At 43.2% G+C, this 72,089-nt stretch overlaps 3 protein-coding genes across 3 annotated transcripts; 1 reads left to right on the top strand and 2 right to left on the bottom strand.

Moving 5' to 3' along the window:
- Positions 1-31,194: 31,194 nt before the first annotated feature.
- On the top strand, positions 31,195-34,219 carry cst7 (cystatin f; the record flags this gene model as incomplete). Its single annotated transcript, XM_080740006.1, has 4 exons — positions 31,195-31,315; positions 32,098-32,312; positions 32,729-32,848; positions 34,097-34,219. Exons 1-4 carry the CDS (start codon positions 31,267-31,269, stop codon positions 34,217-34,219), a joined length of 507 nt encoding a protein of 168 aa, XP_080596132.1. The 5' UTR covers positions 31,195-31,266.
- Positions 34,220-35,783: 1,564 nt separating this feature from the next.
- On the bottom strand, positions 35,784-54,085 carry apmap (adipocyte plasma membrane associated protein). The gene is made up of 9 exons (XM_080741106.1): positions 53,792-54,085; positions 51,111-51,227; positions 48,449-48,564; positions 46,796-46,888; positions 45,432-45,548; positions 44,519-44,693; positions 42,998-43,132; positions 42,715-42,907; positions 35,784-40,779 (listed from the first exon to the last, which is right to left on the bottom strand). Exons 1-9 carry the CDS (start codon positions 53,881-53,883, stop codon positions 40,570-40,572), a joined length of 1,248 nt encoding a protein of 415 aa, XP_080597232.1. The 5' UTR covers positions 53,884-54,085; the 3' UTR covers positions 35,784-40,569.
- A 1,832-nt stretch (positions 54,086-55,917) lies between these two features.
- Positions 55,918-71,263, bottom strand: LOC308296677 (uncharacterized protein; the record flags this gene model as incomplete). Its single annotated transcript, XM_080740005.1, has 9 exons — positions 55,918-56,786; positions 60,977-61,240; positions 62,453-62,693; positions 63,522-63,924; positions 65,486-65,864; positions 66,350-66,480; positions 67,774-67,837; positions 69,691-69,903; positions 71,162-71,263. The coding sequence occupies 9 exons, from the start codon at positions 71,261-71,263 to the stop codon at positions 56,352-56,354; spliced, it is 2,232 nt and encodes a 743-aa protein (XP_080596131.1). The 3' UTR covers positions 55,918-56,351.
- Positions 71,264-72,089: the final 826 nt, after the last annotated feature.

The following is a 72,089-nucleotide window of genomic DNA, read 5'->3' as shown; positions in this document are numbered from 1 at the left end:
GCGCTACGATCAAGCCCAAAAAAGGGCTTCCGGTCGGAAGTAGGGGGCGTGGCCAGGCATGTTGTCTATACAAATAAAGGTGACTTGACTTGACTCCTCCTACCTTCTGTTTGAATTCGAATCAGAAGGCAGGAGGAGCTTGGTTTACGAGGCTAATGGAAGCATAACCTGTCAATGAGTACCAAGAACATTTCTGTATGTGACATAAAAATCAAACCTCGGTTCGAAGTGGAGCGGTGAATCTGAGCAGCTATACCCTGTGTGTGTGTGTGTGTGTGTGTGTGTGTGTGTGTGTGTGTGTGTGTGTGTGTGTGTGCCTGTGTGCCTGCACAACAGCGCCCCTCCTTTAACTTGTGTGGCCACTCAAGGTATTGCCAGGCTACGGACATAGCCAGCCAGCCACATAGCCAGCCACCCACCCACCCACAGACATACCTGTCTATTGGGAGCGCTTTCACCGCTCCAAAAACAGCTACACACCTGTTCTGTGTAACTTTATGACAGGCTGCAGCATTGATTGCTGGTGGATCTCTCTCTGTTCCTCCTCTGACGCAGCTGAAACGCTCTTTGACGACATCTCTCTTCTAAAACACCTTAACAGTTCATCTTCAGTCCATTTCGATAGTCGATACTTGACGCCCGGTTTCACCGTCTGGGATCTGACTTTACTTGCTGACATTCTGTGGTCTCTTGAGTTCAGCAGGACGTTAATGTAATGAGTTGATAAGTTCTTTCTACTCCTCTTCGCGACTTCATGGCTAAGGTGCCCCTGCTCCAGCTGCGTGTCCTCGTTTCCTCCCGGCTCTGTACAGAAGGGTGGGGGTGTGGGCTGGCAAGCCTAGGCCGAGAGGCGCCTCTCATATGGGCGGACCGCAAAAAATAACTCACAAAAGAAGATTTACTATTTTATTCGCACCGTTTGACACAGCAACTCGCTTGCTTTAGCTCACTCACCGGTGTCTCACGTGGATCAAGTCCGCTTGAGACGTCGCCCCCACCACCGCTGTGCTTAGATTTGTAGGCAAAAAAGAGAACGCCCTCCTGACATGTGAAGCATGACATGATGCGGCGAAGCAGTGTTGTGTATTGGAGGGGGGTTTTGGGGCCTCTCTGTGCCCACGGAAACAGATATAAAAGTCCAGTCCTTTGTTCATCAATCGGTGGTTTTATTGAAGGGACGGGGAGTTCAGGTTAGACAGATGTATCTTCCACAGAGAGCTGACTGGAACAGACCCAAGCTCAGACATAGCTGACTACCACAGACCCAACAGAGAGCTGAGCAACTGACTCCAACCGACTCAAGTGCAGAGATAGGGCTAGCTTTTATAACCAGTGTCTATGCACATGCCTGCATCTTCTAAGTTTGTGCACGAGGTATGTGCGTTAACTTACACATGACCATATAGGGATGAGAGCGCTGTACCAGTATGTGCGTGTGTGTGTTAACTTAAACATGACCCCATATAGGGATGAGAGAGCAAGAGAGAGAGAACCTGTGTATGTGTGAGTGTGAGTGTGTGTGTCCTCCAGGGAGTAGGGGCCCAGTGTGTGCGTGTGTGTGTGTGTTGATAGAGGGAGAGAGAGAGAGATAGAAAGAGGAAACCTGTGTGTGTGTGCATGTATGTACTGTATGTGTGTGTGTATGTGTGTATGTGTGTATGTGTGTGTATGTGTATGGGTGCCTAAGCACTTTTTGGGGACCTGAGAGTCTATGAGATGACCCAGGCTCCTTTTAAGGTCCGGAGACAGACAGCTGTGCGGCCGGAGGAGATGCATCAGTCATACTTCAAGGGTGTACATTACGCTTTGTGTGTCCCAATACCATAGTAACGTATGATAATATTCTGCATTTCCCCCCTTGAGCGACGATAGGAGCTCACCCTAGGTAGATGGTCAAACATGATACTCAATACCAACAACATAATCGACATACAAACAGGCATTAAAGACTATACAGCAATCGTAAGGTGATTTACATTACATTCACAAAAACTATGCCAGACCCACGGCTATGCATCATTCATTTTCCATCAGTGTGCAGGATCTCTCTGTTTGTCTTTAAACTCTGAGCTAAAATGTTAAACATCAGAAACACAATATCAAAATGAACCATGTACTCTAGGGACCTTCTGCCCTTTCTAGTCACCATGTTCATAAAAACTTCAAAACTCAAAATCCACATTAAAACCAAGAGACCAGAGAGTGGAAAAACCTCCTTCACAACACTGAAACATATTGGCTGTCAATTACCTTGTAGTCTAAATCACAATCATCACATACTGTATGAGTGATCAATTCTCAACGTATAGGATGAAACCATCAGACCGCCCGTCACATAAAACAATTTAATTGAGATTGGTGGAGTAATTAACCGAACTCCGAACCGGCACATAGTCAAACGCAAATAAAAAGACTATATAACCAAACTCTTTGCGTCTCATAACGCGAGACCCACGTAGCGGCATTATAGCGGCCTTTTGGGGGTGATTAGAGTTTCGCGACCGTGCCCTAATCCGATTAAAATCCAAGCAATTGACGAGTACCCAGATTAAAATCAACTCTTTGCTTCCAAAAACACGCAGGAACGGCGCTTGTAGGCCCATACATCGTGGTACAAAAAAGAAAAACGTGAGCCTTAAACAATGCATTTGTTGATACAGCTTTGGCTTAAATAATCACCACACAATCAAATACAACACTTCTTTTGTGTGTCTCAAATTCTCAGAATTTAGGATATGTGAGATAAAATATTTGTTTGTACTTTAAAACTCTGTTTTCCAAAGTGAAGAGCTAGCTCACAAACCTCTGGCTGACTCAGTCATTCCTTGACAGTCACGTTCCAGGGCTGTCTGACTACTCCTAATATGTTGAAATGCCAGAGTTTAGGCCATAAAAAACAAATAGTCTTCACATACGTGGCAAATACCTTGTTGACAATCAAACATTTCCCTAATGTCAACTTTCTCTAATAGTCCTCATGTTAATTTGTTCAGCTAGAAATCAACAAAACACATAAGATAATGAAAAGACATACAAATACTGATATTAGAGTGAAACATGTTAACTCTTCCATCTGGTCTTGAATTGTTGAGCTCCTTCGATAATGCTGCTGTAGAGTCATTTTGCTAAATGTCAGTTTCCACCCCCATAGTACTTCATGCAGTTCTCCTCGCTGCAGGATGTTTAAGTTGCTGCTCTCCTCTGTCCATTATTCTCTGAAGTTTGCCTGTACCCCCCTTTTTCCCTTTTTTTTCCCTTCCTCCTTTCTTCCCTTTTTCTTTGTTTCTTCTTCCATGTCATCACAGAGATGGTGCTGTGAGGCTGAGTTCTAGTGTCATCACAGAGATCATTCAGAGTCTGTGAGGTTTCAATCTTGTGGATCTGTTGAAATCAGTTCATGTTGATATTTCAGCTTGCCTCTGTGGTGGTCTCCCCGTCGACTCTGGATCTGGACCAGATCTGCTTTTCAAAAAATCTTCTTCCATCGTGAGCTCCGTCCTCTCCCCCCTCACAAAAATACACACGGGTTCTTTTTGTGCGGCCCAGTGTCCTCGGAGACAGCTGTCCCCTAGTCACCAGACGATGCACATCACGTTGGGCGCCACCTGTTGTGTATTGGAGGGGGGTTTTGGGGCCTCTCTGTGCCCACGGAAACAGATATAAAAGTCCAGTCCTTTGTTCATCAATCGGTGGTTTTATTGAAGGGACGGGGAGTTCAGGTTAGACAGATGTATCTTCCACAGAGAGCTGACTGGAACAGACCCAAGCTCAGACATAGCTGACTACCACAGACCCAACAGAGAGCTGAGCAACTGACTCCAACCGACTCAAGTGCAGAGATAGGGCTAGCTTTTATAACCAGTGTCTATGCACATGCCTGCATCTTCTAAGTTTGTGCACGAGGTATGTGCGTTAACATACACATGACCATATAGGGATGAGAGCGCTGTACCAGTATGTGCGTGTGTGTGTTAACTTAAACATGACCCCATATAGGGATGAGAGAGCAAGAGAGAGAGAACCTGTGTATGTGTGAGTGTGAGTGTGTGTGTCCTCCAGGGAGTAGGGGCCCAGTGTGTGCGTGTGTGTGTGTGTTGATAGAGGGAGAGAGAGAGAGATAGAAAGAGGAAACCTGTGTGTGCATGTATGTACTGTATGTGTGTGTGTATGTGTGTATGTGTGTATGTGTGTGTATGTGTATGGGTGCCTAAGCACTTTTTGGGGACCTGAGAGTCTATGAGATGACCCAGGCTCCTTTTAAGGTCCGGAGACAGACAGCTGTGCGGCCGGAGGAGATGCATCAGTCATACTTCAAGGGTGTACATTACGCTTTGTGTGTCCCAATACCATAGTAACGTATGATAATATTCTGCAGCAGTTCAGCATGTGTCACAGAAGTGGCCCTGGCTTGTGCACAGACCCGGGAGGAAACGGAAGGTCACGCTCCAGCTGACCCTGTCTCACATGGGTTCATGCATACAGATCATGAGATCAGTGCTAACTAACCTCGCGTCACCAGTCTTTCCACCTCGGAGGAGGAAAGCCTGGTATTCGTTTAAAACGGGCCGTTTGATCCGCTATAGGCGTGGCCTAGCTCTGGTCCAGAGCGTCAGCTGCACTCACTGACGCTCTGACAGATTGATTGATTGAAGACTTTATTAGAAGTTTGCATAGGAAAAGGTACAGTTTCATGACGGTACAGTTCACTGGTACAAGGTCTACTAAAAGGAGATCCATGAAAAGACTAAGCTTATTTCCACTGGAAACCATTGAAGTATCTCATATAACATTGAATGACAGACAAATAGAACACAGTACTATGCAGTAGATATGTAAAGAAAAACAAAAGAAGACAGTAAGTCTAAACAAAACAGTATATACAAAGAAGGGGCAGGGGAGGGTAGGGTTGGGCTAGGTTCATTTTTTACCAGTTGCGAACGGTTGCTGCCTGTAAGTGGTTTTTCAGGGCAATTTTAAAGGATGCTAGTGATCCACACTCCTTTATGGCCTTCGGTAAGGCGTTCCACATTTTGGTGGTATAGCAGAAAAAAAGAGTTTGACCCTTTGTTGGTTTTGACTCTGGGTTGAAAGTGATCTGTGGCGCTGCCTCTGGTGTTGTAATTATGGACATCCTTAATGTTTATAAAGTATTTTGACAGGTACTTGGGTATCATAGTGGTGTAGTGTATCTTGTACACCAGGCCCATTGCAAGTTGCTGTACTCTGTCATCTACTCTGAGCCACCCCACTCTTAGCTGGTGAGTAGCGGTGAGATGAGTCTGATAGGGAAGTTTAAGCAGGACCCTAATTAGTTTATTTTGGGCTGTTTGGAGTTTAGTTTTCAGGGCTTGTGGGGCGTCACGATACCATACGTGGACTCCGTAGTCAAAGAGGGGCTGGATTATTGCACCAGCTATGGTCTTCAGTGTGTTGAAATTGACCATCGGGGCGATCCTCTGTAGGAAACGAGTTTGTTGATTGATTTTATTTATTACTTTAGAAGTCATCTTTTCACTGGAAAGATTAGCTTCAAGGATGCATCCTAAGTAAGAGATTTCGTTTTTTCGTGTTATGACCTTGTCACCCACTTTGATTGTGAAGTTATCGACTTTTTTGAGGTTTGATCCAAAGAGGATGGACTCCGTTTTTCCCAAGTGAATTGATAATTTGTTGTCGTTAAGCCATGTGCAGATCTTACTTAGTTCAGAGTTAAGTGTCTTTTCGACCTGCAAGTGGTCCTTGCCCGAGACTAGGAGAGCCGAGTCATCCGCGAACAGGAACAGGTTGCAGTCGCAAGCAGATGCCATGTCGTTCACGTATATTAGGAACAACAGAGGTCCCAGTATGCTACCTTGAGGAACACCACAGCTTACTGGGAGGGGGGGGGACAGGGTACCGTTAATCTCCTGTTCCCTCCCCACCAGGTAAGATTGCATCCAACTCACTGCTGCGCTGTCAAGACCGATGGCTTTTAGTTTCTCAATCAGAATAGAATGATTTACGGTGTCAAATGCCTTCTGGAGGTCCATCATGACCATGCCGCTATATTTGCCGTCATCCGCTTCGCGTTTGATTTGGTCGGTCAAATAGAGAAGGCATGTGTCGGTGGAATGAGATTTTCTGAATCCAGATTGGAACTCGTAAATCAGATTATTCTCATCGAGATATCTTGCAATCTGTTCGTAGACTATTTTCTCCATGACTTTGGATATGGAGCTAAGAATGGAAACGGGACGGTAGTTTCCAGGGTCTAGTTTGCTACCTGACTGCTGGCTAAATGACTAGACCAGGATTTCTCAGCCCCTAAGAGGGCTTAACTTCAGTCAAAATAAAGAAAACTGCTTTGCTATTCACCTAACCAAAGTTAGTTTTGTAGTTTTGAAAGTCTATTCTCCACGGTGGGAAACCTCTCAGCACCCCACCCACTCTGTAAATTACACTTTGTCATGAAATAAAATGCACCCACCTCGAGCCACCGCAGGCACAACCCGTAAATAAGCGGCGGTCGAGTTGCATGCATTTTATTTCATGACAGAAATAATGTATTTTACAGAGTGGGTGGGGTGCTGAGTTTCCCACTGCGAAGAATAGACTTTCAACAACGCAAAACTAAATTTGGTTAGGTGAGTAGCAAAGTAGTTTAGTTTATTTTGACTGAAGTTGAGCCTTGAGGGGTGCAGGGGTACAGAAATCCTGGTCTAGTCTTTTAGCCAGCTGCCTGTCAGAGCCCTGGACCAGAGCTAGACATGGCCTAAACTGGAAACTGTGAGAAGAAGCGGACTTGCTTTGTTTTGGTCCCCCTGTTTGTTTACCCAATCCCTAATTAAATGCTCGAGTAGCCTTGTGTAGTATTGCCAGTCAGTCGCTATGAGTTGGACTAAAAGATGCATAAACCAAACAAGTTTTCCAAAAGCAAAACTATGCCGCATCAAGGGGTTTATTATTTGGTAGGCCCTAAAATTACGCCCTTGTGCGAGGGGAATTATTTTGGGTTAAAACCGTTTCCGGTTTGATTGTAGTCCTTTGAGGACTACAACATGATGTAGGTTGTTTCCTCTGAGGACTACAACATGATGTAGGTTGTTTCCTCTGAGGACTACAACATGATGTAGGTTGTTTCCTCTGAGGACTACAACATGATGTAGGTTGTTTCCTCTCCTGAGCGGATCAAAAGCCCGAAATTGGAAGCGATCCCAGGCAAGAAAGTGATGACCAGGAAGGACATTTGTGCTTAAAGGGATATTTCACTTTTTAACGTTTTAAATGTTTGGTGTCATTTTAACGTCGATCTACTCAGGTTGTTGTCAGTTTTTAAGCTGCAGGGCAAGAGTGTGACTGCAGACCGGGCCTCCATGGAGCACGCCTGTGGATTGCCACTATATTATATTATACCAATATATTGTAAAATATCTTAACATTCTTATATTCTACCATTATATACAGTTGAACATTATTGTTAAACCATATTATATCACATACTATCTTACACTATTATATTTACTATTACTGTTACTACTTGTATTTTCCTGTACAGTATCTCTCTCTCTCTCTCTCTATGTCTGTCTCTCCTTTGCTCTCTCATTCTGTCTTCCTGACATGGTCATGGCCGTGTCGCCCACCCTAGAGCCTGGGTCTGCCTGATGTGTCTTCCAGTTAAGGGGGAGTTTTTCATTACCACTGTTGTATGCATGTCCCACATGTCTGCTCTTTATGTAAAGTGTCTTGAGATAACTTGATTTGACACCTTAATAAAATTGAACTGAATTGAATTGAATTTGCTTGATTAGTTATTTAGTAGGTTGTTGTGTTAAACACAGTGTAACGCTGTTGTAGGGCTCCATGTGTGAGCAATGTGGGTTTGGTAAAATATACCCTTGCGTTAGGGCATTCACAGAATATTCGAATATCAAAGTCACTATTCAACGTTGTTCACTGAAGTCGAATATTCGCTTTTTTTCCCCTCTTTAAAAAAATGGTTTCTACATCTTGGCTAGATAGGAAGTCGTAAGAATGAATTGTCAATGACCCTGGTGGATGAATTTGTTAATGCTCTATACTGATGTCATGCATCACATTTCGTCTCCTGGAACTAACTACCAGGGGAAAAAACGCCAGAGCCAGCTATACTAGTCACTATACTAGACAGAGAATTGCTCGCTTTTATTGGATAAAAAAAAATATATATATATATATATAATTCTTGTTGAATATTCAACTATTCGAATACTTTGAGGTAGAATAATTCGAATACTAAAAATCACTATTCGTAAATGCCCTACCTTGCGTAAGATTTTTCTTTGTTTTACATTTTTATCCCAGGATTTTCCCAACATAAAACGTAAGCTTTAGATCTGCTATTTTCTTGAGCAATTCTTTGAAAGCATCACAGTAGGCAATCAAAAATGTCTTTAGTATAAACAGTATAAGCTATCTGTCATATCTGCCCCATTACATTTTTGATTACGATGATAATTAATGGCCAACTTAAATGTTGGAATGGTGACGGTCATTGTTGATTTCGTCGACTAAAACTGTGACAAAAAATGTTTGTCGACCTTTCTTCACCCGCGCAAACTATCTAAAGTCTCAATGAAAACTAAGCTGGGGCGCACGCTGGCCTATACCGGTCCAGGCGCATACCACATAGGCTCAGTGTAGCCTGACAGTGTGTCACTGGTTCGAGTCCCGATCCCGACAAAATTTGCTGTGTGTCACTCTCCATCTCTCTCCCCATTTTCTGTCCTATCAATAAAGGCATGAAAGCCCCAATACAAAAATATAAGCCTAATACAAAATGTTAGGAGAGATTGTGTCATAGAATAATTACATTACATTTTACAAATTGTGTACATTTTATTTACACATTACATGTTATTCAAAATACTAAAAACTAAATCAAACTTTGCTGTGAAAATCAACGCTGGTGACAGTCCTGTGTATTGATGCTTCATACTGAGTTGAATGCACAATGAAATGCACACCATGCAGCCGTGAGCACAGGCCGCCATCTACTGGTCAACAACGGGACATAACACAACATCATTACATTCATACCATCATTGAAGGAAGTAAAATAGCTACATTGCGATGTGTCAAATCAGGACACATAAACTCTTATGTATAAATGTAGTGTTTGATGCCCCACACACCCCACATGACTGTGTGGATTAGAACATGCACTGCTTGCTCGATACTTTCATTCTTTCATCCTATTCCTGTATTATATTAGAGGGAGAAATATGTAACAAAAATAGGCTAGAAAGCGTGAACATTTGCACCTGTATTTTTGTGGTCTGAATTAAAAAATTGACGGATCCAAGCACTTTTCTCATGGGATCTGGTCGTAAAATGAGAATTAAAGATTGCTCTAATTCACTTACTATACAGGGACACCCCCCCCCCCAAAAAGGAATCGTAACTAGGGGTTTTTCATGATTCTGAATCCATTGCAAGCATTTGTTTTGCACGAAAAACATTCCTCGGGCTAAAAATGGAAACTACAAACCGGCAAAACCCTGTATAATAAGTGAATTAAAGCCATCTTTAATTCTCATCTTACGACCAGATCCCATGGGAAAAGTGCTTGGATCCGTTGCGCTGAATTCAGCGCACAAAAATACCTCTAGGTGCACATTTTCACGCTTTCTGCTGCAAGTGAACACCCTTTTCACATATTTCTCCCAGTAAATTAATTATTGTATCAACTGTGTTGGTCTGTGTGGTTATCACAATCAACTTTATATTCACATTCACATCACAGGTTTACAGGTGTAAAGGTGAAATCCACAAACATATTGCTAACTGGGCTCCCAAATAATTGGCAAGAAACTATGATTTTGATTACAAAAAGCAATAGCAATAGCCTCAACAGCTGCAATCCACCGATGTTGATAAAGGTTTGTATGAAAAAGTTTGTATCTCTGTTGATTTTCTTAGATGACTGCTGTTGCTGAACCATTTTCCACACTGGTCACAAGGATAGGGCTTATCTCCTGTTATGAGTTCCCTCATGAAGTTTGAGACGACTTGACGATCTGAAACCTTTCCCACACTGATCACACCGGTGAATCACGTGAATTCTCTGGTGGTGTTTTAGACCCCTGCTGTGAGGAAACCGTTTCCCACACTGGTCACAGCGGTAGAGCTTCTCATGAGACCTCTGGTGAAATTGGAGACTACACTTCTGGCCGAACCCTTTCCCACACTGCTCACACTTGTAGGGCTTCTCCCCTTTGTGCATTATCTCGTGGTTTTTGATGGTAGAGGCATGACTGAACCATTCCCCGCAATGGTCACAGTGGTAGGGTTTTTCTCCCGTGTGCATTCTCTGGTGCTTTTTGAGACTGGCGCTCTGGCTGAACCGTTGCTCACACTGTAAACACTGATAGGGTTTTTCTCCCGTGTGAACTCTCCGGTGATTTAGGAGAGTGCTCCTGTGGGCGAAGCTTTTCCCACACAGGTCACAGGGGTAGGGCTTCTCGCCTCTATGGGTGCTCATGTGGTATGCGAGAGCGCTGCTGTGGCTGTACCGTTTCCCACACTGCTCACAGCGGTAGAGTTTCTGTCCTGTATGAATTATCTGGTGGTTTTTGAGACTGCTCCTCTGGCTGAACCCTTTCCCACAGTGGTCACAGCTGTAGGGCTTTTCTCCTGTATGAATTCGCTGGTGATTTATGAGAACAATTCTTTCGCTGAACCTTGCCCCACACTGGTCACAGCGGTATGGCTTATCTCCTGTATGAACGCTCTGGTGCTTTATGAGACTCTCTTTTCTTTTAAACCGTTTCTCACACTGGTCACAGGGGTAAGGCGTCTCTTCTGTGTGAATTCTCTGGTGATATGTGAAACTACTTCTTTGGCTGAACCTTTTCCCACACTGGTCACAGTGGTAGGGTTTTTCTCTTGTATGAATTCTCTGGTGTTCTTTGAGAGTACTTCTTCTGCTGAACCTTTTCCCACACTGGTCACAGGGGTAGGGCTTCTCTCCCGTGTCAATTCTTTGGTGATGTTTTAGACGACTTTTACCACTGTAGACATGTTGCTTCAGTTGTAGTTGAACAGGGACGACATCTTGGATGGTGACTGCGGGGAGATAAAAAAAAAGACATAACTTGTTTTGAAATAACATGCAAGCTGTGTTGTATTACCTACTTAACATTCTATGCTATTTAAAAGCATCTCTCTACTTCTTTCTCTACAGGTTCTAGTTCTAGAATGTCTTGCATACGGAGCTCCTAAAGCGACATGGAGGAGAAAAAAAGGTTTGGGGTAGAAAACAACTGGTGGTTGTGACACTAACGTTACTCGGGAATGATACATATAGGGAAGACCGCTTATCTGGAATCAGGTCGCTGGAGTAACAGTTCCAACTGGGATTTCCAGAGTTCCCTATCCTGAGCAAATTCCTCCACTCTTTCCGGGAGTATACAGAGGCGTTCCCAGGCCAGTGTGGAGATATAATCCTTCCATCTGGTCTTTGGTCTGCCACGGGGTCTCCTCCCAGTGGGACGTGCATCGAAGACCTTCCTAGGAAGGTGCTCGGGAGGCATCCGTACTAGATACCCAAACACCTAAGCTGACTCCTTTCCAAGTGAAGGAGCAGTCTGTCTCGGGTGATTGAACTTCTCAACCTATGATACCTGCCACCCTGAGAAAACTAATTTTGTACCCGAGACCTTATACTTTCAGTCATGAGTCATGACCCACACCTCCTGACCATAGGTGAGAGTAGGAACGAAGATTGCTCGGAAGACAGAGAGCTTTGCCTTAAGGCTGAACTGTTTTGTTTTTTTCACAACAGTGCGATTTAGCGACTGCAAAACCAACGATTCCTGAGATACTTAAACTCCTTCACCTGACTAGAACTAGATCCATAGTGGATTCAGTTTTTCCTAGGTGTATTGACAGTTTATTGTGATAGAGCCAGGGTCAGATTTTATCAAATTTACAGTTGAGGGCCTTTTTGACCTGCAATTTGTCACTGCCTGAGACTAGGAGAGCCAAGCCATCCGCGAACAGAAACAGATTGCAGTCACAAGCAGTTGACATGTTGTTTAAATATATTAGGAACAACAGAGTCCCTAGTATGCTTCCTTGAGGAACTCTGCAGTTTACACTGGTGATCTCTACCATCTGTTCGTTCTCCCCACCAAGTAAGATTGCATCCATCTCACTGTTGTGCTGTCAAGGCCGATTTAATTTGTCAGAATAGAGTGATCTACAATTTCAAATGCCTTCTGGAGGTCCAGCATGACCTTGCCGAAATATTATATATTCTGCCTCATGTTTGATGCAGTCGTTCAAATAGATGAGGGATGTGTCTGTGGAATGGGACTCTCTGAAGCCTGATTGGAACTCGTAAATCAATGTATTCTCTTCAAGATATCTTGCAACCGGTTCATAGACTATTTTTTCCATTACTTTGGAGATGGAACTAATAATTGAAATCGGTCTGTAGTTGCCAGGGTCTAGTTTACTGCCTTTTTTGTGCAGGGGGATTACTTTTTCTAATTTGAAGTCGAGGGAAGTGACCCTGTATGATAGATAGATTTATTGTGTGGGTAATAATTGGGGCAATGGAGGCGGTAGTGTCTATGAGAAACATTGGGGGAACTTTGTCGTGGCCAGCGACTTTGTGTTGTGGTAGGGCACTCAATTTTTAAACACTTCATCAGTTTTCACGTGGCAAGTTTAAAGTTGTCTTTGCATATCCCTAGTTTTCTATAGAATGACTTGACGTGCTCTGCACCAAACAGTCCAGATGGATTGGGTCGTTTTTTGACCATTGATGTGGCCATAGAGGTGAAATAGATGTTAAGACTTTTGGCAAAATTGTCCAATTTATCTGTGAGGAAAGTGTCGGATGTTTTGATGTATATGTTTTGGATTAAGGTGTTCAGTTCAGGGCCGCAGCCTAATTGAACTTTTAAGTAGCTTCCATAGCTCACAGGGTTTGTGTTAGTTTTCGTCGGCTTGGTCGTCAATATAGGTTTTTCCTGGTGGATTTGATTAATTATAAGGCATTGGTTCTATTTCTCAGTTATTTAGCCCGTGAAGATATTTGTTTGAGGGTGGGCCTCAAGGTTGCTGTTAGAGCCTTGGCTTTGTATTTACACTTTCGTAACTCAGAGTTTTTTGTGTCTGAGTTTGATTGAATCAAGGATTTCCGAACTCATCCAAGGCTCATTGCGGGCTTTAACCCTGTTGGTTCTCAGAGGAGCTATGGTATTTAGAGTTGTAAGGAATTTGGATTTAACCCAACCATATGCTTCATCGACCTGTGAGCTTGTGAGTTCTTAGCCTCTCTCGGGACCCTTAAATTACCTTTTTTTGTATTTGGAAGACGGTATTTAGGGTCCCTTGCTCCTTAGTTCACTCTTCCTGATACGCAACGCTACCACTGTCTGGTCTCGGACGAATACAGCGTCGTTCAGATGTTGTTGAGATTCTTTAAAGATACCCAGAACTGCACTAGGAGAGCGTGGAAACGTGTGTGAAGCGGTGCTAATCGGCGATGCCGTTATGTGTTTTTGAAGCGGTGAAAACCGCTTCCAATGAGTGGCTTTGTGTGTCCCACGCCCATATATGGTCATTTCAGTCCAGAATGAACAGGTTTTTTCAAAAACAGAATGTGTGTTTCATGTCCATATATGGTCATCTCAGTCCAGAATGAACAGGCTTTTTCAAAAACAGAATGTATGTCACCTCATGTCCATATATGGTCACTCCAGTCCAGAATGAACAGGTTTTTTCTGTCCCTTACGTCCAGAATATCAGTCCAGAATGAATAGGCTTTTTCAAAAAGCAAAATGTGTGTCCCATGTCCATATATGGCCATTACAGTTCAGAATGAACAGGTTTTATCTGTTCCGTCCGTCCGTCCGTACGTATGTGTGTAGTGTCCGTCCCGGTCTGATGATACTTTGAGGATTGGTCAAGCTTCACATGACAATTCGGCCCTCCAGATAAAATCATTAATTCATTCAGAATATAAAGTATGTATAGATCACAGAGTTCATAACTCTAGAACACATAGAATAAAAGTTCACCGCTTCACTTCGAACCGAAGTTTGATTTTTAATCTATTTGTGAGAATTTTGCAGCTTTTTCCAAACTGTCTCTCGCTTCCACATTACGTCACATGTCCCGCATCCCCGCGGTGTGGTTGGCTACGTTCCTGCCTCTGATCTATCAGAGACAGGCTGACACCATAGACATAGAAAGGTAGACGCCTCCTTCGACTCTGATGCATGTGCATCGAGGGACTAAGGGAATCACGTGTGAATTGCTTCCACGTGCGACACACATAGGGAAGTTGCTAGGCCAATCAGAGGTAGGTGGGGGCAGGTCTTTACGTACGCAGCCTGTAAGAACAGCTGAGCCGCGCAACATCGGAACTGGCTCGGTTGAATTGAATTGTAGTCATTGGATAAGTCCTGGAAAAGTTGCGCTGTGATTGGCCAGTAGTCATTTTGACTGACAGCGTTCCCTTCGTTTTTCCAGGATGTCCGGACTACAACTGTTGCACGTCGCTCCAATAAACTGTAGAGGCGAACGAGGCATCTAGCTCTTAAGAGCTAGATCGGTGGGCTGACACTACCAGCTAGCCAAAAGACGCCGCGGGGAGGCGGGACATGTGACGTAATGAGGAAGCGAGATTAAGTTTGGAAAAAGCAGCAAAATATTCACAAATAGATTAAAAATACATAACGGCATCGCAGATTAGCGCCGCTTCGCACACGTTTCCGCGCTGTCCTAGTGCAGTTCTGGGTATCTGTAAAGAATCTCAACAACATCTGAGCGACGCTGTATTCGTCCAAGACCAGACAGTGGTAGCATTGCGTATCAGAGAGCAGGGACGTGCTGGCCATTGGGAAAAGCGGGACAACTCCCGAACGGCCGGTTCATTCCCGGCCGGTCCAGGCCGGCCATTAGGAAAAATAAATAAATAAAATGTCGGCCTTCGTTCCATTTTGGGGGCTGGGCGGCCAACAAAGTAAATCATCACTGTCGGGCAGAAACCTCTTATCTCCAAGTTTCAAATTTATAAATTTTTTCGCAAAGCAAAGCCCTGCTTCATCATACAAGGCTATTGGACAAAAGTAGTGAAAACAGCAGATCTACAAGCAGGCGCGTCACCACCATTCATTGTGAGTACGACGGGACACCCCCACTTTCATAAAACCGAGATCTCATCCCCCCCACCTTTTTGGCCGGGGTGCTTTTTTTTTTTTTTTTTTTTTCCTGCGCTGCAAGCTGGCTCTCACCAACACAAACGCAACCTCTCCTTTCCGAAAGCGTTCAGTACTACTGGCTGATTTAATTTGATTGAACGACCATCCAGCCATCCCCGACCATGTTGAATGATCGATTGTATAGATGAAGACTCTTGTTTTGAAATGCGCTTCTGTGCAGAGAGGAAATGGGGTTTCAAAGAACGCCCCTTTAACTCCTCTCTGTCGTCCGTGCGTAACTTGCGCCATGATGGACTCGTGGTGAAATTAACAACACAGGCATAAAGGAATATAAACAGAACACCAAGACAAGACCATGTAGGCTATAAAGGCATTAAACATCGTCCTGCTCGTCTCTAGGGATGTCACCGAATAATCGAATTTCGAATAATCGATCGATTAATCAATATTCGATTTTAATATTTCATAATCGGAAATCGAAAAAATATTATTATTATTATTATTTTTTTCGTTTTCTTTTTTTCTTTTTCTTTTTTTTTAATACTATTTTTTGGCTTAGTTAGTTAGTTTCAACCAAAATATAGGCTAACAATAGTATTAATGATAATAGTAAATGGCCATTGATTTATTATTCACACCAGCACCAACTGTAAACTGTGTAGAGTGAAGGAGCACAGCAGAGTGGCTGCCTGCTACACACTCCCCTCCCCCCCTGTCTCAGACACAGGTGTGATTGATTCAGGCTTGATTGTTTGGTACTTGGTGGCCATCATCAAAGAAAAGGGAAAACAGCGTCCTCTGTATTGTAAGCATCACAGAATCTGTTCTTGAGAGATTAGGTGAACAGTACACTGACACACTAAAAAGAAAGATGAAGAGTAGTAGTTAGGTTACCAATTACCTGAAGAGCCATGTTGTACATATGTAAATGTGCATTGAAATCCAGTAAAAAAAAAGGAAAAACAGAAGAAAGAAAAACGTTTTTTTTTTTTTTTTTATAAAAAAATAATAATAATTAATTATCGATTTTCGAATAATATTCGATTATTGCTATAGAATAATCGATTTTGATAAAGGTCCATTTTTTACATCCCTACTCGTCTCATCGTCACTCAGTCAGCTAATTGGTGAGTCTGTGGCTGTGGCTATATTAGAGTTTGAGTAATGATGGATGCTATGCTGCTGCTGCTGGTTAACACTGTTTGGGCTAGCGTTGTGGACAGTGGACACATTGTATGGGTCCTGAAAATAGCAGATCTAGAAGTTCACAACGCAGCGCGTAGCGACTCGTGAGCTTGTAGATTGGCTATTTTCACTTCTACTTGTTTGGGTTTAGTTTCTCTTGGTTCACGGGCTAAAGCGTTTGGGAAGCAATACCATCATGCTTGCTGTAGTAGACAGAGTGGTGTAAAATTAAGTAGATTAACTGAAAAGCTTTTGGAACTGAATGATTATATGATACTGGTGTTGTCTGTCTGTTGGAGTGTTGGTACCAAGAATTCCATCTACTATAGACTATCTTGCTGGCTGGTGCATGTGGAGAGAGGCAAAGGGAAAGTGTTGTGTGCCGTTCCCGATTGTTTAGCAAAAAAAATAAACCGCGGAAACCCGAATAAAACGCGATAAAATCCGCGAAAAACCGCCATTTTTTCTTCGCGCGCGTGCATGAGCCCCCCCCCTATGTCAACCCCCCCACTCTGTAAGAGGCTATGACGCCCCTGTCTACAAGCACACAATGCCTCGCGGTGCGAGGCGTTGTGTGCTTGTAGATCGGCTGTTTTCACTAGTTTAAATCATTTTTAAAATGATAAATACAAAACAAACGGTTTTGGACATACAAGGTTTTCACCCGACAACGACGAAATATAAATCATGTACAGTAATTGGCCCACTGGCTTGTCACTTGTCATGATCTGAAATGACAAATCTTTGAGTAGCAGCAGCGCTATAGCGCGCAATGCGGGCTTCTCCAACTCTTTTTCCCGGGCTGAGTCAGGCGCCCAGCATGTCCCTGTCAGAGAGACCCAACCAAGGAGCAAGTGACTGTATTTACCAATATAAAATATCAAAATATAAAAAATTGTAAATTCAGAAACGTAAGGGGCTAGTGAGTTCTGGGGACCATGCAGTTGCCAGTTTGTGATGAAAGGGTTCACTAGAGTAGGTTTTGAGTAGGGTGACCAGACGTCCCGTTTTACCCGGGACAGTCCCGTTTTCAAGCTGCGTGTCCCGGTGTCCCGACAAATATCTTTAAAACACTGATATGTCCCGCTTTTCAACATTCACTACAAAATTGTCCCGGTTTTCGCCAGAATTAAAATAATAGTAGCTGTTTTCAGTGGTTGCATAGACATTTGTTATGTTCTTTTCATGAAAACATGATCACCTAACCAATCAGAAAACAGGAACAAATTCATTGCGTGTCTGAATTCAACGCTGAGGCTGTTTGTCAATCACTCACTGCCTGTATGCAACCCTGCGGTGCGTGTGTGCGCGTGCACAAACGTTAGAGAATGGGCACGTGCGTGCGCGGTAACGTGCGCATTGATTTTAGGGTCCCAGTTTTAGGCAACAGTGTTTTGCGTCCCGGTTTGAGTGGCTGGAAATATGGTCACCCTAGTTTTGAGGTTTCTATCTTCGACTGTTTAGTCAATGCAAATGAAAACATTATTTACAGGGGTGGGTAAAAGCATGACACAAATGTAATTTCTGTATCTGACATAAAAACAGCTACACACCCATTCTGTGTAGGTTTACCACAGGCTGCAGCATTGCTTGGTGGATCTCTCTCTGTTCCTCCTCTGACGCAGCTGAAACGCTGTTTGACGACATCTCTCTTCTAAAACACCGTAATAGTTCATCTTCGGTCCATTTCGAAAGTCGATATTTGACGCTAGGTTTCACCTTCTGGGATCTGACTTTACTTGCTGACATTCTGTGGTCTTGATGACTTCAGTAGGACGTTAATGTAATGACTGGATAAACAGGCATGCACCAGTTGACAACATTACATTAATAATACAATTGATTGATGATAATCGGTTATGTAACTCTCAAATCTTCCTATTAACAGAGTTAGAATTATATTGTTCCCTGCGAATGAATAAACTATTGTCGTCTATTGACCATATTCACAGTTCACACCGCGGCCATCTTGGCTCATACACTGGTGCAACGCAGCCAATCAGAAGCTTCAGTGGGCGGGCCTTGCCTTACCCAACAGCTTCTGATTGGCTGCCTTGTCACCCCAGTGTGAACAATGAGCGTCGCGTTCTCTTTGCTCCAGTCCAGAGCCCTAGAATGGAGAGTTGCGTCACTCCCGTTCACTTCATGGGGGCCGGGCCAGGTCTTCTACGCACACATCTATTGGCGTATAGTGACAAACGGCGAACCGGAAGTTTACAAAATGCATTGAAGTCTATGAGGTGTAAAGTGACAATGAACCACGTGACCAGCGCTGTTTCTGACCCCGCGGTGACACCACTCTCTGATTATACTGCTCTGCTCCAGTCTAGTGTAACCTCGCCCACCAGGCTAGTGATGTCGTAAAAAAGCAGATCTACAAGCTCACAATGTGGTGCGAACCATAGGGAAAAGACGCGGTGTGAGCCTATGGTGTGAGCTGGTAGACCGGCTATTTTTTACGTCTTACGATGATGATGTGTAAATTACACTCTTAAAGTGACAGATACACTACACAACACATGTGTATAAAATGTGTGTAAAAATATAAACTCAACTGCTAATAGCAGTTGAGTTTATATTTTTTAAGAGTAAAAAGGTCACTTACCTTCTGCCTGTAAGAAAGGTAGGCTACTGTATTTACTAATTAGGACTTGTAAAATGTAGTGTGAATAATATTCTATTATTTTTTTTTAGAATAGAACAAATTAATATTCATTTTCAATTATATTTTATAGTAATTATTACATTAGGTCATCATAATGAGGCCTTAAAAGGAGTGCAAATCCCTATAGACTCCTTCAAACTCGTCTGAAAAGTCACATACAGACGGCTGCTCGAAACTCGTAATAGACTAAGCACATACCTCCCCCTTTCCACTGCAAATAGCCTATATCCTATTTATCTTTATTACTATTTTTTATTTATTTAATCCTGCTTTTTTTCTTTTCCCCTTTTGTTACTGACAATTCCCTATGCAAAGTAGGTCTATTGTGTTCTATCCATCTGTCTTTCAATGTTATGATACATAAAGTGGTTCCTGTGTAAATAAGCCGAAAAGCTTGTCTGTAGGGTCTCGATCCTTTTAGTTGACCATGTACCAGTGATTCGTAGATTTTGTACTGTCATGTGTCATCAGTGTCATGAAACTGTACTTTTTCCTATGCAACCTTATTCTTCAATCAATCAATCAATGAAGCCATTTAACAAGTATTGCACATTAATGAAAGGTTAATATTGTTTTAATTATAGGCAATTGTCTGTCATTTAATGTTATATATCCCCTGCCCCTTCCTTGTATATACTTACTGTTTGTTTAGACTTACTGTTATCTTTTTCTTTTCTTTATATCTACTGCATAGTACTGTGTTCTATTTGTCTGTCATTCAATGTTATATGAGATACTTAAATGGTTTCCTGTTGAAATAAGCTTAGTCTTTTCATGGATCTCCTTTTAGTAGACCTTGTACCAGTGAACTGTACCGTCATGAATCTGTACATTTTCCTATGCAAACTTCTAATAAAGCCTTCAATCAATCAATCAAAACACTCACAACAGAGCTGAATGCACAATAACTTGCAGCTGTGAGCACACGGCGCCATCTACTGGTCAACAGCAGGCTATAACACAGGGGTATTCAACTAGATCAGGCAGGGGGCCACAATTGTAAAATCAATTGAAGTCGGGGGCCACAAGACTGTGACAACAGAACAGAAACAAAAATCTTCGTGGTTAACCGTTACACCGTTTGTTGATGGTTATATGTCCGACGATAAGATACAACAATGAACATGTACAGTATGTCCATTAGGCAGAGATGGGCACAAAAAAAAGAAGAAAAAAAAAAAGAATACTTGGTCAGAACTTCGTCTAATACTGATGTTAATACAAGATGCTATCCTGGTGACAGTATCCTGTCAAATACTATGTAAGTATTTCACATAGTATTTTCTTTTTTTTTCTTTTTTTGGACTTTGTGCCCATCTCTGCATATTAGGCTATGGTAACTTATTAGGCCCTGCTTCATACGGCATTCATGCATTTTGATGTTTTCTGTGCCAGTCCTTTATAGAGCACAGGATATTTTGATAATAAGAAAAGAGGAAGTTGATACAGTATTTCAGTGTGTTCTACATGGGTCATTGGCATGGAAGTGTCTTTGCAGCAAGAGTATTTGAGGCAGGCTGGCAAGGTGAAGTGTTTACATGTTAGTATGTAGGGTTTTCCGATTAATCGATTTTTAATCGAAATCGGGATTTTTTTCCTTTGGACGATTTAAAAAATAAGAAATCGTAAAATCGATTTTCACTTTAATTAGGGTAATTCTTACTCATTGGAGCCTTGCACGGGGCAAAAAGTGCACAGCCCGGTCCTCCTAAAGCAGGACGACAAGGTCCGACACCAAATTAATACTACTTTATCTCTGATGTGTAATTTCTTTGATGCACGTGCAGCGCACGTCAGACTGGGCAGGGCTCACCACATTAGATTTTGCTATTTGGCTATATAAAAAATGTAAAAAATAAAACAATAATAAAAAAAATCATGTCCTTGCATTTTTTAAATGAAAACAACATAGTTGAAACAATGTATTATTCTTTTACCAAAACATCGAAATCGGAATCGAAAATCGACTTTTCTGAGAAATAAATCGAGATTTTATTTTTAGGCCACATCGACACAACCCTATTAGTATGAATACAAGTTTTTTTGCTTTTGTTTCGAGCACCCGACTGATAAGAGCACAAGATGTGCTTGAAGTTAATGATGATGGAGAAGATGAAAGATGGGCACAATCCAGGTGAATTATTTATTTGGGGTAAATGGACATGCTGCTTGCTAAATAAAAATTTGGAGTGACCAAGAAAGTGAGTGCGAGTTACCTTCTTTGTTCCTAGTAAATGGACTTCCACACAAGACCCAGAAATGGTTGAACTGCACTCAGAACTCATCTGTTGAGCTCTTGTTTTCACCATGTTGCCCAGCTGCCTAGCAACATTCAAAATGGTCATCCTGTACAACCAACGACCCAATAATAATTTGTTACATTTATTTTTATATTGGAGTATGGAATGTTCTCCAGGTGCCACAAGAAAGCTCTGCTGGGGCCGCATTTGGCCCGTGAGCCGCCAGTTGAATATCACTGCAATAACACAACATCAATACATGTTTTATTGTGGAAAGGTTTTTAGCCTATAAAAGATCGTTAGCTAATTAAATATTTTACTTAGGCCTATTCTAGAAATATCTAATCTTCTTTCACTCAATAGGGGTATTGCATAGAGGTGATATGCCTGTTTCAAGTTGATGGTGTCATTTGTCCATTGTGGTCTAGCCCTATGTCACACTCTCTGTTTTCAGAACATTTGTAGAAAGACCACGTGACCTACAGTACTGTAGCATAATGTTAAACTTTGCTGCGTGTCATAACAGCTTTAAGTAAAACATTTTAGTACTTTCTCCACCACTGCCAAGATGCAGAGAAAGCTGCCTAAAGCAAGGTGCGTCACATGTGCACACACCATTTATTTCAAGAACTGATGAAAAGCACAAAAATAAAAACAAAATAAAATTTGATAAAAACGGTATTTTTACATAAAATATCTCCACATCCCTCTCCAACAATAAACACGTTTTTATTGTGTTTTACAGAAAGTGTGTATACAGAAATACACAATAATAATAAATCAAAAAGCCTATTAAATCCAAGGGTCCCTGTGCACGTGCACACCTTGCAAAAGCCATAATTCATGCCTGCTGCCAGATACCAGCTCGTCATTTATTTTAAATCATGGCTTTTGGACATTCTATATAGCACAAAAATATGCATTCCAGAGATACTTCATTCGCCATGGTGTAAACATCTCTTTATACCAGTGTATATATCATGTTTTTTTTAAACGTCCCCAAAAAAGTGAGTAAATTATAAAACAGACAGTTGTATTTTTTATGTTAATAGTCATATATTGTTATAAACGTTTTGAGTTAAATGATTAAGAAATATCATAGTTTTGTTTTGGATCTTTTTTTTTTCTTTTTTGTTAAAAAATGACTTGGGCTATTAGTTTAAGAAGGTGACGATATCTCACAAGACTGCTAGTGTCTGGTTCTTTTTAGTGTTTGTCAATCAATTTGTAAATAAAAACCATGAAGTAAGATGAAAAGATAGGCCTTCACCTATAATTAGGCCTACTCTGTGTCTTTGTTTCATTACACCCTGAAAAAGGCGCAAGCCGACAGAGTTTTTTAATAACTTTGTAGCTCAAATACAATAAAGGCCTTTTACATATAAAATCCACCTTGAGTGCCTGGCCTGGATTTCTGTATGGCTTTTTGACATAATCTCTCAGAACTCGGGACTTTCTGTCTCCTGTTGCCTTTTACTGAGGATTTTGATTCTTCAATTACTGTCATTTTATTCTCATTTTCATTTAGTTTTGTTATTCTTATTTTATATACTCTGAATGCTGCTCTTCATGTTTTGTGTAAAGCACACAGAATTGCATTCTTGTTGAAACGAGCTATTCAAATAAACACACCTTCAGTATACCCAAATGACCCACTAGCAGGGGGTCCAGAGGCACTTGCCTGTCGGGCAACTACAGGTCAAGTTCTACTTGCCCAAAGGTCATGTCCATTCGCCCACAAAGTAAATCGTCCATTATAAAATTATAGGTGAAAATGTATTTCCTGTTCAATTTAACACTTATCTTTTTACTTTCTGGGGCTGTGTGATAAATGTCATACCTACATTGTTATGCTAAATACCTACATAACTAAGGATATGACTACTGGTTATTGTATATTTTAAGTGTAGCAACAGTGAAGACAGCACATTATGGGTAAACAGTACTGTTATTTTACATTGCACAGAACAGAAGACAGAGCACAACTGTCAGCAGGGGCGTCACACCAAATTCTGGGCCCTGGGTACAAGGATTCACTTCGGGGCCCCCATGAATGTTAACTATTGAAAAATAGCAGATATACAAGCTCACAGCGCGGCACCGAGTGCCGCGCTGCGAGCTTGTAGATCTGCTATTTTTGAAAAATCGTGAAAATGTGTGCCAAGAAACTTATGTTTCCATGTCAGTGATGCTCAAACATTTTCATGTGAAGGATCCCCCATCTCAAAATATTTAGTTCCAGGGACCCCCCCCAGAAGCAAATTTTGAGTTACAAATGTTCACTTAAAAAATACATATATTCAAAGATTTGCGCTCATTTTCACGACTTTTCAAAAATAGCAGATCTACAAGCTGCCGCGCTGTGAGCTTGTATATCTGCTATTTTTCAATAGCTAAAGTTACAAGGGCCCCTCCACCTTGGGCCCTGGTACCTCAGACCCACTTTCCTACCCCTTGTGACGCCCCTGACTGTCAGTGGGAGTTCAGTCATTCTCTCCTCTATGAGTTCTCTGGTGATTATTTAGATGACTGCTGTCGCTGAACCATTTTCCACACTGGTCACAGGGGTAAGGCACTTTCCCTCATGACGTATGAGATGACTTGATGATCTGAAACCTTTCCCACACTGATCACACCGGTGAATCACGTGAATTCTCTGGTGGTTTTTTAGACCCCTGCTGTGAGTAAACCGTTTCCCACACTGGTCACAGCCGTAGGGCTTTTCTGCATGAGTCCTCTGGTGATATTGGAGACTATTCTTCTGGCCGAACCCTTTCCCGCACTGCTCACACTTGTAGGGCTTCTCTCCTTTGTGCATTATCTGGTGGTTTTTGATAGTAGAGGCATGACTGAACCATTCCCCGCAATGGTCACAGTGGTAGGGTTTTTCTCCCGTGTGCATTCTCTGGTGCTTTTTGAGACTGGCGCTCTGGCTGAACCGTTCCTCACACTGTAAACACTGGTAGGGTTTTTCTCCCGTGTGAACTCTCCGGTGATTTTGGAGAGTGCTCTTGTGGGCGAAGCTTTTCCCACACAGGTCACAGGGGTAGGGTTTCTCGCCTCTATGGGTGCTCATGTGGTATGTGAGACCGCTGCTGTGGCTGTACCGTTTCCCACACTGGTCACAGCAGTAGGGCTTCTGTCCCCTTGTGTGAGTTCTCTGGTGATATTGGAGACTACCAATCTGACTGAACGCTTTCCCACACTGGTCACAGCAGTAGGGCTTTTCTCCCGTGTGAATTCTCTGGTGACTTTTGAGAGCAGTGCTGTGCCTGAACCTTGTCCCACACTGGTCACAGGCATAGGGTTTGTCATTTGTATGAATTTTCTGGTGCTCTTTGACCCAACTTTTTTTTTTAAACCGTTTCCCACACTGGTCACAGGCGTAGGGCTTCTCTCCAGTATCAATTCTTTGGTGATTTTTTAGACGACTTTTACCGCTGTAGATGTGTTGTTTCAGATGTAGTTGACCAGGCACAACATCTTGGATGGTGACTGAGGGGAGATAAAAAAAATACATAACTTGTTTTGAAATTTGGATTTAAACCCAACCATACTTCATCGACCTGTGAGCTTGCGAGTTCCGGGGACTGATTGATTGATTGAAGAGTTTATTATCAGCAATAGAAAAAAGTACAGTTTCATGACAGCGCATATCACTGGTACACGGTCAACTAAAAGGAGATCCTAGAAAGCCTTACGGCTTATTTACACAGGAACCACTTTATGTATCTCATAACATTGAAAGACAGACGGATAGAACATAGTACTTTACCTAGGATAGAGCTGTCCTCTAAACATCGACGAATCGACGCGTCGTTTTAAGCCCCCGGAATCGACGCCAATTGTTTGAGTCGAGCCGTCGAAAATATTTTATTTTTTTATCACACCAGTTACTGTGGTGCGGTATGAGAGCGCTGGACTGTGACTGTCATGTACTTCTTATTGAGTTCATACTTCCTACTACTTGTAACTAGACTTAAAAATAAAATCAGTTCACGTGACTTGAAAGTTGCCTTGATCATATTACAGGGAGCTCTTATTTTGAAGTTAACCGCTTTGAGAGGAAATGCGTTGACGTGTTGTTATTCTACTTGCAGCTAGAGCTGGCCAAAGAAGCAGCAGCGCGACACGCTTTCACTTTCACTGCCGTGGGTGTGTGGTGTTCTCAGGCTGAGGAATAGCGACGGGCGAACTGTTTTCTTTTTATTATCTCGCACCAGATCGGCAACATAGCTCTTTTGATACAGCAGCGCTGTGCTCTGAGAAAATACAACTTGTGGAAATAATAAACGACATGCTGTCAAAGAGATGCATTATTCTCGTCTCCGTCGTTCTAGCCTACTCTGCTCCACAATTCACAATTGACCGTTTGTCAGCCTTCTGATCGGTCCCTGAGACTCCCTGACTGGCCAACCAGAAGAAAAAAAAAACATTCACTTTTCGCTACCGTGGGTGGAGTTATGCAGTGGGAGAATGTCGCTTCAGTCTTCACCGCGGTGCCGTGATGCGGACTTTGCGGAGCACGGCCGGCGTGTAGTACGGCGCTGCGCGGTCATAGCGATTTCGATCATTATAATGAATAAGCTTCAACAAACTAGTTCACATGAACGATATAAATGTAACTAAGAGTTTCGATTGGGTAATATATTTTAAATGTGCAGAATTACAATTAAAATACATTTTATGTTGACAGCCAGCCTATAACTCTACAACTTCCTACCCAAGATGCACTGCGCTTTCTCTCTCTGTATCTCTCCTCCGACTTTTTCAGAGGATTAAACTAAGTAAAGCATGTATTTTTGTTTTGCAATTTAACTACTGTACTTTTGTCTTCCCTTTTTATTAATATCAAGTAGATGTTTCTCTTTTGGTACATTAAATAGCAATAATGAGGCAATGAAAATACCCCCTCCCCCCATTCACTGCCATTATAAAAATAATCTGCCCTGGGTTTTTCGTCCCACTTAGTAACAGAGCAGAATGGGGTGGGATTTGACAAACAGTGAATTACGCACAGCTGGACGCAATCTTATTGTCATTAATGTCCACCGCTACCATGTCTCAATATGCACGGTAGTTCATGGATCTAATTCACTTTAAAGGCTTAAAACAATTGTTCATATTACTGTTTTATTGTATTATGTTGACGTGGTTTAAAGGCTTTTTTTTCTATTTTTTTTACATAAATGATTCGTCGACGCGTCGGATTAACCCCCGCGACTCGAGTCGACTTGATAAATCCTGAGTCGAGGACAGCCCTAACCTAGGATAACATCAATTTCAAAAGCAGAAAAAGGATAACATCAATTACAAAAGCAGAAAAGCAATCTACGTTGAACATGATTAGTGGATTTGCCTCTGGTGTTGTGATCGTGGACATCCTTGACCTTTAGGAAGTAGTAGTCAGGTACGCGACCGAGTATTTCCCGGTGAACCTAAGCGCAATGGTGGGGGCCGATGGGCAAGGAGGGTTGCGAGCTTATGAGAAACAACTAAAATAAGACCTTAAAATCTGGCGAAAACAGTTGCGTGCATTAGCGGAAGATGACGATAAAGTTAACCGTTAAATGGAGAACATTAAATTAACTTCTGAAAAGCATACACGGCCTTAAAACATGGCAAAAACAGTTGCGTGCATTAGCGCAAGATTAGATGAGGATAAAGGAAATCATTAAATGGAAAACATTAAATTAACTACTGAAAAGGCTTCTAAGCCTACACTATAGCCTACTAAAAACTAGTGAACCGCGATCTTGCCACACGTGAGTAATTGTGGTTGTAAACAATAACACATACAATATAAATCCTTAGTCTAGATGTGGGAAGAAAAGATATCATCATGGCCCCAACCAAATAACTTTTAAATATCTTGCAATTGGCGACGAGTCTCTTACAAAATCGTCAAGAGTGCCTCTCATTCTCAATACATAGGCTAGTAATAGCCGCAAATTGCAACACTAGATTTTTTTATACTCGGATGAATCTAGGGTTGCAATACCTCCCATAGGCAGCCGATGCATGAAAACAGTTTTTTGCTAACTGATTGTATTAAACGACTTCAAACTCACCAATATTGTAGCTCTATGGAAAGCTTGGAATTTACTCTTGCTAGCTGCAAAGTGTTTGTTTCTGAAAAATCCACCGTAGAATTGTTATCATTTTATTTTCTGTCAAGAAATTCAGTTCGGGTGATTATTTTTTCTAAGTGCTGGAGTTTGGAAGCGCTTGTGGGAAGTCACTCAGCAGTCCTGTGTACCAGCTGGTTCTAAATGTCACATAGCCTAATGCAGGAGGCAGCGGGACATGGCGTTAATATAGACGAGCGCTTCCGAAGTTCAAGACTTAGAAAAAAAACATGTCTTCTCGGATTTCTTGACAGAAAATAAAATGATAACAATTCTACGGTGGATTTTTCAGAAACAAACACTTTGCAGCTAGCAAGAGTAAATTCCAAGCTTTCCATAGAGCTACAATATTGGTGAGTTTGAAGTCGTTTAATAAAATCAGTTAGCAAAAAACTGTTTTCATGCATCGGCTGCCTATGGGAGGTATTGCAACCCTAGATTCATCCCATTATAAAAAAAATCTAGTGTTGCAATTTGCGGCTAGGCTAGTAATAAGCTCTCCATCATCAGCAATAGTCAGTGGTGCGTGTTCCCCACACTCCCAAGCCCCCACCGTTGCGCTTAGGTTCACCGGGAAATACTCGGTCGCGTCAGGTACATGGGTATCTTGGAAGTGTAGTGTATCTTGTACACCAGGATAGAGTGATCGAAGGTGTCAAATGCCTTCTGTAGGTCCAGCATGACCATGCCGCAATATTTGCCAACGTGAATTGCACGTTTGATGTAATCATTTTAATAGACGAGGCATGTGTCTCAGTTTATATTTGCCAGTTTGTAAAGGCTTCACTAGAGTAGGTTTTGAGGTTTCTAGCTTCGACTGTTTAGTGACAATCTAATTCAGGGGAGCAGTGGATGAAAACATTATTTACAGGGGTGGGTAAAAGCATATTGAGTTATTGACACAAATGTAATTTCTGTATCTGACATAAAAACAGCTACACACCCGTTCTGTGTAGGTTTACCACAGGCTGCAGCATTGCTTGGTGGATCTCTCTCTGTTCCTCCTCTGACGCAGCTGAAGCGCTGTTTGACGACATCTCTCTTCTAAAACACTGTAACAGTTCATCTTCGGTCCATTTCGATAGTCGATATTTGACGCCCGGTTTCACCGTCTGGGATCTGACTTTACTTGCTGACATTCTGTGGTCTTGATGACTTTAGTAGGACGTTAATGTAAAGACTGGATAAACAGGCATGCACCAGTTGACAACATTACATTAATAATCCAATTGATTGATGATAATCGGTTATGTAACTCTCAAATCTTCCTATTAACAGAGATATAATTATATTGTTCCCTGCGAATGAATAAACTATTGTCGCCTATTGACCATAATTCACACCGCGGCCATCATGGATCACACATGACCACATGGGGTGGCAACGCAGCCAATCAGAAGCTTCAATGGGCGGGTCTTGCCTTAACCAACAGCTTCTGATTGGCTGCCTTGCCACCCCATGTGGTCATGTGATCCAAGGTGTCCGCAGTGTGAATAATGTGCGTCGAGTTCTCTAGTAGTCTATCAATGTCGAAAAAAAGGAGATCTACAAGCTCACAATGATGTGAGAACAGACGCGGTGTGAGCTGGTAGATTGGCTATTTTTTTTTTACGTCGTACGATGATGACGTGTAAATTTACACTCTTAAAGTGACAGGTTCACACATTAACCAGTTAGCAGTTTTGCATAGGGGTGATATAAGTGGCATTGATGCAATGCCTGTTTAAAGTTGATGCCTTGATGGTGACATTTGTCCATTGTGGTCTAGCTAAGCTATATAAATATATATAGGCCTATATATATATATATATATATATATATATATATATATATATATATATATATATATATATATATATATATACACACACACACACACACACACACACACACACACACCACCACCATGGATCATCAACTTGCCCCTATATGAGCGAAAGATTGGCTATTTCTAGAATAAATACAATATTTAAGGTGTTTTTTATTTTACATTTTAGTTCTAGATAATGTAGCCTATTTGGCTTATTAGCCAGGGATCCTTTTAATTAAAATGTAGGCCTACTTTGTACGCTAAAATAGCTAGATTGCGATGCGTCGCATCAGGACACATAACTCCTATGTATAACTGTAGTGTTTGTAGTGGTGGTGGTACAAGAGATCAGAGGATGATAATAAGAGTGTGTGGTTGTACAGCTCAAACAGACACACAGGAAATGGAAACACAGACCACCTCCCCTATGCACCTCTCACTGTCATGCACGCACATTTACCATGATGCGCGCGTGCGCGCACACACACACACACACACACACACACACACACACACACACACACACACACACACACACACACACACACACACACACACACACACACACACTCATCTCATCACATCTGATGAGTCATCACTTACTCATAATTTATATCTTTTATCGTCTTACCGGTAAAAAGTTAGATAATTCATCTCAATTGTGACTGTGTTGATTTATTAAAACATGCACTATTTAGATAAAGTATCATAATCAATGTATTGATTTATTACCTTGATTTTTGTAAGTCACTCTGAATCAAGAGCATCTGCTAAATGCCTAAATTGTAAATTGTAATCAACTTTATTCACATCACAGGTTTACAGGTATTGCTAACTGGGCTCCCAAATAATTGGCAAAAAAACTCAATCAAATCAAAGACTTGAATAATATATATATATTATTTCCTTTAAAACCTTGAAAAATAGTTTTCTTTGTGGAGATTATAGGAACTTTCATTCATTTCATATTTAATGTTTTTTCAAAGGAATATAATGAAAAATAAAAATACAATTCTAACAAATTCCTTGAATTAGAAAACAAATGTTTAAGTTGTGAAAATGTAAAAGACAGTCATGTAAACTGATGATTGACCCAGATGCAATGCAGTGGTAAAGAGAAGTAGAGAAGCGATGGTTTTAAGTGTGATGACTTCAAATGAGCGCGTCAAATTCTGTCCCATTTTACAGGCAGAACCAGTTGCACCATACCCAGTAGGCCTACTCACCCTAGCTAGGACTGCCCTTCTCTGAATTGAGATTTGGAATTGTCAAATAACAACACATTGTCAACTATACAATGTCAAATATACACGGTCAACTATAATGGTGCATAAAATGAGGAGGAAATGCTTCTTGTGATAGTTGCTGTTGATCTGCTACAGCTATGAACAGTTGGGAATTGCTGATAGACAGAATACAGCAAAACAGTGATAAGCCCAAATATTGTTCATTTAACCACACACAGTTTAACTCCGAGAGTGTAAATAGGGAAGGAATCAAATCTCTGAGTCACTAAGTATTATCTTGATAAAACTGTAACATAACTCAACTTAGTGAGTTGTTGCTCTTCCTTGTCAAAGGTGATTGGTTACAGCTGTGTGCTGATCTGCATCTTATCAGGCTCACAGCTCCAGATAAAGAGGTTGACCAGTTTCAAACTGACCCCAAGTCAGTCTGTTAGTTCCTCTGTCAGTGATCGTGAGGCTGGGTGAGGAACAGACAAACTGATACCTGATCAGCAATGCTTTCCTCAAGCCGGGGGGGGGGGGGGGGGGGCTGGAAAGAGAGAGAGAGAGAGAGAGAGAGAGGATGCTGAGAGCTGTGGTCAAAGTGTTGAGTTGATACAGGAAGCCAGTGTGTGGGGTTGAGACACACACACACACACACACACACACACACACACACACACACACACACACACACACACACACACACACACACACACACAGAGATAGAAGGGGGAGAGAGAGGAGGCAAACTGACAGAGAAAGGAGGAAATAAAGAACTTAAGAAGTAAAAAAAGACACAGACAGACAAGCAGACCATGATGACGGGACATGTGCTGCCATTCTCCTCTCTGCTAGTCTTCCTGGGTAAGAATGGTCACCATGGAAATACATCTATTGTGTTATTGTTGAACTTTGACACTATCATTTTGGTTATTGTTGCTACGGAAACTGGAGAATCACTGTAAATCCACGTTGTATCATTGCTAGTGAAACAGCATCAGTCATATTGTTAGACCGTGACCTTTGTTGTGGGGCGATGGTGTCGAGAGGGATTTGAAAGGAAGATGATGACATCTTTGAAACTTACATATTACATCACCATCTTAAACTGGAATAGTGTTTCTTGTCATGAATTTGATTCTGTCAAGCAGAAACCTTGTATATCCATAATTCATCTCTTCATGTATTTTTTTCATTGACAAATTCCCTATTTTCAGGGGTCATCAATATGTCCGTACAGACAAAATGTGTCCGTAGCAAGGACTTGACCCGGTCTGTGTCAAATTTTAGATTTTCTGTTTCACACACTATTTTAAGGTTCTTTATTTTGACCATAAGACCAGTTACTGAAGAGTCAAGTCTCCAGGTATTCTTCAGAATATGTATGACACTAATTTACTAAGACACTATGGCACATTATGAGTCCACTAGTACCTGTGGTTCTGAAACGTTTTATTTACAAGGAAGGGCCACCATAGTTCCGAGACACAGACCTGTTATGGGCTAGCTCTTTGTGTTCCTGGAAATATTATTGTCCGCTCATGTATGTCTGTGGCAACAATGGAATATTCACAAAAAATGTCCACCACCTCCAACATGGTGATGAACCCTGCCCCCTTATTATGTCTGGTCCGTCTTTTCACCAGGGTGTTTGTCTGCGCTGGGGGAGGTCAGGCAGAAGGCCCGACCGGTGCCCGGGTTTCCCAACAACATGAGCAAGAAGCCCGGCTTTCCCTACAACATCAGCAGGAATGACACAGGTCTGCACGACGCTATCCTGACCGGCACCTACTTCTACAACAACGAATCCAACGACATCTTCCTCTTCAAACCCTCTGCCATTGGTGGAGCCCAGAGACAGGTGGGTGGGTGGGAGGTCACCATAATAATGCCTCTGCTCTTGATAACGTCATTATTATTTTATTTTTGTCTAAGGATACGTTTTATTTTTTAATCCCTGATTCAGACTGAATTAAATACATGCAGTTCATTTTGGGAAATGTAGACTGTCTGATATTCGTGATTAGTAATATCATAATTTAACATTTTAATTAAAAAGTCATCCATATTGGTCAAAAAACTCTAATATTTAGAAGTTGCATGTATTGAAGAATTAAATAACACAAGGCCTCAAGAAAATGTCTCACCCCGTTGCTTTAACCCTAATATCTCAAGACCCCAGATTGCTTTAACCCTAACATATCCACATACCCATGTATCAAGTTCACTAGGAAAATTGTTTATAGGCCAGCGATGCATATGTGCTCTGTGTTGCAGATCATTAAAGGGATCCGCTACCTGGTGGACTTGGAGCTCTCCAGAACCATCTGCACAAAAAGACAGAATAACCAGGATCTGTCAGTCTGTGCCTTTCAACCAGAAGGCCGCTTCCACCAGGTAACCAATAACTCCCACTGCTCCCAGTTGTTATAGGATGGGTTAATGACATCACTGCTCCTAGTCGTTGAGCAGTTGCTCCTGGAACAGGAGCTATAGCTCCAACATCTGGCTTTGTCTGGTCAAAAACCTAAGGGAAAACCTGTTCAAAAATCATCTGGGCTTAAGTAAACTGAAGCACGGCTATAATCAGGCCTACTGTAGATAGTAATGGCCTACATCCTGGCACAAACAACATTCCCATTGATATTTAATATTTAACTGCAAATATATTCTTTTGTTTTGATTGTTTTGTTCCACTTTGGCAATGTAAACGTATGTTTTATATTCATGCCAACATAAAGCTGCTTTGAATTGACAGAGAAACACAGAGAGAGGGCGGCTGGGGTGTGTGTTTGTGCGGGGGAGGTGGTCTTTGTTTCCACTTCCTGTTTCTCTGTTTGAGCTGTACAACAACCACACACTCTCTTATTATCAGCTCCGGGCTGTTAAGTATGACATCATTTTGTAGGCAGAGGAGAATTTCTGCCCCCAGTTTCCGTGAATCTTTTTACTATTTTTACTATTTACACATTTTTCTTCTCTTTGTTGTTGAAAGGAAAGTGTTAGAATTATACTTTAGTCGTTTCTTTTGTCTCGGATCTGTTGAAAATAGCGAGGGACAGAAAATGCTCTGGGGGCAGATTCTCCTCTGCCTACAAAATGATGTCACGGCTTAAAAGACCCTCTACATGAGTGACTCCCAAACTGGGGGTCGCGATCCCTCAGGGGGGTCCCCAATCATTTTGCGGGGTCCCCAGATGATTAGCTTAATGTCCAACATTGTTTTCAATAAACCAGCATACAGTTTAAGTGTATACAGGGCATCTGTATCTACAAGCTCACAACGCCTCGCTGTGAGGCGTTGAGCTTGTAGATTGTCAATTTGTGTCACACACTAATTCCTTAAAAACACTGCACTCAGTGAGGACACTCTCAATGAGAACACACTCCTAATGTGCCATACATAGTGTCATAGTAAATCAGTGTCATACATAATCTGAAGAAAACCTGGAGACTTGATATTCAGTAATTGGGTATCATGATCAACATAAAAACGTTATAATGGCAAATTTAGTTGCCACGGACAAGGACACGTCTTGCCACGTACACATTTTGTCCGTGTATGGACATGTTGATGACCCCTGCTGTTCCCCAGACATTTCATCATTCTAACCTGTCCTGTCCTGTTGTGGTGTGTTTCTCCAGACTCTGCAGTGCCACTTCGAGGTGTGGTCCATCCCCTGGCAACATGTGATGAAAACCACCTCCTGCAAATGTCATCCCATGACGGACAACAAACACCACAAGCGGCCTGCAACCCTCGTCTAAGCATGCAGCTCTCAATAGGCTCTATGCACAGCAGCCATATTGAAAATAAATTGGGCCCCTTCTTTACTTCCTTCACAGGGTGCTGATAGTGTACATGTTGGCTCACTGGAAACTCTCTGTTACACCAGTGGGTCTCAATGGGGCCTTTTCCACCGGCAAAGAACCGGTCGGGGTTCTTTCTCCCGCCCATGGGATGAACCAGAGGTGAGCTTTTCCACCGAGAACCGAGTTGGTTCCAAACCGTAAAAGTTGGTTCGGAGCGGGAACCACAAAATCCTTGTTTTTTTTTCCAGTGAACCGTGGCGATATACTGGGGGACAATGGCTCTGGTTCAATCTGGTGGAAACGCAAGCCGGAAGAACCAAGAACAAACCAAGGTTCCTGAAAGTTTCCATCCCATAGGCAGGAGAAAGAACCCAAACCTGTTCTTTACAGGTGGAAAAGGCCCCAAAGTGTCCTTGAGGTTCCAAATGGTCCCTTATGGGTCTGTAACTTTGAGAGTGTACAAATGGACCTGTCCAGTTTCTTCTAATAGGGCTGCTGTGCACAGAGCCTATTAGCCTGGCTCATCAGGCTAGTTCTCAATGCTGTTACTGAAACCACATTGACATCAATACATGGAGTGTCTGTTAGCAGAAACGAGCCAATTAAAATCTATAGCAATGTTGGGCCATATAACCTTTTGCTAAACTCTCGGAGCATTGTGTTAACTCACACTTTATTCAAATGTTTTGTGAACAATTAAATACGGGATAATGTATTCTCAACATGTTTTGAACAAACACATTAATTACATGTTGAATTTTTGCCTGACAATTACAAATACTTTTTTGCGTCAGAGTCACAACTGCAGGTCTGGGGACCCCCAGGGTCCTTGAGGGGGTTCCAGGGGGTCCCCAGTAAGAAATATAATAATAATAATGAAATAGCTTAGATTGTAACATCAAAAAGGTTTACCCTTTTTAACCCTAAAAACAGTACATTGGCTTTTTGAAAATAACAGATATCCAAGCTCACAATTGTGACACAAATCTTGTACGGGGGTCTCTTGCAAAATCTTTTCAGATGGGGGTCAGCGGCCAAATAAATACTGTACATACAGTATTGTCTCTCTGAAACACTGCTTTGCATCAGTGGTTCTGTGTGTCAAAACACTTTAGTCAACTAAATGTAGGTTGGCAGGCCTCGACGGCATCATAACTGCAAAGTTGTGTTGTGTGCTTGTAGATCTATTTTCAGAGCGCAACACCCAAGCACAACCAAACATAATGACTTGTCTTTTAGTTCTACTGGATCTCTTCTCCACTATAGTCACTCCCTAACATTTTAGTCTAGTTTACATTTGTTGGCGAAATTGTGAATATATTTAGTATTAGTCATCATAGCTTAGTTTCTATTTAGTTTTTGTCAGTGAAAAAAAGGTAACCGACGACAACATTAACGCTGCATCAGTGGTAGCATTGATATAAATACACACACAGTCATAGTGGTGATGTTTCACTGTGTGAAGTAGTGTTTATGAGAGACGTGTTGGAAAATGAAACAATGACAGAGGCTATTTTAAACTTAAATTATTTTTATTCAAAGGAAGCTCAGAGCAGCAAGACTGAGCTCCTGACATCAGAGTGTGTTGTTCACACAGACAAAACAAATGACAAACAAGCACTGGGAGAGAATTCATACACATTTGATGTCTCATGTTAAATGAGTAGTCCAAACCAAAAATAACTTTTTTTCCTATCAATTACTCACCCCATGGAGACTTGAATTGTTAGAAAACAAGTCATTTTTTTGGGTGAACTACTCCTTTAAGAGCGAACGAGGGAAGCTAAAATAACATATTATACACATTAAAAGGATTGTAAATCTCCTGCCCTTTAGGATTTGTATAATGACTATGTCGGGTGGAAACCTCGTATTTCCAAAACGGTTACTTTTCAGGATTCAAATTCAAAAGCAGATCTATCTGTGTAGGAGAGGCAGTTCAGTGCAAAACAATAGTCAAAAGTGCAAATTAATGATCATAATCACAAGACAAGAAAAACATTTACATTTGGCACAACAATTGAATCAACAACTCAAAGAAATCAATGCAATCAGAAACAGAAAACAACCAAGATCTTGTTGCCCAATCAAAAAAATAAGAACATAAAATAAAACAGATTGTGGTTCTCAACCTGTGGGTCGGGCCCCATTGGTGGGCTGTGAGAATATTAGAAGTGGGCCCTCAAATGATTGGCAAGACACTGAGATTTTAATGATAAAATAACATGAATACAAAAAAAATATGTATTTTTCTTTAAGTTCCTATTTATCGGTATCACAATGAAAACTCATTCTTTTCAAGGTTTTAAAGTACGATAGTTCCATTGATAAATAGGAACTTAAAAGAATACTACATTAGTTACATTGAAAAATCTCTGGGACTTCACTCCCTGCGTGCAGTTACCATTGGACGCCACAAGGTGGCACAAGGGGGCCTTGATGATGGAGAAGCTGCTAGAGAGTATGGACTGGCAAGGAAAGAATTTATGCCCTCTGCTTTTCCATAGCGTGGTCAAGAATTGGTGTTATTTTGTTTAAAAAGCTCTCTTTTACAATAGTAATAATTGCTATAGAGCTTTTATTAAGTAGTTTTCAGATCAGGATAACAATTAATATTATCCAAATCAGGAGAGTGAAAAGGATACAGGCTAAGAAACAAGGGAAATGGAAAGCGATGAAACAAAGAGACGCATTTGGAACTGGAACACAATTGAAGCTGATAAATGATTATTTGTGGAGTTTCTGAGTACTTAGAACATTAACCTTTCAACAAAAAAACACCTTTTATTAAATTAAATAAAACACATTTTAGCTGGTGTCCAGTGGCAGTATATCTGGAGGTGAGCGGCAGCATGCATGCAACATAGCAAGCAGCAAGCATGCAGAGATGGCTGTACCAGGCAGGGGTCCTTGAGGGGGTTCCAGGGGGTCCCCCAGTTTAACAACCCATTTAGGCCTGAACGCAAATCTGTGTCACTTTAGATTTGAACCACTTTAACCATTATTTTATGCTTTAACTATTAAAAAATAGCAGATCTACAAGCTCATAGTCTTTGAATATTTTTGCCCCGATTCTATAAAAGTCTTCTAAATCCTTCTTCTAAATCTGTTCTCAAATTTGCTTTTTGGGCCAGCACTTCTCACCTCAAGAACCCCCCACATTATATGTATTTGGTGCCACGCTGCGATCTTGTATATCTGCTATTTTTCAATAGTTATTTTTCAATAGTTAAAGCATTACATAATTCTAGGCCTAAATGGTTTAAATGACTGATGGTCAGGAACAAAATGGACCCTTATAGGTCTGTGATTCTGACAGTAATTAAGGGGTCCATTTGGTTCCGTATCCTATGTCAGTTTTTAAAGGGGGGTTTGTGGTCTACCGGAGGGCCTTGGGAGAAAAAGACCCTCTTGGGAGAAAAAAGGTTTGCCAATCACCCTGTACTCGGACGTAATCTGACACCAAACAAAGTAGTTGCAAAAAACATTAAACGCTATTTGTGACAGCTGAGAAGACAGAAAAGAAAGAAAGAAAAAGTCACCAGTATCTTTAGCAGATATATGAGACTATATTATGCAGAAAGGGTGAGTACAAATACTTCATATTCAAAAGCACCAAATGTAGCAGATCTACAAGCTCTTTGCAGATCTGCTTCTTTTGGTGCTCTTGTTTGACGCTGTGTTCACACACACAAAACGCCAAAGAAATGGAGTCAAGAGCTTTCTGCCCGAGTGCAACGATATGAAAGTTACATCAAATCATCCAATAAACAAGGAAGGGAACAGTCTCAGAGTGTGAGTGTGTGTGTGTGTGTGTGTGTGTGTGTGTGTGTGTGTGTGTGTGTGTGTGTGTGTGTGTGTGTGTGTGCGCGCGCACGCGCATGTTCCAGCAAGGGGGCCTTGATGATGGAGAAGCTGCTAGAGAGTATGGACTGGCAAGGAAAGAATTTATGCCCTCTGCTTTTCCATAGCGTGGTCAAGAATTGGTGTTATTTTGTTTAAAAAGCTCTCTTTTACAATAGTAATAATTGCTATAGAGCTTTTATTAAGTAGTTTTCAGATCAGGATAACAATTAATATTATCCAAATCAGGAGAGTGAAAAGGATACAGGCTAAGAAACAAGGGAAATGGAAAGCGATGAAACAAAGAGACGCATTTGGAACTGGAACACAATTGAAGCTGATAAATGATTATTTGTGGAGTTTCTGAGTACTTAGAACATTAACCTTTCAACAAAAAAACACCTTTTATTAAATTAAATAAAACACATTTTAGCTGGTGTCCAGTGGCAGTATATCTGGAGGTGAGCGGCAGCATGCATGCAACATAGCAAGCAGCAAGCATGCAGAGATGGCTGTACCAGGCAGGGGTCCTTGAGGGGGTTCCAGGGGGTCCCCCAGTTTAACAACCCATTTAGGCCTGAACGCAAATCTGTGTCACTTTAGATTTGAACCACTTTAACCATTATTTTATGCTTTAACTATTAAAAAATAGCAGATCTACAAGCTCATAGTCTTTGAATATTTTTGCCCCGATTCTATAAAAGTCTTCTAAATCCTTCTTCTAAATCTGTTCTCAAATTTGCTTTTTGGGCCAGCACTTCTCACCTCAAGAACCCCCCACATTATATGTATTTGGTGCCACGCTGCGATCTTGTATATCTGCTATTTTTCAATAGTTATTTTTCAATAGTTAAAGCATTACATAATTCTAGGCCTAAATGGTTTAAATGACTGATGGTCAGGAACAAAATGGACCCTTATAGGTCTGTGATTCTGACAGTAATTAAGGGGTCCATTTGGTTCCGTATCCTATGTCAGTTTTTAAAGGGGGGTTTGTGGTCTACCGGAGGGCCTTGGGAGAAAAAGACCCTCTTGGGAGAAAAAAGGTTTGCCAATCACCCTGTACTCGGACGTAATCTGACACCAAACAAAGTAGTTGCAAAAAACATTAAACGCTATTTGTGACAGCTGAGAAGACAGAAAAGAAAGAAAGAAAAAGTCACCAGTATCTTTAGCAGATATATGAGACTATATTATGCAGAAAGGGTGAGTACAAATACTTCATATTCAAAAGCACCAAATGTAGCAGATCTACAAGCTCTTTGCAGATCTGCTTCTTTTGGTGCTCTTGTTTGACGCTGTGTTCACACACACAAAACGCCAAAGAAATGGAGTCAAGAGCTTTCTGCCCGAGTGCAACGATATGAAAGTTACATCAAATCATCCAATAAACAAGGAAGGGAACAGTCTCAGAGTGTGAGTGTGTGTGTGTGTGTGTGTGTGTGTGTGTGTGTGTGTGTGTGTGTGCGCGCGCGCACGCGCATGTTCCAGCTCATGGTGTGATGTCGCGTTGGCATTGTTTGAAACATTTGGGGAACATTTTTGAAGATTGTATAAAAAGGATGTGACTCTTTTTTTTCTTTTCTTTTTCTGTTGCCTCAAATGACATGCCCAAAATAGAGACACCAGGTTGAAAGTAGTTGAAGGCGTGAATTCACTGTGTGTGTGTGTGTGTGTGTGTGTGTGTGTGTGTGTGTGTGTGTGTTTCTGTTCTGTTAAATCTCTGTGCATTTCTACACCTTCCTACCTGTCCATTCTCTTTCACTTCCTACTGTTCTATCAATCCATCTATCCATCCATCCTAGGGTGACCATACAGTATATTCAGCCCCTCATACCGGGTCCCTTAAATCAATGCATGCGGTCGCTTCGCACGCACGGCCATTCATGCACGCGTATACGCACCACGGGTGTTGCATACAGGCAACGACTGAGCTGACAAACATCAGCCTCAGCATCAGCATTGACTTCAGACACGCAGTTTAATTCATTCACGTTTTCTGATGGGGTTATAGGTGAGCATGTTTACACGAAAAGAACATTATAAACATGCAACCACTACAAAAATAACTATTATTATTGGAATTCAGGTGAAAACCAGGACAATTGAGTGTTGAAAAGCAGGACAAGTGTTTTAGAGATATGTGTCGGGACTCTGTAATCAGGGGTGTCATTTGGGTCATTAGGGGATGGCAATGGCCACCCCCTAGTCTTCACATTTAAGCTCAGATTCCATTGTTTTATGATAGGCTACTGTCCACCACTCGTTTTCTCTTTTCGCGAAAAATAGTTGATCTACTGTACAGGCTCTCAACGAGCAACGCGTCGAGAGCCTGTAGAAACAGTGCTGAAGTGCTAACCTATTTTTTTCAACGCCTTATTTCTTTCTGAGAATACGCCTCTTGGGGCAATCCTGGCCAAACCTGGTCACCCTGATTGGTCACCCTTATCCGTCCATCCGTCTCAGACCTTGCGGAGGTCTATCTTGGCGATGTAGGGCGATCTGAAGGAGCCCAGGTACAGGTACCCGTTGTGCTCGTGGGCCTCGCTGATGTATGCGGCCACGGTGCCGTGCGGGTCGTGCAGGCTGCGCGTGCACACGCCCCCGTCATGCAGCTCCACCAACAGGCTGTAGCAAGGGACAAACTTCATCAGAACCTCCGTGCTGAAGAGCTGGACAGGAGGAGAGCAGAGACGGGGAGAGGAGATTTAATTCATTCACTGCCAAGAATATTTAAACAAACCACTAACCACTGCCAGGCCAGCAATACGATCCATAGTTATGGCCGATTGAAAATGCACTGTTTTGACTAACGCAGAGGGAAAACCAGGAAGCGGAGAAAAGGACGATTCTGTGAAAACGGTAAACAGATGGAGATCTGTTTTATTTGATTTGTTCTTGTTCTGGTGCGATCAGATGGGGCTGTTCGTTAACTTGTGAAAACTGCAAAAAAAAAAAAACGACTTGCTGAGACGTGTTAGGCAGAGAATCAGTTCATTGTGTTCTTGGCACTAAACATTTAAACATAAATTTTTAATTTCTGTTTGCCTACAACACAACTATACAGCACATGTATTGACTGACATATACAAAGAATCCTTTATCATTTAATACTTTCAAATAGGTTCACAATCTTAACCACAATGTTTGTTGCATACTTAAGTTGTACATACATACATACACAGACATGCATTATTTATTTTCCAAAATAAACTGAGCTGAAGAATGTAAATTAGAATACGGGGGACATTGGCTGTCCCGATAACAAGACTGAAGCTCAGGGGTGACCATGCCTTTGCTGTCGCGGCCCCTAAACCATGGAACAGCAACAACCCTTCACTATTAGGTCTGCCCTCTCTGTTGAGTCTTTTAACTCATACTCTGCGATCCTCGTCGAAACCGGAGATTTCCCGCTGTACCTCTATTAGCTTTAATCATTATGAAACGATTAAAAGTAGGATCGCTGTATATATCCGTTTCGGAGACTTTAGGCCCGCCCCCTAACTGTATCCGGTCGTATGTCCTGTTTAGACTAGTCTCGCGTGGCCAGACGGTTGCCTCCGCGATTTGGTCAAATGCTCCCAGCATACAGTCTGGCAGACCGGGGAAGAAATGATGAGTGTGAAGATGAAGCGGAAGTGAAGCCCCCACGTCACTTCCGTTTCAGTCTCACATCACACATATTTATCATTATATAAATAAAAATCATATAAGCATGTTTAGCTTGCTGCTTAGCAGAAATGACATTTTAAAATATATATTTTTTTACGTTAATGCCCGTTTTCGATACTCGCCGTTCGGGAGCTGTGGAATAGTTGTCTGGCTACGCGAGACTATGTTTAGACTGGATCTAGGTTTCCATATCCGGTCTGACGTCAAATCGTAGCTCCCGGCCCATAGGGTTTCCTTGTAAACAAACGAAGGAGCTGCACGGACATAGAATGTTTTTTTTTTTCACACATTTTATTTATTTTGTAGCTGTTTGATTCCTCTACCCGCCTGGCATATGATCCTCGCACATATCGTCTGCTATGTGCGCGAACGTGTCCACGTGTTACCATAGCGCACAGCTGGCTTTTTTCAATGTTTTTTCATGTAAACACTGGCGGATAAGCAGGGATACAGCGTGGCAACGGATATGTCTATTTCAATGGGTTTTTTTTTATTCGAAAGCTGTCACCGAGTCTACACGTCTACTAGATGAGTCGCGCACAGATTGTGCACGATGCGTGCGCGTGCCCACGTTAAAAGGTAAGGACAATTTGGCAGCTGCTTACTACAGCTATGTTTAAAATGGCAGCAAAATTGTTAAATCCAGGCTCAAAACTCTTCTACAGTATATCTACTGTATAGTCGCACACCTTTGAATCCCACTGGCTTTGCACCATCCTGTTAAGAAGGGTTTGCCTTGCTGCTTTTAATGTTTTTCTATTGACTGACTACTGACCGCGTGTTTATTATTGATTGTTCAGTTCTGCTGTTCATTTAGACCTGTAAAGCACTTTAGTATAATGCGAGTTGTTTTTTAATGTGCTATATATACATTTGATTTTGATTAGATTTAGTCTGCTCTCGCATCACATGGTATGTTTAGATGTAGATTGTACCTTGAAGATAAGCTTCTTGATCCAGGGCCTTGGGGCCAGGAAGTCCAGCATGGAGAAGCCGGGGTTGGGCCGGACGGCGGCCATGGACACCCAGTACCCCCCCGTGGAGCTGGGACGGATGTTGTCAGGGAACCCAGGCAGGTTGTCCACAAACGTGTCCATCCCTCCTTTGTTGAGCCCTGACACATGGACCCTGATGGACGGACGCACAAACACACACATTTGTAGTACTATACTTGTGAGGAGATCAGCGTGTTGGGACAAGTGGTTTTGTTATTTTTACCTGCGTATCCTAGCGACGGTGGTCTCGGCCACCAGGACAGACTCCTGGTCCGGCAGCAGCTGGATTCCGTTGGGGAACTTCAGGTTCTCCATCACCACGGTAACCTCTCTGCTCTCTGTGTCGTACTCCAGAACCCTGGGAAACATTATATAACAACACACTGGATCACTCACAGGACCAGTAGTAGTAGATGTTACAGTAGTCAAATCAAGACACCTTTAACAACAGCAGCTTACCCAAAGTGCTGGCCCAAAAAGTAAATATTCTAAATTCTAAATTCTTAGAGGCTGCGTTCGAAAAGTCGGTCATCAAATCGGCCATTTTATTCCTCGTGTCAAGTCTCTTATGCCTACTCGAAGGACATGGGGAATCGGAAAAGGAGGCATCAATGAGGAGGGAGAACAGAAGAAACCTTGATGCTTCCCACCAGTAAGTGTTTGCAAGCTGAGCAGCATGACGAGTGATTACTCCGCCCCTCCAGCTGACAATAGAACGCCCCTACAAAGGAGCACCTGTGTTGATGTAATCAGAAATGGACGTCGCACGACATGACACTTCAGAGGAATTGACGTCTCACTTCTCTAAACAAATGTTCCTCCTTTCCTCTCTCCTCTTCTCGTTTCCTACGTGCTTACTCAGTGGGAGGGACTAACATACAAGGAAAGGATAGAAGTGTAGGAAATAGGAGGGAGGGCAATCTCTCTTGGCAGCCCAGTCCCAGAGACACGTCCCCACGGAGGGGACCTGTCCCCGCGAGGGGACGGAGCACCGTCAAGTAGCGCCTGGAGACAGCAGGTCACGTCCCCACGAGAGGATCGCGTCCCAATGGGAGGACGGGGCGCCGGCAGGCAGAGCATACGAGCGGAGTGGAGCGCGAGCGGTGCGGGGAGCGGAGCGAGCCGTTTTTTAGTTTTTTTAGGGTCGCGCACCGCATGTTTCCAACAAAACAGTGGCGAGTGGAAAGCTCTCCAAGTCTCCATCAAAGCCGAGGCTTACATTAGTGCAGCCATTTGTGTTGGGAACACACTGGCAAAGGAGAAAGTGTTTCGGACATGGTAGCAAACTACTTTTTTGACTCTGATTGACGGCCCTGAGCGGCGCATGGAGCGAGCGCGGAGCGAGAGATGCGAAAATCAAGTTGATCGACGGAGCGGCGGGGAGCGGAGCGGCCCGGTGGCCAACCAGAGCGACGAGCGAGTGGGACAAGAGCCCTCTGGAGCGCGGAGCGGCTTTTGTCATCGCTCCACTCCGCTTGTGTGCTCTGCCGGCAGGTAGCACCTAAACCAAACCTTAACCCTAACCTCAGGAAAACTAACGCTGGTGAAATGCTAACCTGCCGATGCGCCATCCCCCTGAGGGTGAAATGCTAACCTGCGGACACTGTTGAAAGCTAACCTGGTGAAATGTAAACTGTCCTGCTAACCTAACCTGTCCTCGCAGGACGCCAAGACAGTTTGCCCTTGCTGGGAATTAGGATTTAATTTAAGAACCTGGGACGCAGCTTATGCCTGTGTAACATACCGTCCGTCTGCGGTGGCCTCCATGATGAGGTGCAGGTAGTGCCTGCGTTGCCACCTGCTGCTGGAGTCGGTGAAGTACACCTTCTTGCCGTCGCGTGTCACGTCCAGGTCGTTGATGAAGGACAACTTCCTGCCTCCCACCAGCCGGCCTGGAGACACCAGGTTGGTGGACTCACCTACACACACACACGCATGCACGCACGCACGCACGCACACACGCACACACGCACACACGCACACACACACACACACACACACACACACACACACACACAATGACTTTAAACAATCCTGCATCTGAAATGATTTTGTGCCAGGGACCATAGTCTCGTTTGCTGAAAATGTAAAAGATATTTTAAAATATATATTTGTGAACGCAAACCATTCTCGGCTTCCAGGAGGTGCAGTTCCAGACTCTATGGGGATTGTGGAACAGTTGTCTAGCAATGTGAGAATACTGGGACCACCAAAAGAGAAGATTTGTAAAAATCTATAAAAAATAATGTAAAAAATCGAACCTCTGTTCGAAGTGGAGCTGTGTGTGTGTGTGTGTGTGTGTGTGTGTGTGTGTGTTGCAGTTGATGCTCAGGGCAGGCTAGACTCAACAGCACCTCTCTGGTCACCCAGGGTTACTACATACAGGCTACATACAGACCCACAGACCCACCCACCCACATACCCACATACCCACCCACATACCTACACACACGGCCACGTATAGGGAGCTTGTGTTCCACACAGCTCCAAAAATAAATAAGGAAATAGCTGAAGAGTAGAATACAGTCAAAGTTGCTAAACTGCTCCTCATTTTGCTAGAGGACCTCCTTGGACCCCTGGGGGTCCCCAGACCCCACATGGCAGTATAGATTGCCTCCATCCCTCCCCTCTCACCCCGGCAACAGAGGACCTCTCACCTGTGATTGGGTCAACTTCAAAAATCCCCAAGTAGGCGTCAGCCACAAACAGCGTCCCATTGGGTCCCGCTCGGATGCCCAGGGGCCGCCCACACGTTGGCTCCTCCTCCTTGGAGCCTTTTAAGGAAGAGGGAAGAAGGCCATGGTGAAGTTATGATCAAATTGTGATCACAACAAACTGCTTTTCCATGAATTAACTCTCTACATCATCATACAGTACAAGACTCACTGTCACACAAAAGTAGTGGAAATGGCAGATCTACAAGCTCACAATGTGTCATGATGAGACACGTTGTGAACTTTGTAGATCGATCGGATATTTTCATTTAAAATCATAAGCCTACTAAAACCTGGGTGCAGTCAAGACTAGAATGTGCAAAAGGAATGTTGAGCAACGAGAGCTTAAAGATGGCTCTCTCCTTACCAAATAAATGTCTGTTGACAGTTCAGTGGTTGTGAAATGAGATGAACACAGACCAACGGTCACAGCTGTGTGCTCAGACATACTGCTCAGTAACTCCAGTAACCACAATCTATGAACTATGAGCAATATTTTGAAATAGACGTCTAGTGATCTTTGCCAATAACTTTGCCAAACAACATATTTGAACCTTAATCTACCAGTCAGAGGTTAGCATTAGTTAAGGTTGAGGGTGTTGGGCTTAGGGATATCTTGGGCAGTGAAGTTTCAGAGATCCCTGGCTATCATGCCCTGGCAGCCACAAGCCTTAACCTTTTCTCAAAATCCCCACACGTAGGTAATGTGGGGATTATGATGTGTTTATTATAATCACTCATTTAAAAAAACCTTTGTGTCAAATCATTTATCTAGGTTTTTAACCCATTAAAGGCGGGATCAAGCATCGGTGTCATTTTAGAGGTTTGTGTTGGATATTCAAAATTAGCAGTTATAAAAGCTCACACTTCGAGCTTGTGTGTGTGTGTGTGTGTGTGTGTGTGTGTGTGTGTGTGTGTGTGTGTGTGTGCTGTTATTCCGGCTGCACTTTCACAACCGCACCATACCCACTGGCATGATAAATATGATAGAAGATAACTAAGTATATCTTTCACCACTGTATTTTCTTTTATAGTTGGGTGTGAACACTGCCATCCACTTGGCTTAGAACGATTTTAAAACTATATTTTCTATAGTTGTAGTTATAGTGCTAAGTGTGAATGGCCCTTTAGTCAACTTGAGCTGAGTTGGCTCTGTACTTGGTCTGTTCTTTCTTCAGGGTTTAGTGTTAGTTTAGTGTAGTGTTAGTGTCAGAGTTTCTCACCACAGGGAGGTGTCTGGTCAACACGTGTATCCTCTGCAGGGTTTAGTGTTTAGTATTTATTATTTAGTGTTTAGAGTTTCTCACCACAGGGAGGTGTTCCCAGTCTGGTCAACACATGTATCCTCTTCCCAACCAGCTTTAAGATCCTCCCATCAGCTGTACCTGTATACAACACATCTACACGCACGCACGCACGCACACACACAATACAAGATGCTTTCATTCACATTTCTTTCTGTTTTACTTTGTTAAAAGTCTGTAATGTTTGAGTTCATAACAATGAGCCAATTCCATTTGGAGGTTCAAGCCTGAAGAGCTGTCCATGGTTTTATTATATTTATATTCATGGTAAAAAGTCGGTCGAAAAATGGTTATCAAACTGGGGTCCGTGGCCACCCTAATGTATGTCAAACTGGGGTTCCTTCAAATAAACAGGGTTGAGGACCACTGGTGCCTGGGGACCTTTGGTGTGCCCCTGAGAAGGGTCAAGTGTGCCCCTTGAAACTGCTTGAAAGCCAGTATTGTATTTATCATTTTAAAAATTATTTAAACTAGTGAAAACAGCCGATCTACAAGCACACAACGCCTCGCGGTGCGAGGCGTTGTGTGCTTGTAGATCTGCTATTTTCACTACTGTTGTGCGACAGCCTTGTATGATGAAGCAGGGCTTTACTTTGCAAAGAAACGTACAAATTTGAAACTTGGAGATACAAGGTTTCTTCCCGACAGTGACGATATTTACACCCCCTCATTATGTTGGTGTGCCCATGGATTCTTGGGACATGAAAAGTGTGCCCATGCAGAAAAAAGGTTGAGAAACACTGGTGTAGACTAATGCACATCACCCACCTCCTATGTTGGTGGTGGACTCTGGTCCATTAACTACCATAGTACACACTACAATTTACAATTTAGGCATTTAGCAAACGCTCTTAATCTAGAGTGACTTACAAAAAGCAGGTAATACATCAACACAATAAGCAAGGTCAATACAGGTTATCAATAAATCAAATGCAATCAATCTAGACAAAATAACATAGGTAGACCGAGCACCTAATCAGTAAAAACGCTATATTTAAAACCTAATAAATATGCAATCACTACAGTACACATCACCCACCTCCTATGTTAGTGATAGACTCTGGTCCATCACTAACATACAGTAGTACACAGTACAGTACAGTTCACCCACCTCCTATGTTGGTGATGGACTCTGGTCCATCACTAACATAGTACACAGTATAAGCTCACATCACCCACCTCCTATGTTAGTGATGGACTCTGGTCCATCACTAACATAGTACACAGTATAAGCTCACATCACCCACCTCCTATGTTAGTGATGGACTCTGGTCCATCACTAACATAGTACACAGTATAAGCTCACATCACCCACCTCCTATGTTAGTGATAGACTCTGGTCCATCACTAACATACAGTAGTACACAGTACAGTACAGTTCACCCACCTCCTATGTTGGTGATGGACTCTGGTCCATCACTAACATAGTACACAGTATAAGCTCACATCACCCACCTCCTATGTTAGTGATGGACTCTGGTCCATCACTAACATAGTACACAGTACAGTACAGTTCACCCACCTCCTATGTTAGTGATGGACTCTGGTCCATCACTAACATAGTACACAGTACAGTACAGTTCACCCACCTCCTATGTTGGTGATGGACTCTGGTCCATCACTAACATAGTACACAGTACAGTACACATCACCCACCTCCTATGTTGGTGATGGACTCTGGTCCCTGCAGCTGGTCTTCAAACAGCCTCTCTGCCTGGCGGAGCTTCAGGTTGGGCTCGTAACAGCCGGTCATCACAGGAGGCTCACTGAGACTGGTGTACACATTATTACACGTTATAAACAGACAGTGTAAACAGTCAGGTTCTTAACAGTCAGCCTATACAGTCCATGAACTTTCCAACATCCCATCGTGCATTGCGCAGAAGGTGTGCAGGCAGCTTCCGGCACCGCAGCCGAGTGTGATCTACAAGCTCACAAAGGTTGCATCTGCGACGCGACGTGAGCTTGTACGTCTGCTGTTCTCCGGAAGTGTCCCACAGATAATGCTACAGTAAATTCTCGCGGAAACAGGTGGATAGCAGGGGTTTTCAAACATTTTGACTCAGGACACCCCTGTAAAATAATTCTTTTGAATCTTATATCATGTTATGCGACGTTAACATGCACGCCTTTCCACCTGAGATACATCTCACATGTATACATATATGACACATGACATACATATATGTCACAGAGAAATATTTGAAAATAACTTATACATTTTCAGAATATATATATTCTGAAAATGTTTTGTGTCTGGGCTGGGAAGAGAAGATTTGTGTTAAGAAAAAAACAAAAAAAAACAAAAAAAACAACAACAACGAAGTGACCCGCTGAGAGCTTGTACATGTGTATAAAGTATTATTGAATAGACAACATATGGATAAAGGGGTCAAAATGTATCAGCACATTTCACTGGGGACCCCCTGGAACACCGCCAAGGACCCCTGGGGGCCCCTGGACCCCACATTGAGAACCACTGGTGTACACAGTACACAATCCTGTCCTCATCTGAACTGGACTGCTCTGGTACACAGCCAGACTGAGAGGGCTGTCTGTCTGTCTGTGTGCGCGCAATATGCAATTAATCTCAATAAGTCAATATATTTAGCAAGAACGTCTGACTATAAATATAATCAGCTTTCTCTGCGTGGCAGACGGCCATTTTTCAAGCAGGTTGAAATGGAGACAAATTACATTAATGGAGGAGTTTTGGCTGCAACAAGAGTTTGGATGAAAAGCGGCATTCTTTGGGAGGGGGGACCACCAACAGTCTCACTTTAACCTCATAGATAGTAATTAAATCCAGTGGCTCTCAAACAATTTACATTTCAAGGAAGCTAAGGTGAAAACATCTGTGCCAGACACTATAGGCCTGTCACAAAGTGCTGATATATTTTAAGTATAAAGTTATTCCATTACTTAAGTTATTTGTCATAGACCTAAGCCTAAAAGTAATTTGTGTTCATAAAGTTCAAGACAGAAACGCAATTAAATTATTATTCGAGTGTTGTGAGCTTGCAGATCTGCTATCAAGCATAAAATACAGTTTGACCTTTTGTTTTGGAAAGCGTGACTACACTGATATATTAACCGGGTGGTAACATCTGATGAGTCCGCAGAAACACAGACAGGTCAACGGAATGTAATTCAGACTGTTAAACGGTGAGTCAGCAGTCACTGCTTTTTCCAATTACGCAAATTAATACATTTTATGTGCAGCCCTGCACAGCCAATAAAACCAACCACAAACATTACCTCAGATTAGGGGATGTTAACAATGAATCGACTGTCCATTAAGTGTGCGCTAGCAATTTACTCGATTGAATTAATCAATTAAACAATGAATTGAACATTCCATGGTTCAGATTTTCTCACATTCATTATCACAAAAAAGGCTACATATTATCTGAACAGCTCAAAATGTGAAAGTGATTTGTGTGATACTGTAGTATGGTAAAGTAGAATGTAGGATGACAGGTTTAAATGTGGAGATGTTTCAACTGCTTCTCCTTTCCACTGTGTTGTCATTAAATATACTGTATAGAGGTTTAGTCGGAGGCCTTAGGGATTTTTCGTGCTAATCAGTCTAAAAGCGCCAAATTTTGCACAGATGTAGCCCAGGGCTTGCTCTAATGATTTAGCTAGGGCGCCCGAGTCGGCGACCTTCGGGGTCGCCTCAGTGGCCAAATCAAGTTGGGCTCCCATCGACTTTCTATACAGGAGGAAAATAACCAGAAAAACAGTTTTTTTTTCTGGGTATTTAAGTAGGATGTGAGAGGTCTAACTAGGGGTTTGCCATGATGCTGAATCCATTGCAAGCATTTGTTTTGCACAAAAAACATTCCTTGGGCTACAAATGGCCCCAGAAAACGCCCACAAAACTGATGCAACTGATGAAAAGTGATGACTCATCACTTTTCATGAATTGATGAAAAGTGATGACTCATCACTTTTCATCACTAAACCATCGTTTTCTGCGGCCATTTGTAGCCCAAGGAATGTTTTTTGTGCAAAACAAATGGGCTACATCTGTGCAAAATTTGGCACTTTTAGACTGATTAGCACGAAATTACCATTCTATCTCCCTAGGGCCCCCGGCTAGTTAACAAGTTGGAAATTAATGACAATGGCAACATTGGTTTGCAAACAAAATAGTTTTGTTTGGCTTCATTCAAGCAACAGTATTTTCAGGACAAAATGTTTCAGAATTGTCCGTCTCAGATGCTACCGTGCAGGTTTTTTTGTAATAACCCCTGGCCTGTGATTGGACAGTAGAGACTCATTTTAGGTATCTGATTGGACGGAAAAGGTTTACCTGAACACTTCTGGTTGGATGGGAGACTCGAGGATGAAGACGATCACGAGCAGCGGGAGAAGCAGGAACCCTCCCAGGGACAGCAGGGTGACGCGGAACACCTTCCCACTGTACGAACTGAAACACAACGCAACACATGAACACCTTCCCACTGTACGAACTGAAACACAACGCAACACATGAACACCTTCCCACTGTACAAACTGAAACACAACGCAACGCATGAACACCTTCCCACTGTACGAACTGAAACACAACACAACACATGAACACCTTCCCACTGTACGAACTGAAACACAACACAACACATGAACACCTTCCCACTGTACGAACTGAAACACAACGCAACACATGAACACCTTCCCACTGTACGAACTGAAACACAACACAACACATGAACACCTTCCCACTGTACGAACTGAAACACAACGCAACACATGAACCCCTTCCCACTGTACGAACTGAAACAGTTTACAATTTAGGCATTTATTAGACGCTATTAGTCTACTTAATGGCAGCCAGAATACAGATGGTGCTGATTATCTTTGCAATGTAAGGATATATTCCATAATCCTGTGTCAATGTCGTCTCCAAAAAGAGGGGGGGGAAGCATGCGTCACCTGCTTTCCTCCTGCCTAGTCTAGACGGTCATATTAGACTGGATATTGTCTGTGATTTTGGATATTGTACTATTGTGATTGATTTGGCATTAAGTGTTCTTCTAGCTTATTGGTACTCAAATTGAAGTATGTCTTGTAGGCCTGCTTGGCCTGAAAAAAGGGTATTGGAGCAACCCTATTTTCTAGTTCTTAGCTAAAGAAATCGGTATCGGAAAAATAGGTGTAGGCAGGGGTCAGACCTTCATAAAACCGGTGGATCGGTATCGGCCAAGAATTTTGCAATCGGTCCATCTCTACATCAGGTAATACATCAATACATCAAATGCATAGAAATATCAATCTAGAAACATAACGTAGGTAGACCATGCACCTAAACAGTAAAAAAACTTTTATAAAACCTAAAAATGCTATCTAGCTTTCATGTATGGTCATTGAGGGTAGGCGAGTGCTACGGTAAGTGCTATGGGTTTAGGTGGAGTCTGAAGAGGTGAGTCTTCAGACCACGGCGGAAGCTAGGGAGCGAGTCTGTAGTTCTAAGTGCGACAGGGAGTTTATTCCACATTTTGGGGGCCAGGAGGGTGGATTGCCTAGGGCAAGTGGATTTTTGACCTGGGGTTTTTAGCGAGGGTTCTGTCAGCATCCCTGTGTTAATTGATCTGAGTGTGTGAAACAACACAACACATGAACGGCTGCCCACTGTACAAACTGAAACAAAACACAATGTCACAAAATCTAATGTCACAACTCTTTGTGGCCGATTATGGTGTCCAAAAAAAAGAGAATTGCGATTAACGATATTATCATGGAGGATGACACTCACAAGTAGTGAGCCGTTTACAACCCTGGATGGAAATAATTTGGCTAATTTGAATGCTATGCTTTTATTTAGGGCAACCTTAAACCTTAAAGGGAAAGTTAAAGTTATCTATTTATTATAATTTTGGACCCCTGTTGGTCCACGAACCCTGAACCCAATGTTGATAAACAGAGTTATTACAATACAGTGAACTACACAGTCCTTTCGTATCTAATACTGAGTGACAGACAATAGGAAAGCTGAGAGGGAGACAGTGTAGGAGAGACAGACAGTCGGAATTAGGAGAGCTGAGAGGGACACAGACAGTAGGAAAGCTGATAGATAGACAGTGTAGGAGCGACAGACAGCAGGAGTTAGGAAAGCTGAGAGGAGACATGAAGGAACCTTATGGACACAATAGGGCCAGGCTACAGACAACATTAGCCTACATTTTTCTGTGACTGTATGGCTGACATTTAGACTATCCTCCCTGTATTCATTGAATATTTTGTTCCTTTAGCCCTATAGACCTACTGACTAGGGTAAACCATTATGCAACGAATATGACAAGACATGAGGTAGCTACAGTGCACACACATCAACTGACCCAGATATCACAGCCGTTTGCCTTGGCTTGGCTGCCTTGGACCGTTCTGCGTTACCCGGACTTGGGTGACCCATTTAATTGTGTGACTCCATATTTCGTGATTTAGACAACAAAACAAAACAAAAACAAAATGAGGGGCTAAACAGTCCGAAGTGAACATTTAGATTTGAGAACAAGCATAATTAGAGGATCTTATCTGGTCTGGTATAAAAGGCAAAACGGCTTTATATATATAGGTACGAGTCACAGTATTCGTGTAGGTCGCCGATTTCGGTGTAACACCCCCCGATGATGATGATGATGCACCTGCCTCTCAAAAATATGGGTCAAATTAACGGTCTAACGGGCCATCGGGTCAACTAACTCAATTTACACATAATCCGGCGTGTTGTTCTATAGTCTTTGGTTTTTATAACGTTTTATATACTGAATAACGTGCTTGGTATACATACGTTTTTCCTAGAGTTGCCTACTATGTATTGATGTTGATGTATTGATGTATATCCTAGATTATCTTGCTATAATTGTAAATCGCTCTGAATTATAAGCGTCTGTTAAAAGCCTAAACAGTAGCCTTAATTGTTGTCGCTTGGCCACAATAAGAACAGATCTACAAACGCTTGTATAGATCTGTTCGGCCAGCCTATGGTTCATTTACCTGGATCCCTTGTACTGAGGCTCCTGCAGATCATCGGTGATGACGTGAGGCCGGTGCAGCCTCCTGAACCTCAGACCCTCCGATTCATTCATGATGGTGATGAGCTTTGATCCCCCGGGTCGGGTCGCGGGAGTTCTGCGGGTCCGATGTGTTCGGGTTTATGTGAACAGCGGGCTGTTGGATGGACCTGGTCCGACCACAACAACAGCAGCGAACACCATCATCATCATCCCTGGCTTCTCCTGTTCTTCCTTCTCTTGTCAAGTCAACACCGAACTGACAACCACAGACATAGCAATAGCAGAGCGTCAAGACACACTTTGAAAGGATACAGGACTACTTCCTGTGCTAAACTTCAAATTAAGATCTAGATGACGATTGCCTTTAAAAAATAATGTAATTACGTTTTTGTCCCTGTATCAAACCAACTCAAATAAACCACTGATCTTTATTTCAGTAACTTGTATGTATTAATGATTATATAGACTATTATATAAAGTGATTCTGGTTATGAAAAAATACATTGTAAAGCTTTTACTTTGAAGGCATAAATGTGTATCTCATGGAAGCTGACTTGACGCAACTCCCACGCTTTTCAGGAATTGGTCTTTATCACCACCTGCTGCACAGGAGGGGACACTGCACTGGACATTTGAAATGGATACTGTAGACTTGCTACTAGAGTAGGCCTATTAAAAACATTAGTTCTCAAACAAGTTTATGTAAGGACCAGTAAATGAATTATCTTATCTCATCTCATCTCTCAACCCTCATCTGATGAAATGTTACGACAGCTAGTGACCCCCATAACAGGAGATATGTGTTTATAAATGTCATATTCTTTTTTCTTCATTTTAAAATAAACAAATAGATAGATGAACTCATTTTGCAAAGTAAATTCAAAATGCTTCCTTCGAAACCATGTTAAAATAGCTTTACAACAAATGAACAGATGTTACCATTAAATGGGGAGAAATAAAATGAAACTAAAATACAGTAACATTCAACTGCTTGTTTTGTTCTTTTATTTAAAAAAAGAAAGGGACAATAACGCCCATAATACTTAGACATTTTCATGTTCATACCTGAGGAAAGCGTACTGTAACTAATCCTGATGACTCTGCTAGTTTGATGTCATATTGTTAAATCACATTCCGTCTGTTCGGTGGAACTGGAAACCTCATTATGTCCAAAACTTTTCAGGATTCAATTTAAAAAATAGTAAAAGTAGCAGATCTACAAGCTAGGCTGTAGTAACTATGATCAAGTAGGGCAGGGGTCTTCAACGTTTTCAGGCCAAGGACCCCCTTAGTTGAGAGAGAGAGAGATGAAGCAGGGACCCCCACAATCTGTTAAGAGATTCCAATATAGTTTCATTGTTTGACAGCACAATCAGTGTATTTTGGATTCATGTCAATTTGAATTTTAAGATATTTAACCACTTGAACCAAAATCAATACTTTATAAACTTGACCTTTCACACTGTACTTAGTGTGTTCTTTTTCCCCTCTACACCAAACCTCTTTGCGGAAAATAGCCGATCTACAAGCTCACAACGCCTCACGCTGTAGGGCGTTGTGAGCTTGCAGATTTTTGGCTTAAGTTCTCAGAATATTCACACTATTGTTCAAGTAGTTAATATAAAAAAGGAGAAAAAAAGTTTCGGGCCTCCAAAGATTTGGAGGCCCCCCTGTAGTAACTCTGAGGACCCCCTGTTGAAGACCCTTGAAGTATGGCATTCATTTACAAACAGAATATGGAGATAAGAGGTTTCTGCCCAGACAGCAATGATTTATAAGTCTCTGATATGCAGTACAAAATGATGGTTTGCCACTTCATCAAATGAAAACGCTGACAATTCAGCTAAAGCATAATGTTGGAACTGTAATTATTTTCATAGCGATCGATTGATGCCATCGAAAAACAAGACTGTTTTGCACAACATTGACATGTATAAATTGCTAACATGGTATACATATTTTTTGATAGTTTAGCCATCTGATTGCACCGCCAACACTTTAGAGATTTTCAAGATCCAGAAAAGGTTGGAAAGGCTGCTGGCTTATCGGCCATTCTTTGATGACATGGTATCAGCAGTTATACAACAGAATGTGTTTCACCCGAGTTTGGTTAAAACAAAAGTTATAATGAGCATTCGAACATTTCAATTAACTTTCACCGTGTCGGTTTTGGAATATCCAAAGTACAAGCCAGTTCCATAGACCGAGGGAGAACATGCAACCCCTCTGTGTGTGTGTCTGTCGCTAGTAGTAACCACTAGCCTGCCTGCGTGCTGCCTCTAGGCAAGGGGTTGGGGGCCATGGAAGCAAGAGCATAGATTTTCAAGCTACTGACACGTCGAGCCGCGACACATTGTTAGCTTGTAGATCTGTACTTTTTGGCAAATGACACCGCCGTACTATAGAAGTATAAATTAAGGTATAGAGCTGCGACTCATAGAATGTGCACTCGCTGTATCCAGAGCCTTGTCTGTATCACAATCCATACGAGAGCTCTGAGAAAGGCTGGTCTACAGCACACAAAAAACAAAACATAACACTCAACAACCCGCAGTGCACTTGTGGTCTCTGAGGTTCCTCATGCACGCGAACCCTTTGGTGCATTTGGTACATTCGAAGGGTTTCTCTCCTGTGTGCACCAGCTGGTGGGCCTTCAGGTTGTTGGCCTGGTTGAAGCTCTTCTCGCACAGCGTGCAGGCGAAGGGCCTCTCCCCCGTGTGCACGCGGCCGTGGCGCACCAGGTTCTGCGCCACGCTGAAGCGCTTGCCGCACACCTCGCAGACGTAGGGCCGCTCGCCGGTGTGCGTGCGCAGGTGCAGCGCCAGGTTGTTCTGCGTGGAGAAGGCCTTGTCGCAGCGCGGGCAGCCGTGCGGCTTCCCCTCCGAGTGGAAGCGCCGGTGCGTCTTCAGGTAGGCCAGCGAGCTGTAGCCCTGGCCGCAGATGTCGCACGAGAAGGGCTTGGCTCTGCCGTGGACCTGGGTGGGGTTGGGGGAGGAGGCGTTTAAGGTTATCAACTCGTCATCAACTGTCAAAGAGTTAAAACATCGTCTACTCTGCCCGCTAACCTAAGGCGCCGTGACCTTGTAGATCTGCTATTTTCAGCTAATGTTCCCTCATGCTAGGGTTCATGTGGTTAATGTAAAAACAAAACAAAAAAGTAGACGGTTTAAGACTTAAAGCTATACTATGTAACTTTTTTTATAAAACAAATCTTAAAATTGTCCTAACTGTTAAATCGCTAAAGTTTTAGAACCCCCAATCCGTGAATTTCAGCTCTGAAAGCCTTTTCTTTATATGTTTTCTACTGGGCAGTGACCGGGGTCCGGGGCGGTCTTTCGCGGCAAAATTGCGTCATCACACTAACGGCCAATCACAGCGAGGGTTATACAATGCCGGCCAATCACAGCGCAGATTATACACTGCCGGGCTCTCTGGTGGGTTTAGGAAACACGCCTTCAGGAAGTACACTGCAGTGTTTACACTGGAGGAGTCTAGCATGTAACTCCCCAACTGCTGCTCGTAGACAGACACGGGAGACCTCATTGAAAGCGTCTCGGCGAGGCGAGGCGGACGCGGTGGTCTGACGGCCCGGTCCGCGGCGAAAAAAAGAAAGAAAAAAGCAAACGCGACCGCGGTTTGCTATACTGCTACAGACCACCATTTGAGCAACTTACACAGTATAGCTTTAAAGGACAATTAGGTTTTTTTTTACAACAAGGGACCATGTTTTAGATAATTAGAGAATTTAGAGAGAAAAAAAGATGAGTGTTAAAAAAAATTCATTTACTGTTTCTATCCTTTTAGTGATTTTAACGATTTTGATTTCAGTGGGTTGGGGGCATGCGTACAAGTGGCTAGATATGTCTTTTTTAGACACAATAAGTCCATTTCCAAGATGTACTGCAATCTTTCATGGGAAGATGTGACTTATGGGGGCTAGTAGTGTTACTGTAAATAGTAATAAAGAAATCGCCGGCTTATTGTGTCTAAAAATATTTAGCCACTTATTGTATTGATGTATTACCCTGCTTATTGTAAATCGCTCTGGATTAAGAGCGTATGCTAAGTGTACAAAATCCCCTGCCCTCCTGCTCAGCCCCAGGTGGGAGGAGCCCAGACTGATTCACACTGCTCACCTGATACCATTAACACCACCTGCACCCAATCAGTGTTCCTTTAAAAGACAGCCATTTTACCTCAGTCAACAGAGAGGCATGTTGTGATTTTGTTCCTGAGTTTGGTTCCTTTGTTTTCCTGAGTTTGTTTCCTAAGTTTGTTCCTGAGTTTTCCTGAGTTATTTCCTGTGTTAGTATTTGATGCATTATTTGAGTGAGTATTCCTTTACAGTTTATTTCATGATTCAGTTTGTTTTCCTAATTTGGTTATGTGTATTTGTTACTGATAGTTTGTTTCCTTTGTATTCCTTATAGCTTTAAAATCATCAATTTACCTCCATTCTTCATCATCACTGTCATGTTGCCATCACTGCCATAAGTACAATAAATAAGAGCTGGTAACATTTTATCCATCTGGTCGTCTGATCTTAATATTCTAACCGATATTCTGATGCCGAGTGCTATACCCATTTATACCAGCATTTCGCCAAACAACTTTTACATGGTCCTTCGAGCACGGAAGTACTTGGCCATCAGGGATAGATCAGCTTAAATTGACCAGATGGAGTATATAAGGCAAATGGCATGGCAACATTACTACAACCAGACGTATGGACAGTCAACATCCAGCTATGCTACCATGGCTAATGGCTGCCTCCAGCCATACACCTCCCAGCAGCATGTCCCAGCCCAGCCGGTGACTCAGCACCCAGTCCAACCTCCAGCCCAGCCGTACACCTACCAACAGCCATCCTACCAGCAACCAACCTACCAACAGCCATCCTACCAGCAACCAACCTACCAGCAACCATGCAACTCCCAGCAACCAGACTACTACCAGCCGTACAGTACCCAGCAACCTACTTACCACCAGCCCTACAGCTACCAGCAGCTAACCTGCCAGCAGCCGACCTACCAACAGCCCAACAGCTCCCAGCAGTACGCCTTCTCTCAGCCGGCCCCCCAGCAGCAGCCCTACCAGCCGGCCCCCCAGCCTTCCTACCAGCCGGCCCCCCAGCCTTCCTACCAGCCGGCCCCCCAGCCTTCCTACCAGCCGGCCCCCCAGCCTTCCTACCAGCCGGCCCCCCAGCCTTCCTACCTGCCGGCCCCCCAGCAGTACTCAGTCCAGCCACCCTTCCAGCCATCGCCAGTGCCCGAGCCACTTCTCCAGCCTCCTTCCCAGTCGACTCCCCCAGCACCCGGGCCCTCCCAGTCTTCGCCTCCACCCGGGCCTCCACCCCAGCCGTCGACTCACCCAGCACCCGGGCCCCCCCAGTTACCGCCTCCACCCGGGCCCCCTTTCCAGATGTCGCCTCCCCCCAGGCCTCCCAAGTCGCCTCCCCCCAGGCCTCCCAAGTCGACACCTTCTCCTCCGTCGCTGCCAGCACCAGAGCCCCCCCACCACCCGGCGCCAGCACCAGAGCCCCCCCACCACCCGGCTCCAGCACCAGAGCCCCCCCACCATCCGGCGCCAGCACCAGAGCCCCCCCACCAGCCGGCGCCAGCACCACCAGAGCCCCCCCACCAGCCGGCGCCAGCACCACCAGAGCCCCCCCACCAGCCGGCGCCAGCACCACCAGAGCCCCTCCACCAGCCGGCGCCAGCACCACCAGAGCCCCCCCACCATCCGGCGCCAGTACCAGAGCCCCCCCACCATCCGGCGCCAGCACCACCAGAGCCCCCCCACCATCCGGCGCCAGCACCACCAGAGCCCCCCCTCCAGCCGGCGCCAGCACCACCAGAGCCCCCCCTCCAGCCGGCGCCAGCACCACCAGAGCCCCCCCACCATCCGGTGCCAGCACCAGAGCCCCCCCACCATCCGGCGCCAGCACCACCAGAGCCCCCCCTCCAGCAGTCACCACCACCTTCATCGCCGCTGTATGCGAAAGCGTACACAGCTCCACCTACATCGCAGAAGCAACCTACACCCCCTCCACCACAGCAGTGTTCCCCAGCCCCCAGCCTGGTTCCCCACCGACACTGGCCCCCCAACATCGACCCGAGGTGGCCCTGCCAACATTGGTGTGCCCCAGCCTGGCTTTATCCTCCAGGTCGCCCTCCAGACCGCTGCCCAAGTGCTTGTGGCCACCTGAGTGGCCCCACCCCTCTGGCCAACCACGACTCGCCCCACCCTTTCGCCCTGACAAGGGTCGTGTGCCCTTCACGGGGCGGCCAAGAAGAGACATTGCCCTTCCACCATGCAGCTAGACTGAACTGAGTTGATTTTATTAATAATCAAATATACTATTTGATTGGGGCGGCTGTACAAAATCCCCTGCCCTCCTGCTCAGCCCCAGGTGGGAGGAGCCCAGACTGATTCACACTGCTCACCTGATACCATTAACACCACCTGCACCCAATCAGTGTTCCTTTAAAAGACAGCCATTTTACCTCAGTCAACAGAGAGGCATGTTGTGATTTTGTTCCTGAGTTTGGTTCCTTTGTTTTCCTGAGTTTGTTTCCTAAGTTTGTTCCTGAGTTTTCCTGAGTTATTTCCTGTGTTAGTATTTGATGCATTATTTGAGTGAGTATTCCTTTACAGTTTATTTCATGATTCAGTTTGTTTTCCTAATTTGGTTATGTGTATTTGTTACTGATAGTTTGTTTCCTTTGTATTCCTTATAGCTTTAAAATCATCAATTTACCTCCATTCTTCATCATCACTGTCATGTTGCCATCACTGCCATAAGTACAATAAATAAGAGCTGGTAACATTTTATCCATCTGGTCGTCTGATCTTAATATTCTAACCGATATTCTGATGCCGAGTGCTATACCCATTTATACCAGCATTTCGCCATACAACTTTTACACTAAGTGCCTACACTGTAAACTGTTGTAATCATATCACAGCCATGGCGGCGGGAGGTGGCACAACGTCACCGACAAAGTGCTCTGCGTGCGGCGAGGCCCTTCCGGCCAGATGCTGCCCGAAGGCCCACCGCCAGACCTGTCCACTGAATAAACATATCCCCACCCACTGAAACCGTTAAATGGCTAAAACGATAGAAAGCGGTACATTTTAACACTCCGACGGCGGCGCCTCTGACCTGGAGGTGTGTCTTCAGGGCCTGAGCGGTGAGGAAACTCTTGCCGCATTCCTCGCAGGTGTGCGCCCTCTCCCCGCCGTGCGTGGCCCGGTGCCTCTTCAGGTACTGCGCCGAGCGGAAGGCCTTGCCGCACTCCACGCACGTGTAGGGCGTCTCTCCCGTGTGCGTCCTCTCGTGCACCACCAGGGCGCTCTTCTGGCCGAAGCCCTTCCCGCACATGTCGCACATGAACGCCCGCTCGCCCGTGTGCGTGCGCTGGTGCACCTTGAGGGAGAGAGAGAGAGAGAGAGAGAGAGAGAGAGAGAGAGAGAGAGAGAGAGAGAGAGAGAGAGAGAGAGAGAGAGAGAGAGAGAGAGAGATTTCTAATATGTCAATCAGGCCTTGACACTAAGGCTTGCCCACCCGCCCCCGGCAGGTAAATAATACTTTGGGGCAGGTGGCGTTTGCTTTCAGGGTTCCCGACTGGGCAAGTGCTAGTTTGAAAGGGAACCATATCTATAAACACAGCACTATCTGTCTTAACAGCTGAACGTGGCCAGAGCACTCCGTCTTCTGGTCTTTGGAATGTAAAGTAAAATCACTGTTTACCTATAATGTGCTGTTTTCACAGTTCACTGTAAAAATATAAAATATGCGTGAATGTGAAGTCATATTCAATCATAACTATGTAGGTATTTGGAGAAAAATTGAGGTATGCCATTTTTAAAGTGTTAAATTGAACAGCAATTCAAACTTTAATTCTAATTGGCAATTTACTTTTCGGGCAAGTGAGCATGACCTTTGGGCAAGTAGATAATGACCTGTACTTGCCCGATGGGAAAATACCTCTGAAACCTTAGTGCCAACCCCTGTGTCAATGAATTGATACAATTTCTTTCTAGATTTGCACAATGTGCTTATAGATCTTACATTTTCACGTTTTTTAAATAATTGTTTATTAATCGTAATGGAGGCAAAGGTTTGACATGATGGTGACACTGATTTGAAGTCATATGGCCCTAAAGAGACACGGAGAGACAAATAAGATCAGGGGTTCTCAAACCTTTTCATGTCAAGGACCCTCACCTGAAAATATTCTGTGCCAGGGACCCCCATAGAAGATTTGTGTTGCTAAAATGTTTGTCAAACATAGTCCAAAATGATTTTTTAGTAATAGCAGATCTACAAAGCGTGTTGATGCAACACGTTGTGAGCTTGCAGTTCTGCTATTTTCATTGTATTTTAAATAAACATTAATAATTCGTAATCGGGGCAGGAGTTTGAAATGACCATTATATTGATTTGAAGTGGAATGGCAGATTTTACACTGTTGCATGCTGAAAATAGCCGATCTACAACGGCGGATCTACAATGCCGGATCTACAACACGTTGCGCTGAGAGCTTGTAGATCGGCTATTTTCAGAGCGCAAGACCCGAGCTCTGCCAAACATAAAACGACTCGTCTTTTAATTCTAGTTGGATCTCTTCTCCACTACCTTCAGGTGACTGGCTTGGGAGAAGCTCCGCTGGCACAGCGGGCAGCTGAAGGCCTTGACGCCCAGGTGCGTCTGCCGGTGGCGCTTCAGGTTGGCCGCCACGTTGAAGCGCTTCCCGCACTCGCCGCAGACGAACGCCCGCTCGCCCGTGTGCACGCGGCGGTGGATGTTCAGCGCGCTCCTCCGGGAGAAGCCCTTCCCGCACTGCTCGCACGCGTAGGGCCTTTCCCCCGTGTGAGTCCTGGGGGTTGGTGATGGATGGTAGTTAAGTACAGCACATTTTTTACTTACATAAGTAAAAGTATCAACACCCTATTGTGGAAATAGTCTGTTACAAGTACAGTACATGTTTGGTATTCAAAATTGACTTGAGTAAAAGTGCAAAAGTATTGCTATCAAAATGTACTTAGAAGTACCAAAAGTAATCAAGTGTTCCGATGAATACAGATCTTTTGACAATAGCATATCTTGTCTGCGTTATCACGTCCAATTCCGCTCGTTTAAACTGTATCCTAACTAAGTTCTCTAGCACCCCCCTGATTGGATAAAATTGGTATTCCGAACTAAAAAATATAGCTGGAGAGAAATGGAGACTCCACTCTAAAGCAATGAGTACTAGCAGAATATAGAGCTGTTTAAACACTTATTTTAACCAAATAAAATCAATTACGCTAACATTAATTGTGTGTTTCTTTTTTTGCCATGGACAGTGGAACATGAATACAATGTAATTTATGTTTGCCTTTTAGGCTTTTAAAAGAACATATTTCACAGGGCAGACATGCCAAATAAATAACTGACTGCACATAAATGTTACCAACAATGATACTGATTAAGGCTCTGTTCCATTGTCCGAGTGTACAAATGGAACCAAATGGACCCGTACCATTTGAACACTCTCAAAGTTATGGTGAAATCCAAAAGTTTAAGAACCGCAGTGTTACACCAAATGGAACAAAGTCTTAGTCAGAATCACCAGTAACACCTGTGAAGGAAGTAAGGAAAGGGCCCGATTTCTTTCCAATATGGCTGCTGTGCAATGAGCCTATTGTGACAAAAGCCTACGTACCTGAAGTGTGCCCTCAGCCCGCTCTTCTGGCTGAAGGCTCTACCGCAGGTTTGGCAGGCGAAGGGTCTGGCGCCGCGGTGCACCGTCAGCTGGTGCACACGCACGCTGCGCCGCGCCGTGAAGCCCTGGTGGCACGTGGGGCACTCGAACGGCTTCTTCTTGTCCCCTGTATTGTTGCTGCTGTTGTTGCTGTGCTGTGTGCGCCGGTGCTTGAGCAGGTCACCCCGTCGGGTGAAGCTCTTCCCGCATCCTCCTTCCTGGCATCTGAAGCTAGCGTCGGCCGGCGCCGCCGCCGCCCGCGGACAGGTCTGGCGGTGGGCCTTCAGGCAGCATCTGGCCGGCAGGGCCTCGCCGCACGCAGAGCACTTCGTCGACGCCGTGGTTGTGGCGCTGCCCCCCACGGCTGCAGGTAGGCGTACGAAGATGTACGTTAATAATACTGTACATACAACTTATATAGTGCTGTTCTAGGTACTCAAAGTCGCCTTACAGAAACAAGATAAAAAACCTCTTCATTATGATTTTCTTTTTAATAAGGTTCAAAAGACTATAAAATAAGGGGGGGGGGGGGTTATGTAGGAAATGAGAGTCTGAAAAGATGGGTTTTGACGGGGGAAACTCTGATGTGAGCTGGTAGTGAGTTCCACAGTGAGGGGGCGGCCATCGAGGAGGCCCCGTCAAGTTGACGATTAATTATCATACAAATTATTACGATTAACGATCTAAGCAGCAATAGGTAACTTTTTAACAACTATATAGTCTATTATGTCCCACAGAAGTATGAAGTTAAGATAATCATCCTTCCATAAATGTATAGACTCAGGGGGGTCCCTGCCAGGGGCTTATTACTATGTATGGGGAAGACAATGAGTTTCATCCTGGCATTTGCCAAGGCACCAAGCACCGCCAGACATGCATGCAGAGACTCTTGGGTAATTAAGTCAAAAGATGTTGGGCTGCCATGTTGTTTGTGTCCAAAGTGACCACTGATGCCCCAAACTACATAGTGCTGCTGCTGCTTTTATTGTATTTTGTTTGGCATTTGAACATTGTAACACATATGAATCATAAACCATTATGTCGCTTTAGGCTTTGTCATCAAAAATTGCACAGCGCCGATATGACAAATAACTTGAAGGAGCTATAGTCAACTTTTTCATTGTAGGGCTGACACTTTGTTTACATCCTAGTCTATAGACTAGAATGTAAACAAAGTGTCGGTCTGACAATGGCCAAAATTATTATATTATCATTATTTTACGCTTTTTGTGGTCATTTTTGAATAGAAACACATATATGAAGCTTATTTTTTTATAAAGTATTTTCGAAACATTCTTTTTATTTTAGCATCTGTTTTTCAAGAAAAAGTTGACTTCAGCGCCCACACCCGTTGGCGATAGGGCCTTTCTGTGTGGAGTTTGCATGTTCTCCCCGTGTCTCCTAGGGTTGATACCCTCACAAAAATATGCAGTAATCCTGGTCTCAATAATGCCTCCCCCTGGCCAGCCGGGGCGCTTGATGGAGGGGAAAGGAACTGGTTGGAATAACGTGTTCCTTCTACGCGCTACGTCCATCCTGGGGAAATCCCCCCTGTCAGGTGAAAAGAAACAACTTGGACTACTCATGCATTGAAGGAAGCATGAGGTCAGTCCGTTGTCTCCCCAGGCGCGGCAGAGGGAGAGCAGAGCCCAGGATTACATAGGCAATTGGCACTGGGTGAAAATGGGTTGCAAAATCGTGGGATAAAAATTATTAAAAAAGAAAAAAAGAAAAAAAAAGAATTGACTATAGCTCCTTTAAATATATAAAGATATTTGTGACATATTTAATAGATCTACAAACTTACAACGCCTTTTACATGTTGACGATCATGATGATTATGCAAAAATAATTGAGAATATCTCAAATAATTGCGATTAGACGTTGAATGCAACAACTGCGACAGTCCTAAACTAAACACGTACCTGTCGGCCATTTGGTGAGCTGGTGCTGGCGGAGGTGCCCCCGCGTGCCGAACACCTTGCCGCAGTGCACGCACCTGAAGGGCCTCGCCCTGCCGTGCACGGTCACCTCGTGCACCTTGACGCTGCACTTGGCCGAGAAGCCCTTGCCGCAGAGCACGCACTTGAACGGCCTGGTGCCGCGGCCGTGCGTGCCGCGCACGTGCGCCCGCAGGCCGCCGCGCAGGCCGAAGGTGCTCTCGCAGAGCGAGCAGGAGAACGTGGCGGGTTTCTGCTGGGAGGCCGCCTTCCTAGTTCTCCTTCTCTCGAGGGTCGGGGGGTCGTGGTCCTCCGTTTGTCGAAGTGAAAGAGGAGCGGGTGGTTGTTCGCTTTGCACGTTCACCTAGAGGTGGGCGATATGGAAAAATACAACTTCACGATATTTTCCCAAGCTATCACGATACACAACCTTATCACGATAGTTTTCCATGTTGTTTTTTTATGGTTATTTTTCGGGTTACTTAAAAAAACTAATATAAAAAGGAGTAACAGACCATTTAGACCAGTGGTCCTCAAAGTGGGATCCAGGGACTATCTGGGTTCCTTTAGGTAGGTCTAAATTGACCCTTACTAGTATGTAACTCTGACAGTGTACTGTCAGAGTTGAGGGGAGACCTTGCCATTTTAAAGTTTGAGAATACTGATTTAGACCAAAATGCAGGTTTAAATGGATTCTGCAATGAAGCTCTGTATTAACAATTCAACAGGATTTCTTATAAGGCTCCCTCATTGTATCACAATATATAGGATATCTCTGAAAAGGCATATCGTGGAGACATTGTATCGTCTCAAAAATATTTATCACCATATCGCCACCCCTACGTTCACCTCATCCTGCGTTCCCCCCGGAGCGAGGAGGGGGTCGTCCTTCACCTCCTCCTTCTGCGCCTCCTCTGTAGGGAGGAGGAGGTGGTGTTGGTGTGTGGGTTCCTCTGTGGGAGGTTCGGCTGCCGTGGACGCTGCGTGTGAACAACAAGAAAAACATTAACAGTAAACAGTAAAACATTCATGTCAATACCAGAACCAGGGTTCCCACACATCTTTACCAATTAATTTCCAAAACTTTTCCAGAATATTTAACCCCGATTTCCAGGACTATATAACAATAATTCAGCTCAATGACGAGTCGCTTACTCCAATGCGCAATGCCCAAAGACAGGGCGGCATAGCTCAGGGGTAGAGAAACTGGTATTAGAGCACGAAGGGTATAAATCCCGAAGGGTTCCCAGTTCGAATCCGGGCTCCCCCTGAGTTAATGTCGAAGGGTCCTTGGGCAAGACTCTGAACCCCTAATTGCTCCCGGTGAGTAGGTTGGTGCCTTGCATGGCTTCCTCCGCCACCGGTGTATGAATGTGTGTGTGAATGGGTGAATGTAATGCACAATCTATGTAAAGCGCTTTGGATTAAAAGCGCTATATAAATGCACCATTTACCATTTACCATTTAGGTCAGGCCGTGACCCCCGAAATAATCATATTTTAACTGGGGACCCCGCCACCCTGACGAGCACTAAGAGTTGAGACATTTTGTATAACACTGTTACATGCTCACAACGCCTCGCGTTGCGAGGCGTTGTGAGCATGGCTATGGCTATTTTCACAATTTCTGCCTCTAATATTTGACAATTTGGCCCATGTTTAATTTGTCATTTCAGAGGTATTAACAAAATCAATAACCAAAGACAACGCATAGCTATTTTTTCCAGGACCTTCCAGGACCCTTGATAAATTCCAAAACTTTTCCAGTACTGGAAAAATATTTTTCTAATTTCAAAATATTTCCAGGAATTTCATGACCGTGGGAACCCTGACAGTAAAACATTCATGTTATCTCTGAGAATACCAGAACCCTCGCCCCCCAAAACACGCCTTGGGCGTCTATCCGGCGGAACGGTAGAGCGGTCTCTATCTGCCTGGTATTCCAAAACCTAACCTTGGTAATCTATGCCTAAGTGCGGTTAAACCTAATCTTATTCCTAACCTCAACCCTAAACTTATTCTAACCTTATCCTCAGTAAAACAAATACAAGAATACAAGAACCGAAAATGTTGAATACATTATTTGATGTTTTCCACGTATGTTTTCTGGCATGTGTTGCCTCAGGTCTAAATGGGTTAAACTCTACAGTATATACCCTGTCAGTGTGCCTTATAGACCGCCTATTTTTTGACTAAATAAATGAATAGATTATAATAATATTAATTAAATAATAATACTGATCATGTAAGATTTAGTTTTTGGTCTGTACTCACAGCGGAGCTCCAACGCATCCTTCGACTTCTGGCCATGAATGAACCACTCTGCTGCTTCTACAGACTGACACACACACGCGCACACACACACAAACACACACACACACACACGCACACACACACACAATAAGACTGTATATCCACGAGTTTCCAACGGCCCATAGTGCATTGCGCAGACGCTGTACCGAGCTTCCGGCGCCGCAGCCGAGTGTGATTTACAAGCTCACAATGGGTTGCATCTACGATGCGACGTGAGCTTGTATGTCTGCTGTTAAACCGGAAGTGTGGTCCAAACAGGTCCAAATAATCTCCAGTAAACTCCCGCGGAAACAGGTGGATATATATAGCTTAATGAAATCAACTACCGGTACTCAAAGCGTGGTGGGATTGCTGATCTATAAACACCTGTAGTAAAACCTGTGTAGAATCCTCCTCTACTGTGACCTCCACCCACCACTGGCGCATAACTCTGTCCCCACTAGGGGGAGCACAAATCCAGGATTTTTTTTCTTTTTTTTTTTTTTTTTTTGGCGCCACAAAGCGGATATAAAGTCGTCTAAAACGGGTATTTTTGGGTATAAAGTCGACTAAAACGGGTTTCCTTTATTAAGTCATTTTCGGGTGTCTTTGGGGCTTCAGGGGAGGACCTGGATATGTAAATAAATAGGTCTACATGCAAGCCTTTCAGAGCTGCACATTAAATAGTTATCCTATTCCATAGTGCCATTTTTAATAGATGGAGAACTATGACAGCAAATTGTATCAAGATATGCACATGCTGCACATCTCGTAGTCACTCAGTCAGGCATGCAAGTGAAAGACAATATAAATAATAGCCTAGTAAAGAGAAAAGACGCCAGCGATTTGCACCTGATAACTGCTCAGCAAGCGTTTTATTGGAGCTACAAGCTCTGCTCCCACAACGTAACATGAAAGCCTTGTGATGCGACATAAACCAGCATGAGAGAGACAGACAGATGAGATGATTTACTCACTGTATGCTGCTGCGGAGATTCCGAGAGGTTAACATGCCGTATTTCCAAAGTGTGTTCTTGTTTAAGTCACAGCAGCATGGTTTAAATATCCTATCGTAAATATGAACTGTGGCTAATATATTGTTTTTAATCCACGTGGGTCCGTGTTTACTTAGTTAGACTGGAGTTTCGAACAGCAAAACAAAGTGTCATGGCAGCTGGGTTAAGACTGACTTCCTCTAAAATCGGATTTCAAAATAAGAGAAATAAGAGACACTTGGAATGATTAGTCAACACACTACTTTTATTTTTAGGTCTACTTAAAGGACGCAGTGATGTTACTAGGTTTTCAATGTAATGGGTCCCGGGACCCACAGGTGGTCATTCAAATGGGTCCCAGAAAAGTTTTATGAGTCCTCAATACAATGTTTTCGAGCGCTGTGAGCTTGTAGATCGGCTATTTTCAAAATGTTTGCCTATTTCTTATATTTATTTTACAATTTGGCTAATGTTTGAACTTAGAACTACTAAAACTACTAAAACATGTGCCCCTAATGAATTTGGGCGCGCAAAATGGCGTCGGACGTTGGTGGAATCAAAACATTGACGTTTCTATCGCCTGTTTAAGACTTTCTACGTGGATTGTATTTGTGTTAACGTAGGGTAAAGTAGGATGCTTTCACCCATGAACAATGGTGGTGTCTGTGGAATTTTAAAATGTTTTTCTTTTACCGCGACCGGTAAATTATTTTAACATGGACTCCAATGGAGGCGCATCCCCGGGACCCCAGGACCATGACATGAATGAGTCGCTGGGCGACTTGAATGGGTTTTTGATGCGGGATGCGCATGTAATGACATCACTGAGGACGTACGTGTTAACGTGCAGTAAGTGACTCCAGAGCTAGGCTCTGACGCTAAATAAATAATTAAATAAAGTTACCGGCAGCAGTACGCAATATTCCTGCGGGGGGTGTGTGGGGGGGGCGGCAGATCTGGGGGAGCCGTTGCTCCCTTTGCTCCACTGATTAGGCGCCAGTGCCACCCACTCCTCCTCTTCCTCTCGGTGGAGGCTCCTCCTCTTCACCTCCTCCTCCACCAGGCGGAGCAGCTCCTCCGCCACCTCCTGCGAGAGCCTCCTCATCACACACCACAGCTGCACACATGGAGACACAGGAGGAGAGACAATCGTTTTTTCTTGAGAGACTACATACAATGTATTCTTTTGATTGATTGATTGACTGATTGACTGCATACTTCATTTACGGTTTGCAGGGGTTTACTAAGGTCTCAGAGGCACTTGCCCATTGAGAAAGTACATGTCTTATTCTACTTGCCCAAAAGGTCATGCCCAATTGCCCGAAAAGTGAATTGCCCATTATAAAATGATGGATGAATTTTGCGCTTACAGACTAATGTTAAATCCAGTCGATAACTGACATGTGGGGACAGATAGTCGTAAAAAGGTAACAGTATTCTTCATCAATAGCCAATATTGAATGAAGACGTAATGCACTTGAAAGTCTGAAACGTGTTTTATTTACTCAACTGTGGATACCTTTTATATTCCTCATGAGACATACAGATGACAGACAAACAGACGGCATTCATTGGATAAGATTTTGTCCACAATTCCATGCTGTATTAATGTTCGTAACCATAGGAGAGATGACATGCAAAATGGTCCATTTGGTTTCATTTTACACTCTCGAGACTGTCCATTTGGTTACCAACTCTCCATCATTTAGCTGGGGACCACCTGGAAACCACTCAAGGACCACTGGTGGTCCCCGCACTGATTAATAACCACTGTAGTCACTGAATTCTCATATTTCTTTTCTTTACATATCTACTGCATAGTACTGTGTTCTATTCGTCTGTCATTCAATTGTTATATGAGATACTTAAATGGTTTCCTGTGGAAATAAGCTTAGTCTTTTCATGGATCTTCTTTTAGTAGACCTTGTACCAGTGAACTGTACTGTCATGAAACGGTACCTTTTTCTATGCAAACTTCTAATAAAGTCTTCAATCAATCAATCAATCAATAGTAGATATACATTAAGAATACATTATAATATAATAAATACACACATATAAACGGATGATCTATTTATGAATAGAACCCATGCTGCAAACAGCACGTGCAAGCACCTAAAAAGGTACTATGACATGACTAATATTTTATTTTGTATAGGGTAGGCCTATATATGTTATTGTTTATGACTTTATCACTGCCAGACCAGATAAAATCATTTCTTGGATCTAAAACACAACAGCTCCATCAAACTCTAGTCTAAACTTATTCAGGACAGTAAAATATCCTCTTATTTCTCATCTGCAAGACTGCAAGATTCTGTCTGTCTTATCTGGATTAATTAATGACTAATATTAAAGTGATAATTCATTATTACCTCTGTCTCCCTTTCCATCATCACGTCCTCATCTTTACCAGCTGTGAACTCCTTACAGAGTTTAGTTATTTCCAGAACGGCGGCAACAACAAACCGCTCCATGGCGTCATGAAAGATTTGTTTTAAACCCAACGACATGTTTTAAATCTTTTAAAAAACAAACCCAGGGGTTTTTGTTGACGTAAAGTGGGGTTGTTTGTTGTTTTTTGCGACAGCATAGGGCAGCTTTTGCGACAACATTGCATTAGTCCATAGCTAGACTGGGATCAAGTTGCTTTGCACGTCGCTGATCCGGTCTGGGTCTACGTAGCGGATACGGAAACGTTTCTTTCATGTGTGTGCGTGTAAAATAACCGGATGCAGTAGGCGGGCTCTAGACCGGATCACACTGGTTGATAGGTTGATAGCGATAGACCATGCTTCCCACGGGTGCTGCGGAAAGCCTGGTGAGCAGATGATAGAACCACGTCGCCCTCTAGCGGTTGGGATTAAATATCTGTGGAAACGCCACTGTGTGCAGGCAGTGAGAGCAGGAAATATTTTACTCGTTACATTTTGATGTTTGATTTCAGTTTGGTTTTAGTTTCATTTTAGTTTGATTAGTTAGTCTTTTTATTTTTTATAATCAAGGAAAAAGGATCTCAATGTAAGCAAGCCATGTGCTTTCCTGAGCGTATCTTTTGGTTGTCCTTGTATCAGATAACTGTAGTGTCATGAAAGTTGTACCTTTTCCAATGCAAACTTCTAATAAATTATTAACTCAATCAATGCCTTAATTTAAACAAGCTGAAATGGTAGGATAGTAGAATGCATAACAACATACGTCAAAATAGTAGCCTAATGCCTCATTCACACTACAGATATATAGTTGAACGTTTTGCTTGGTAATTCAATGTAATCTCAATGGAAACCAGTTTTAAAGGCTGGA

Source organism: Nannobrachium achirus (genome assembly GCF_963921795.1).
Source record: "Nannobrachium achirus genome assembly, chromosome: 13".
Classification (NCBI taxonomy): domain Eukaryota; kingdom Metazoa; phylum Chordata; class Actinopteri; order Myctophiformes; family Myctophidae; genus Nannobrachium; species Nannobrachium achirus.
The sequence above is the reverse complement of the archived record's forward strand: the minus strand, read 5'-3'. Positions and strand labels throughout refer to the sequence as shown.

What these genes read in the sequence shown, in the direction of transcription:
- apmap (XM_080741106.1), bottom strand. Translation starts at nt 53,883, where the DNA reads ATGAATGAATCGGAGGGTCTGAGGTTCAGGAGGCTGCACCGGCCTCAC. An exon ending in TGAAGTTGACCCAATCACAG is followed by an intron (nt 44,694 to 45,431) that starts GTGAGAGGTCCT and finishes GTGTGTGTGTAG; the next exon opens with GTGAGTCCACCAACCTGGTG. An exon ending in ACCGTCGCTAGGATACGCAG is followed by an intron (nt 42,908 to 42,997) that starts GTAAAAATAACA and finishes TCCGTCCATCAG; the next exon opens with GGTCCATGTGTCAGGGCTCA.